This window comes from Vigna unguiculata, chromosome 11, assembly GCF_004118075.2.
Source record: "Vigna unguiculata cultivar IT97K-499-35 chromosome 11, ASM411807v1, whole genome shotgun sequence".
Classification (NCBI taxonomy): domain Eukaryota; kingdom Viridiplantae; phylum Streptophyta; class Magnoliopsida; order Fabales; family Fabaceae; genus Vigna; species Vigna unguiculata.
The window spans coordinates 16,977,154-17,049,242 of record NC_040289.1 but is presented as its reverse complement, the minus strand read 5'-3'; the positions used below and the strand labels follow the sequence as shown (position 1 = coordinate 17,049,242).

Below are 72,089 nucleotides of genomic sequence, written 5' to 3'. Positions count from 1 at the left end.
ATGTTTGTTTTGGGGAGCTCTACTTGGTGTCACGGTGAGATGTTATGACAAGGTTATTCCCACGTGTGGACTATCAGGTGGTGGCCTGTAGTCGGAGGGGCAAGTAGACACTCGTGCAGCAAAGATCGATCATTATTCTCACCTAAAGGGTATAGAAGTGATAGACGTCTAATGAAAGTATTGGAAGTGGAAAAGTAAGGAAAAAGGGAGAAGAATACTAACCCGAGTTTAAATGTTTTGATGTTGTATTTAATATTTTATTGGTTGGTTTTATTTAAATGAGCTCACCCTATCTGTGTGTGTGGGGCGATGATCATGTAACTTGTTACATGGGAGTAGATGTTGATGCAAGTGAGCGGACAGGTGCATAGAGACGGAGTGGGGATCTCTTGGGGAATTTTCTCACTAGTTTTTTTATTGGACTATGGTGTTATTGTAATAATTTTATAGACCATTTTAATTGCATTACAGTATTAATACGAATTATTTTATCTGTGTTGGCGCATCGAACTTAAGGTTTTAAATATTTCCCGCATTTTGAGAAATTGTTGAATGATAAATGAGGTTGTTTTATTGAATTTTATTTTTGTTTTATTTTAATAAGTAATTTTCGGCTAGGACGTTACATTTAACACTTGTCAGATATCAGCTATCGAGGGTGGAAGTGGATCTGAAAGCTTGAACTTCGTGCGATCTTGTCCTCCAGACGTGCAACTGAACAATTGGGAGATAACAAATTTACTAGTGATGTTTAATTTGGAAAAAATGTAATAGCTTTAGTTTATCCTTTTGCTTTACTCGTAGTTTTAGGATTCAAGACTTTTTTAGATGATCGTTTTTATTTATTCTTTAAGTCTTTTTTTATGCTCAATGTGACAATAAAATCATTTATAATTGGTGTTTTTGTTTGTTTTGTTGTATTTATCCATTTTATAAACTAAAAAATGTAGATATGATGATGGATGTTTTGAAAATGTTAATGTCGATTTTCCTAATTTTGAGCACCCCGTTGATAATATGGAAGGTGATTATGAGGATGAATGGGAACCTTCCCTGAAATGTTGAGATTAGTGAAACAAGAAGCTAAAGAGATAAAACCCCATCAAGAGAATGTTGAAGTGCTCAATTTGGGAGATGTAGGAGAGATAAAAGAAGTGAAAATTGACACTAGTGTAAAGAAACAAATACGGGAACAATTGTGTGCTCTACTAAAGGAGTTCAGGGACGTTTTCGCTTGGTCATATAATGACATGCCAGGACTAGATACTAACATAGTGCAACATAAACTCCCTCTCAAGCCAGAGTGTCCTTCCGTCTTGCAAAAGTTGAGGAGGATGAAACCAGAAATGTCCTTGAAAATTAAAGAAGAAGTAAAAAAGCAATTTGATGTTGGTTTTTTGGTTGTGGCGAGATATCCCCAAAGGGTAGCAAACATTGTACCTGTGCCTAAGAAGGATGGGAAGGTTCGAATGTGCGTTGACTACTGAGACTTGAACCGGGTCAGTCCAAAGGATAATTTTCCATTACCGTATATCGATACATTGGTGGACAATACGGCCAGATTTTTGTTGTTCTCATTTATGGATGGTTTCTCGGGTTATAATCAGATCATGATGAAGGATTCACCCCAACCAAGGATTAAGGCACATGCTTAAGAAGGCTAAGCATGTTTAGAAAGGAAGTTCACTAATTATTCATCCCTTTCATTTGTGTTTGTTATTTTTGATTCCCTAAGTTGACTTAGTTGAATCAACATTAGTTGACCTTTGACTAGGTTTGACTTGTTGACTATAGTTGACTTGACTTAAGCCAACATGCTAATCTATGTTTATTTGCTTTGTAGGTTAATTAGGAGTAAGAAAGCAATGCTAGGTGGCACATGGTGATTGGGGAGCATAAATGATGTGGAGGAAAGAGTAAAGCAAAGGCATAAAGCATAAAGTAAAAGGCATGAAGCAAGTGTATCTATGTACCTTTGGTCTCCTTTGTTTTTAGCACACTTTGACCACTTTTTGGAGACATATGAGACACATTCTTTGTCTCCTTTTGTGCTAGAACGAAATTAGTCTTGCACACACCATACTTGGCTCTTTTGTCTCTTATTTTTGTAACCTTATTTGACCTAGTTTCTAAAAGCTAGGGTTAGGTTTTTGTAGAGACATCCTTAGGTATCTTTTATTTGCTTAGAGGCCCCTAAACTCTTCTATATAAGGGGTGCTCCTAGACATATAAAAGGGTTGAACATTTTGAAGTAAAAACACTCTTGTGTCTCAACCATTTGTGAGAGTTTCCTCCCTTGGGAGTGAATACTTTTAAGCTTTATCTTGCATAGCAAGTGGCGGCACACATCTACTCATCTTCAAGGTTGGCATGGCTTCTAGCCTAGCCTTGTAGTGGCGTGCTTCTAACATTTTTACCATTTCTTTCCTTTCCATTTTATGTGTTCTTCTTCCTTTAATTATTCTTGGTTTTCTATGGTTTATGTGCTTCCATTTCCTTTTTGTTTTGAATCAATCCATCATCTTCTTCTCTTGAGCTTTGTGAAAGGAACCTTCACATCTAGATAGCTTGCTATCTTAATGTCCAGTGGGGATTTCACTTAGCTTTCTTAATCAACTCACACCATATTCAATAATCTTAAAAGGAACAAGATAATCCTTCATTAGATCAAGATGGCGGCTGAGGATATGTAAAAAACTACCTTTATTACATTGTGGGGAACTTTTTACTATAAGGTGTCGGTCTCAAGAATGCTGGGGCAACTTATCAAAGGGCAATGATAGCTCTTTTTCACGACATGATGCACAAAGAGATTGAAGTTTACGTGGATGATATGATTGCTAAATCTGAATCTGAATAAGAACACCTCGTCAACTTAACAAGATTGTTTGAAAGGTTACAAAAGTTTAAACTCTGATTAAATCTTGCTAAATGCACATTCAGTGTGAAATCAGGAATGTTATTGGGTTTCATTGTTAGCCAAAAGGGGTTAGAGGTTGATCCTGACAAGGTGAGGGCAATAATAGAAATGCCAATTTCCAACACAGAGAAGGAGGTGTGAGGTTTCCTGGGCCGACTAAATTACATTGCTGATTTATCTCCCAGTTAACCGCTACCTGTGAACCGATCTTCAAATTGTTGCGTAAAAATCAAGCTCTATAATGGAACGAGGATTGTCATACTGCTTTTGATAAGATCAAACAATACTTACAAGACCCGCCAGTACTAGGACCACCGGAATCCGGAAGACCCCTTATTCTGTACTTAACTGTATTAGAGGAATCGATGGGTTGTGTGTTGGACCAACACGACCAAATCGGAAGGGCAACCGAGAATGATAAGAGAGCTTTAAGAAGACTGGCTGCTAGTTTCATTTTAAATGGGGATGTCTTATACAAAAGAAATCACGATATGGTTCTCCTAAGATGTGTGGATGCAAAAGAAGCCGAAGTGATATTGAAAGATGTTCATGAGGGCACTTTTGGCACACATATGAATGGGCATTCAATGGCCAGAAAGATTTTGAGGACTGGTTATTTTTGGTTAACCATAGAAAATGATTGTTGTAGGCATGTGAGGAAGTGTGAGAAATGCCAAGTATATGTTGACAATATTAACATGGCACCCACAACCCTAAATGTTTTGACATCACCATGGCCTTTTTCAATGTAGGGAATAGATGTTATTAGAGCCATAGAACCAAAAGCATCAAATGGACATCGCTTCATTTTAGCAAAAAGTATATGTTTTGGTATCGGGGCCCTTTACGTGGTAATGGTCGCCGAATCCTTTAGATGTAGACCCTCTTCTCGTGATTGGTCTAATCTTTCTCAAAACGTTTTAGTTTGCAAATAGTTTATGACTTTCTGGATCAAGGCCCTCTAGGCCCTCTACGTGGTAATGGTCATTGAATCCTTTGGAAGTGCGGTTGTCGATTTGTGACCTTTGATTTCATGTTTCGCCTTTATTTCTTTTGAAACTGGACGGAATTAGTATCTTTATCTTTACTTATATTTCTTGGAGAATATGAAAATGTAAAATTCTCATATTATCAAGGAAAATCTAAGTAAAGAGGGGCAACTGTCAACACCCAATTTTGTTCGGTTAAATAAATAATAGAATAAATAATAATAATTTGTTCTTTTAAAAAAAAGGTATAAAATATAAAATATAAAATATAAAAAAATAAATAAGTTTTCTCTTTCGTTTTTTTTCTTTTTTTTTCTTTGTCTAAATAATAATAATAACAGGATAATAATAATAATAATAATAAATAAATAAAAAGAAAAATTTTGTTTTAATCTTGTATGTATTTTCTTTTGAGGCTTTGTTTCTATTTTAGCCCAAAATACTCTTTATACCCACACCGTTTTTCTTGCAACTAACGGCAACCCAACATTTAATTTTTGCACCCCCACTCTATGCTTTGTCGTTTCTGCTCTAGATTAAGAAGTTAGTCTAATAATTAGAAACAGAATATGTTCTAATATTTAGAATTATTTACTCTGATTTTGTGCTCTGATTTTATGATACCTCCTTTTCCAGATGAGGAAAATATTAATATGTTTCTCAAGAATATCTTTTTTTGTAATTCTAATTAACCTGTCCTGATCACGTTGGATTTTGTACTCTGATTTTATGACACCTCTTTTTTCCACATAGAGAAAGTAGTAATATAATTCAAAACAATATCTCTTTTACTAATTAGAATCAATTTTGCTGATCACGTTTGATTTTGTGCTCTGATTTAATTCCCATAATGTGATAATATTAAGACCAATTGTTGCTTTTTAAAATTTGTTGTAATTAAGACAAACCTTTATTACGAGAGTACATTAGATTTATAATGTTGTGTATATAAACCCACAAAAAAGGATTCTGGGCATGATTTTTCCCTCTTTGATAACCCTAAACACATCCACCATCTGGGCTCTCTCTCTACCGAGACTTTCACTTTTTACAGCACCGAAAAGTTGGTTCGTGTGTTCAAAATTAGATTTGGGTGTTGGAACCACAGTGCATCGTTTGTGTGGGTCTTCTTTTGCTTGTGAGTGGTTACGAAGTGCATAAGTCAGGTTTTTGTGCCTTATCCCTTTTTATTGTTAATGTCATATCAGTGATGTTATATTTTGTATTGTTGTTTAATTAATCTCCGCATATGGATGTTCTGACTTTTAGTTTTCAATTACAATATTTATTTCGATGTTGCCTGGATGCCTTGGTGTGAATGATTAAATGCCTGATTATTTGTTTGTTTGGGGTATGCTTGTCAAGGTTGAGATATGTGTAAAAAATGAAGATATTTTGGTTATATTGATTGCTGCTTTCTTGGTTTCATTTTTTTCCCCTATTAAAAATGCAAAGCTAATTGGCGATTAATGTCTTCCACATAATTAGGATAATAAGTCATGTTTGTATTTTGATTCTTAGTATGCGTGTATAATTTCTAGACCCATTTGAAAAGCTAACTGTTTTTCTTGGGGTTTAATCTTTTTTTCTTTTTTCGTTTTATATACATAGTTTTTTTTCTTTTCCTTTGCTGAATCCACATAAAATAAAATGATGATAAAAAATAACATTTAAGTGGTAAAGTATATAAAAAAATAGAAAATGTACAATTTAAGGAACAAGTTATTTTCTTACTCTAACTATTTGTTCGGCCGCTCGCGCCGCGTCATATTTATTTTAAAACTTTTCTTTTTTTCTAAAAAATGTATATATAAAAAAAACTATAAGGAATATTTTTTTTAGTTTATCCTTAGTGTCTATATGGCCACTCGCGCTACATGACATTCGCTTCTGATATTTCAAAATACTAAAATCATAAGAAGACTTTTACATACAAAAATAATCAAATCAACAAGTTCTCAAAATAATCATAAAGAACTACGTGACCTTGATTCTCCATTATGAATGGAGATACATAGGAACAAAGAGTAATCCTTGTCAAGCCCAATAAACAAAAAAAAAATCTTTTTTTGTTTCCTTTGTTTTCCTTTGTCATCTCTATTTATTTATTTATTTTTATTTATTTATTTATTTTTATTAATTTATTTTTATTAATTTATTTTTATTAATTTATTAATTATTTTATTTTATTTTATTCATTTATTTTTTTATTTTTATTTTTTAAAAAAAAATAAACATTTAAAGGAGACCACATCAATTTGTCTTTTAATTAAAGGTATCGTCTTAAGATGGGCGTTGTAGGGTGCTAACTCCTTCCCTACGCGTAATTAACTCCCGTACCCCCAATCTCTGTTTTCGTAGACCTTGCTCCTTTTTATCGTTTTCCATAGTTTCCTATAATAACTATGGTGGCGAATCCAAAACTCTGTGTTTACAAATTTTATTTTTTTGGTTCGTCGTCCCGTCGTGATTTTGGTTGTTACACAAAGAAAACTCAATTTTATCCCAAATCGATATAAAATTTGCCATGTTTCGATAACTAGAGTAAAAGTTATGACTGTATGAAGTTTTACTAAAAACATACACAAATTTTTCACTACAGAAACTAGTACACACTATCACAATGGGCATTGCAAAGAAAATTCAATTTTATCCCAAATCAATACAAAATTTGCCCTATTTTGATAACCAGAGCAAAAGTTATGGTCGTTTGAAGTTTTACTACAAACATACACAAATTTTGATCTACAAACACTACTACACAGTACTATAGTAGGCATTACAAAGAAAATTAAATTTTATCCCAAATCAATAAAAAGTTTGCCCTATTTCGATAACTAGAGCAAACGCTATGGCCGTTTGAAGTTTTACTAAAAACATATACAATTTTTTTACTACAAAGACTACTACACTACCACAGTTGGCATTGCAAAGAAAGTTATATTTTATCCCAAATCGATATAAAATTTGCCCTATTTCGATAATCAGAGCAAAAGTTATCGCCATTTGAAGTTTAGCTAAAACATACACAAATTTTGCACTACAAACACTACTACACACTACCACAGTAGACGTTCAAAGAAAATTCAATTCTACCCCAAATCGATATAAAATTTGTCATGTTTCGAAAACTAGAGTAAGAGTTACGACTGTTTGAATTTTTACTTAAAACATACACAAATTTTGCGCTATAAACACATTACACACTACCATAGTACGCATTGCAAAGAAAATTAAATTCTATCCCATATCTATATAAATTTTGCCCTGTTTTTATAATCGAATCAAAAGTTATGGTCATTTGAAGTTTTGCTAAAACATACACAAATTTTGCAATACACACACTACTACACTACCACAGTTGGCATTGCAAAGAAAGTTATATTTTATCCCAAATTGATATAAAATTTGCCCTGTTTTTATAATCGGAGCAAAATTTATGGTCGTTTGAAGTTTTGCTAAAACATACACAAACTTTTCAATACAAATACTACTACACACTACCACAATAGGCATTGCAAAGAAAATTAAATTCTATCCCAAATCAATGTGGAATTTGCCTTGCTTCGATAACTAGAGCAAAAGTTATGGCCGTTTGAATTTTTACTATAGCAGACACAAATTTTTCTCTACAGACACTAATACACATTACCATAATAGGCATTGCAAAGAAAATTCAATTATATCCCAAATCCATATAAAATTTGCCCTGTTTCGATAAACAGAGCAAAAGTTGGGGCCGTTTGAAGTTGTACTAAAAACATATACAAATTTTGCACTACAAACACTACTACACTACCATAGTAGGCAGTGCAAAGAAAACTAAATTCTATCCCAAATCGATATAAAATTTGCCCTGTTTCGATAATTAGACTAAAAGTTATAGCCATTTGAAGTTTCACTAAAACATACACAAATTTTGCACTACAAACACTACTATACATTACCACAGTGGTCATTGCAAAGAAAATTCAATTATATCCCCAATCGATGTGGAATTTTCCCTATTTTGATAACTAGAGCAAAAGTTATAGCCGTTTGAAGTTTTACTAAAAACATACACAAATTTTGCACTACAAACACTATTACACACTACCACAGTAGGCATTGCAAAGAAAACTCAATTCGATCCCAAATCGATATAAAATTTGTTCTGTTTCGATCACCTGGGCAAAATTTATGGTCGTTTGAAGTTGTACTAATAACATACTCAAACTTTTCACTACAAAAAGTACTATATACTAGCACAATAGACGTTGCGAAGGAAATTCAATTCTATCCCAAATCAATATAAAATTTGCCCTGTTTCAATAACCAGAGCAAAACGTATGGCCGTTTGAAGTTTTACTAAAAACATACACAAATTTTTCACTACAAAAACTACTACACACTACCATAGTAGGTATTGCAAAGACAATTAAATTTTATCCCAATTCGATATAAAATTTGCACTGTTTCGATAACCAGAGTAAAAGTTATGGCCGTTCGAAGTTTTACTAAAAATATACACAAATTTTTCACTACAGAAACTACTACACACTATCACAATGGGCATTGCAAAGAAAATTCAATTCTATCCCAAATCGATACATAATTTGCCCTATTTTGATAACCAGAGCAAAAGTTATAGCCGTTTGAAGTTTTACTAAAAACATACACAAATTTTGCACTACAAACACTATTACACACTACCACAGTAGGCATTGCAAAGAAAACTCAATTCGATCCCAAATCGATATAAAATTTGTTATGTTTCGATCACCTGGGCAAAATTTATGGTCGTTTGAAGTTGTACTAATAACATACTCAAACTTTTCACTACAAAAAGTACTATATACTAGCACAATAGACGTTGCGAAGAAAATTCAATTCTATCCCAAATCAATATAAAATTTGCCCTGTTTCAATAACCAGAGCAAAACGTATGGCCGTTTGAAGTTTTACTAAAAACATACACAAATTTTTCACTACAAAAACTACTACACACTACCATAGTAGGTATTGCAAAGACAATTAAATTTTATCCCAATTCGATATAAAATTTGCACTGTTTCGATAACCAGAGTAAAAGTTATGGCCGTTCGAAGTTGTACTAAAAATATACACAAATTTTTCACTACAGAAACTACTACACACTATCACAATGGGCATTGCAAAGAAAATTCAATTCTATCCCAAATCGATACATAATTTGCCCTATTTTGATAACCAGAGCAAAAGTTATAGCCGTTTGAAGTTTTACTAAAAACATACACAAATTTTGCACTACAAACACTATTACACACTACCACAGTAGGCATTGCAAAGAAAACTCAATTCGATCCCAAATCGATATAAAATTTGTTATGTTTCGATCACCTGGGCAAAATTTATGGTCGTTTGAAGTTGTACTAATAACATACTCAAACTTTTCACTACAAAAAGTACTATATACTAGCACAATAGACGTTGCGAAGAAAATTCAATTCTATCCCAAATCAATATAAAATTTGCCCTGTTTCAATAACCAGAGCAAAACGTATGGCCGTTTGAAGTTTTACTAAAAACATACACAAATTTTTCACTACAAAAACTACTACACACTACCATAGTAGGTATTGCAAAGACAATTAAATTTTATCCCAATTCGATATAAAATTTGCACTGTTTCGATAACCAGAGTAAAAGTTATGGCCGTTCGAAGTTGTACTAAAAATATACACAAATTTTTCACTACAGAAACTACTACACACTATCACAATGGGCATTGCAAAGAAAATTCAATTCTATCCCAAATCGATACATAATTTGCCCTATTTTGATAACCAGAGCAAAAGTTATAGCCGTTTGAAGTTTTACTAAAAACATACACAAATTTTGCACTACAAACACTATTACACACTACCACAGTAGGCATTGCAAAGAAAACTCAATTCGATCCCAAATCGATATAAAATTTGTTCTGTTTCGATCACCTGGGCAAAATTTATGGTCGTTTGAAGTTGTACTAATAACATACTCAAACTTTTCACTACAAAAAGTACTATATACTAGCACAATAGACGTTGCGAAGGAAATTCAATTCTATCCCAAATCAATATAAAATTTGCCCTGTTTCAATAACCAGAGCAAAACGTATGGCCGTTTGAAGTTTTACTAAAAACATACACAAATTTTTCACTACAAAAACTACTACACACTACCATAGTAGGTATTGCAAAGACAATTAAATTTTATCCCAATTCGATATAAAATTTGCACTGTTTCGATAACCAGAGTAAAAGTTATGGCCGTTCGAAGTTGTACTAAAAATATACACAAATTTTTCACTACAGAAACTACTACACACTATCACAATGGGCATTGCAAAGAAAATTCAATTCTATCCCAAATCGATACATAATTTGCCCTATTTTGATAACCAGAGCAAAAGTTATAGCCGTTTGAAGTTTTACTAAAATCATACACAAATTTTGCACTACAAACACTATTACACACTACCACAGTAGGCATTGCAAAGAAAACTCAATTCGATCCCAAATCGATATAAAATTTGTTATGTTTCGATCACCTGGGCAAAATTTATGGTCGTTTGAAGTTGTACTAATAACATACTCAAACTTTTCACTACAAAAAGTACTATATACTAGCACAATAGACGTTGCGAAGAAAATTCAATTCTATCCCAAATCAATATAAAATTTGCCCTGTTTCAATAACCAGAGCAAAACGTATGGCCGTTTGAAGTTTTACTAAAAACATACACAAATTTTTCACTACAAAAACTACTACACACTACCATAGTAGGTATTGCAAAGACAATTAAATTTTATCCCAATTCGATATAAAATTTGCACTGTTTCGATAACCAGAGTAAAAGTTATGGCCGTTCGAAGTTGTACTAAAAATATACACAAATTTTTCACTACAGAAACTACTACACACTATCACAATGGACATTGCAAAGAAAATTCAATTCTATCCCAAATCGATACATAATTTGCCCTATTTTGATAACCAGAGCAAAAGTTATAGCCGTTTGAAGTTTTACTAAAAACATACACAAATTTTGCACTACAAACACTATTACACACTACCACAGTAGGCATTGCAAAGAAAACTCAATTCGATCCCAAATCGATATAAAATTGTTCTGTTTCGATCACTTGAGCAAAATTTATGGTCGTTTGAAGTTGTACTAATAACATCAACTTCTTTTATTCATGGTTGTGTGATGTTTTTAGAAAGCATATGTTTTGCAGGTTATTTTTCTTAGTGCTGCTTTAATTTTTCCTTTTTTTTTTTGTGCATGGGATTGTTCACGTTGGAAGTGGTCAGTTTCAGGATTTTCGTGTTGGTTGTAGTTTTGATTTGTTCATGTGTGCAGGTGCAGCGAGGTGAAGAGAATGAGTGTTGTGAGTTAGTGGTGTGGCATGTGAATGACATTGTGGTAGAGAATGTAAAGATGGGGTGCATGCATGAGTTAGCGTGGGTTTGGGTTCCATGAGTTGAGGTGTAGGTGAGTGGTGCCTGGGAATATTTGCATTGGTGCAGGGCATGCGTTTCTACATGTTTCCTGGAGGCAAGTTTCGTTTCCAATTTTGGGATGTGGGGGCTGGTGTTTTAATGTGAGGAGTGTAGCTTTGGATGCTTTCATTAATAGTAAAGGCCATGGGTGCTAGTTAGAGAACCATTAATCTTAATGTTAAGCTTCTGTAGTTTTGATGGGACAAGCCTTTTGTGGCGGTGTTTACATTTGCATAAATGCATGGTGTTTCCATTCCTTCTTTTGGCTTAGGTGTAATGCCTTTGGCTTTTCATTTTATCTTGATGCAATACGTATATCACGATTTTGTTTGTGCATTGGTGGGAGGTGGTGTTTAGTTGAGATAAAAATCATGTAGCCATAAATTTTAAGTGGGGCCTTGGTGAGAATTCTTCCAACCATCACGTGCTATAGTTTACCTAGTTTAGGATAGGTTTTTGTCAATAGAAAAAGAAAGGGTTTCTTTTCATATCTAGTAAGTTGGTAAGAAGACTATGGCCCACATGCAAATGCAATTTCTCTTTCTTAAAACTTTTTGGTGCCTACCACACATAATATTACATGGTTTGTTTATGATTGGTGCATGCTTTATTATAGACACGAGTCCTACTTCTTTTAAGTGGTAGTTTTGTTTTCATTAGACAAAACATATAAACTTACTTTTGTTTCTTCTCAAAAGTCATGCAGTTGTTTCCTTTTCATATGGGTTCACGGGTTCCATTAGAAAGAATGTATTTTTGTTCTTTACTTTATCCATATAAAATGCATGCAAACATATCCTTGTTCACGGTTCTCTTCATGTATGTATAGTATTTTCAATGTTTGGATTCTTTATTTTTGGTTTTTAAAAAAATATGCTCAATGCACAGGAGTTGCATGTCAAGGTATTTTAAATGATGGCCACATTGACTTGCTTCATTCTAGTTAGGAACTTCTAGGTGTAGTTTCACATGCATTTTTCCATATGTTTTCATGGGTTGCATGGTTATAAAGTTTAAGTGGTGGTTTACGGATAGTTACTTGTGTCTGATGTTATGTTGGTGTTTAATGAATGTCGCTTGTAGAGTTTGTTGTATGAATGTATTTTTTGATAAGTTGATGGGTTTATGTTATGGGACTTTATTTTTCAATCATGATGTGATGGTGTGTATTTGGTTCAATATGAAATTCTCATATGTTGAGTGTTAGGAGTGTTTTGCCTTGCTTGAAGAATCTTGAAGGAATTAAATGTTGTGTGAGGTCTTTCGTACCTAGGAACCCAGTGAAGACTATTTCACCTGTGTGAAGTAGTGGAAAGGGGTCCTCTTCACCTGTGTGAAGCAGTGGTAGATGATTGGTTCGAGTGTTGTACCCTCTCGGTTGTGTGAAGCAGTGTGAAGCAGTGGGGAGGGGAAAGATGTTTCACCTTATTTCGGCTTGTTGTGAGTATAGTGCTGATGTGCGATGCATCGACGTTTTTACTCATGATTCCTTGAGGAATAAGGGAGATAGTCTGGCTGCGATAGTGGGACACATCGAACTATCTGTTCTAGGAAACTAGATGTTGTTATGGGGTGAAAGGCCGCAGAAAACCAAAAATTTATTATAATCACTATGTTTGAAGATTTTAGATGAATGTGATGTTATGTTTGGTTTCGTATGATTGTTTTGATTTTGGGGTTGTGTGGTCAACCCAAGGATTGATTTTGATCATAATGCTTAAGTGTTACTTGAATGCGACGATGAGTATTATTGCAAATGTATTATTTATAAATTTCTTTTATATACCATTGTTTATGGTTAGCTTACCCCTATTTGTTTGTTTGTGTGTTTGTTGCATGTGCGATGATCGTATAATGTGTGTTTTATACGGGAGCATATGTTATTGCAGATTATTTTGGCATGGAGTAAATTGGCGAGAGGCTGAGATGATCTCGGGAGTTTTATAATTTGTTTAGTTGTTTTAAATCAGATACTAAAGTATATGTAATTTTATTTTATTCACATTTGTTATTTGAATATTTTTAGACAAATTGACATTTTGAATTATGTAATTTAAAGGAAATTAAAAGTTTTTTATTAGTACATTTTCAATGATAATCCTTTTTTTGTTAAACGCGCTCGTTTCCTAACTTTCTATGACATCCCAAAATTTGGGGTGTTACACATTGCATAAAAAATTCAATTCTATCCCAAATCGATATAAAATTTGCCCAGTTTCGATAACTAGATGTTATTTTGATTCAGTGGAGTGTTAAGCTTCTTGGGTTGGTTTCCCATTGTAATTTCATTATGGATTTTGAGGTTATAATGAAATAATTTCTTTGTTCTTTTTATTATTGTGATTTTCATACATCTATGTCTTTTGTTTTTGAATCACATAAAAAGTTATGACTTATACATGCTAGCTAATTAACGAAGTGTTTAAATCTATATACATGCTAATCACATGAGTCGAAGAGCTTTTAAATGTAATTAAGACTTTACTTTGATTTTGTTTAGAAACTTTCATGCGATGAAATAAGTTTTTACCAATAATAGAGACTTTACTATGGTTAAATGTACTTACTCTAACTAAAAGTAGTCGAGGCTTTACTTTTATTAATGAAGTTTTTTATTTGGTAAAGAGATAAAAGAATAGACATTATTAGGCATAGTAAAATTTGATTGAGACTCTAATTTGGTTGAATTTACTGTGGATAATCTAAAAGTTCTCACTTTAAATTAAGATTGTACTTTGATTAAAAATGAGAACGCCAACAAATTGATTAAGACTTTACATTTATTAATTTGCAAATCTACAATAATAATTAATTGAGTAATAATCTTTAGATAACCGATGATGAAGCTATTTTGAGAAAGCAGTGCAGTTAATCTATTTTCTTTATCATCGTTTTTTTATATCTTTTTATCTTTATCTTCTTCTGTTATTAATCTACTGTGGATAATCTAAAAGTTCTCACTTTTAATTAAGATTGTACTTTGATTAAAAATGAGAACGCCAACAAATTGATTAAGACTTTACATTTATTAATTTGCAAATCTACAACAATAATTAATTGAGCAATAATCTTTAGATAACCGATGATGAATCTATTTTGAGAAAGCAGTGCAATTAATCTATTTTCTTTATCATCGTTTTTTTATATCTTTTTATCTTTATCTTCTTCTGTTATTAATCTACTATGGATAATCTAAAAGTTCTCACTTTTAATTAAGATTGTACTTTGATTAAAAATGAGAACGCCAACAAATTGATTAAGACTTTACATTTATTAATTTGCAAATCTACAACAATAATTAATTGAGCAATAATCTTTAGATAACCGATGATGAATCTATTTTGAGAAAGCAGTGCAATTAATCTATTTTCTTTATCATCGTTTTTTTATATCTTTTTATCTTTATCTTCTTCTGTTATTTTTCCCAACTTTGTTTGACTAACTCTTTTATATAGTTTTTATAAGAACTAATTTGCTATAAATCAATTCTGTGTTCGTTGGGAGACGACTAAGGGTTGACTTTACCCATACTAATCTTTTGGCTATTTTCTTAACAATACTGAATTTGTTATTGTTCCTGCGGAGAACAAATAAGAGATGTCAGGCACAAATATCACCTTACCTCAATCCGCAATATCCCTAGTAGGCTCCCTTCCGGCTTGCATGTGTTATCTGTTGGTATCTTGTTTGGACCGACTTGGACCCAACAGGGGTTACTTGTAGAGAAGACACCGACGCTCAAGTCAGCAAAGAAATCTCAGAAAAGTCAAATCTCGTGATTAAGGGATTAATAAATGCATATCTTTAATTGCTGGGGTCCATGCGTATTTATAATTTATTAATTATGTCTGGCCACGTCATGGGTTGGGCCCTTGTTTGGGCTGCAAGTGGGCCTGAGCCTAGCCCATGCCCCCTAGTTTGATCAATGTGGGCCCTAGGGGCTTTGTTAGTAATGCTTCTAATCCGTCAAGTTCTCGTTTCATTTGCTGAAGTAAGCGGCTTAGGCCGCTTACTTTTGTCCGTTTAGCTTTATCTGGTGATTACTTGCGTCTTTGGGGGTTATGCATGTGGATTTTACGGTTATAGTCATGTTAGGTTTCCTAGGTGCAGTACCGTTATAGATAAGTAGTATTAATTTGATCACTTCACGACAACGTTTTGGATGACCAAAGATAGGTCAATCACACTCCAAATAGCCCTCACAAAAGTGTAACAACAATATGTTCATTCAAATAAGGCGTCCAGTTGAAACTTCCACTAAGACAATTGCACAAACATGTGGATTGCATCCGTTTGAATCACACTCACTAATAGCAAAGACAACATCGAAGGTTATTACTTAGTACACGAAGAGAAACTAATAACACCGAAAGGACTAAAGGCTATATAGTTTCCTCGAATTTAATCTTTGAATCATACCATTCTAATTACTCCCATGCCACAAAATTTTTTTGTTGAAAGTCGTTGAGTCCAAACTAACTTATGTTTCAATACTCTTCATTGAGTCAATAATAACAACACATAGGTTGCAACCAACCAACCAGACCAATTCAAGATAGCACTAAACAAGCCCAGTCTCGACATTACTAGTGTGCGACTGATGAGTTCAAATTTTTGCCCTCATTTAATATTTAAATTTGGGGATTTAATTGAATTTTCTGTGCTTAAAGATTGATTTAATTAGGATTTGTGATTATTGGATTTATTGAGTAAGTTTGGTAAAAGTGGCGTAAAAATTGATTTTAGTTGCATAAAATATTATTGGATATTCTAACGTTTGTTAATGCAGCTGAAATTTATTTTTGGTCAATTAATAGTGTGATTTTAAAATGTTCAAAGTTACAAAATAAGTCCAAAATCAAGAAATTCTGAAAAAGAATAAATCAGGAGCTAAATGCACCCCCAGTTTTTACTTGCACACTCCTTTTAAAGTGGACCACCAAAAACCTGTTCTGCACCCCCAGTTTTCACTAAGTTGCACCCCTCCTACCACTTAAACTCCACTCAACCAGATCATGCCATGTGGCAATCCCCACCTCTTAAAATTAGCCAACCAGAACAAGCCACGTGTCATAATCCTACCCTCACCAAATTAACCAATCAGATTCTGCCACGTCATCATCTTCATCTCCCAAAACCCTAACCCTAGTTTCCCTACCACCTTCCATCACCATGGCAGCCGCCGCCGCCATCTCCGGCCGCCACAGTTCGCGCACCTACCACCACCGCGCCTCCGTCTTCTTCGCGCCACCATCTTCTCACGCAGCCACCGCGCCTACACCTGCATCTGCGCAGCTTCACGCCACCTCCATGAACACCATCGCGCGCCACCATGGCAGCTCTGCAGCGCACACGAACAACCTCCGCGAAGCTTCTCCGCAGCTCCGTCGCGCCTCCGACCGCCACCACCGCGAGTTCTTCTTCCCGCGAGCGCGTCAGCCACCGCTGCGACAACGAACACCACCTCGCCGGAGAAGAAGCCGGAGCAGCCGCCGTCAGCCGCGCAGCCAAGGAGAAGAGTGTGAGAGTGAAACCCTAGTCCTGGAGAGAGACACTCTGCGCCACGTGTCAGGCTGCTATTGGACAGTCAAACTGGTCAACTGGTCAACTCTGGTCAACTAGTCAAAGTCAGCAGTCAAATTCTGGTCAATTTTGTAAAAATGCTTAAATAAGAGGGGCAGAATTGGAAATTGGACAGAAATTGAGTTGTTAATTAATTAAATAAAAATAAAAGATTTTAGCAACTGACAGATAAAGCCCAAAGTCCAGTGGAAGCCTATATAAAGAGACTTAAGGGAGCAGAAGAGGGGAACTGACAATTTTACAACTCACAGCTTAGACACTTAGAACTCTCTGGTTTTGGCAGATACCGTCTCCACCACATCTCTCATTCTTTCTTTTATTTTCTTTCTTTCATATCATCATGTATTCCATCAAAGCCATGGAGGGCTAAGCTTTTAAGGGTTGATTCCACTGTAATTTCTTAAATGGATTCTGAGGTTAGATGAATTTATATGTTTTGTTATTTTGATTATTGTTGTGGTTTTTGTTTATCTATGTCCTTTGCTTCTAAATTTAATAGAAAATAATGATTTTAAATCTACATACATGCTAATCATATGAGTTAAAAGGTTTTTAAATTAAATTGAGACTTTACTTTGATTTTGTTTAGAAACTTTCATTTGATTAAATAAGTTTTTGCCAATAATTGAGACTTTAATTTGATTAGAGGTAATTACTTTAACTAAAATTAGTCAAGACTTTACTTTGATTAATTAAGTTTTCTATTTGGTAAAGAAACAAAGGAATAGACATGATTAGGCATAGTAAAATTAATTGAGACTGTACTTTGATTGAATTTACTATGGACAATCTAACAATTCTCACTTTTAATTGAGACTGTACTTTGATTAAAAGTGAGGATGCCAACAAATGAATTGAGTCTTTACATTGATTGATTTGTAAATCAACAACAATAATTAATTTAACAATAATCTCTAGATAACCAATGAAGAATCTTATTTAGAAAAAGCAGTGGAATTGACCTATTTACTATTACTGTGTTTACAATCTTCCGTGTCATTTTCTTTGCATATCAAAACCCCCCTATTTTTATAGTTGCTAGTTTTAAATTGCATTTTTGAGAATCAGATATTTGAGATCAATTCCGTATTCGTTGTGAGACGACTCAGGGTTATCTTAACCCTAACTATTTTCTTCACTACAAACTGGCAATATTGAAGTTGCTAAAGTAGTGGTAATTTGATCGCCTAACGACAGCGATATCAGCGACATCCAAAGAACAAATGCATAACCTATTTTCATTGTGCCACTTCAAGCTTATGGAGAAGTCAAACCACTTGAATCACCCCTTTGTAGTTGTTTGCGTTACACATAAGAAGGGTTTGCACCAATCAACTCCAAATAAAAACCAAGGACTATGCCGCTTTAGACAAAACTACTATAAAAAAATCCCAATCAGACAAAGACGAACAAGAAACAAATGATAGAGATGCATCTAAAAAAATTCTCCGGAAAGGATAACCAAAAATTCGTATTGAAACTTGAAAAATACGAATTGAGCTTTCATTACTAACTAATAGAGGCTTCGTTTACGATTGGGTGTGGATTTCATCTTGCACAGCAATGGATATGAACCCTAGAACGAAAATCAACGTTCGGGAAAATGGAAGACCTCGATTTGGGGATTTGCGAAATGAGAGGAAGTCACGCCACTTTGAGGAAATTCAAAGATAAGTAAGGAAGATCTGCCACTTTGAATCGGAGATTCAAAGATAAGGATTGGTGGTTCCAAAAAGAACCTCGAGACTTGAGAGAAAAAACTCAAATTTTCATTTACTCAAATCCATCTCAAACGTATCTCACAAAGGCTTATATATTATGCTCCAAAATCCCTATGATGGTTCTAGTCATGCCTCCATCATACTCCTTTGATCAAAATGATTAAAAAAGGCATTCGAGTTAGGGAACATGTTTCTTTAAGCTCTTGTTTACTTTGTGTTGAATCCATGTGCTTTTGCAATGCTTCCCTACTAGAGGAAGATGGGAAATGACCTCTTTTGACTCTCCACACAAGTTTTTGGCCTCTAACATTAGTACTTTTTTTGGGGCAGTAGACTTGTGTGTGCTATTTTGATACTTATAACATTAGATCTCCCTTTTGTGTGTGTAGGTGTCATGATTTTTCTTTTTATCTTTATCTTTTTCTCTTTCATTTCTCATTTGCACTTGGTCCTTTTTCACTTCAGAAGGAGTGAAAGGATGAAGTACAAACTTTTTCTTCTTCTGAGTAAATATTATTTCATTAGTATGGCCATTATGTATAGATTTATTTTCAAATAGTCAAGGCCTTCACAAGCTTCCATAGGGACTATGTAACAAAGCACAACATCTTTATAAATCCCTATGGAGAACTTGACCTCCACTAGTTGATTAAATACTATGTCCACATCATTATTAATCCATTGAGGTTTGTAAGGTTGGGGATGGGATAAGATACTTAATGCTATCTTTTTAACCAACCTAGTGCTATAGCAATTGCAACATGAGCCACTATCTACAATGAGAAAACATGTATTTTCTAAAACTATACATCTTGTGTGGAAGATGTTCTCTCTTTGAGTTAGTTCTTGTGGACTAGATTGATTGTAAAGAGTTCTTCTTACCATATGAAGATCTCAATTACAAGGGTAGAGATCCTCACTTTTGTTCTCACATTCATCCTTATTCTCACTAAAGCTCTTTTTATCTTGGTTACCATACATATCAACACTCGATTAATATCATGATTATTTTGGTGGGGCATTGGGATAAAACATGACCTCTACCAGGACACCTGAAACACTTTATGTCACTAGTGTGAGTGTGTCCCTCCCTTAGAAGAATCTTCTTCTAACACTTGCCTACCCCTACCCCCCCCCCCCTCCCCGATACTCTCTTGTAGTCTTTCTTAACACTAAAGTTAGAATAGAGATTTTTCAAACCTTTTCTTAAGAGTTGTTACTCTACTTTTATGCAAATTTGCACTAAATCATTCAAGTTTTGGTCTCACAGCAATTCCACCCTATATCTAATCTCAAGATTGATACCACTAAGAAAGTTAGAGATGGTTGTATCTTCTTCCTCTATAATTTCAACCCTCATCATATATAACTCTATTCTTTGTATATACTCCTCTACACTTATGTCTCTTTGTTGGAGTTTTATGCCTTCTTCTCAAGGCACTTCTCAAGTCATCCCAATATTCAACTTGAGGAAACTATTTAGTCTTCTTTCCCTCTCTAAGGATGTCCACCAAGACAAGGCATTAATTTGAAAACTTAGGGTGGCTAAGGGAACTTTTCTTTCCTCACTTACTTGGTTCAAAAAAAGAAAAGTTGTTCCACCTTCATCTCCCAATCTATCTAAATAAGTCTCTACATATTCTTTGTTATGGAAATGATGGAGGTTTACTTTAACTTCTTTAGGAGTAGGTTTTTAATGATCATGCTCTCTCATAACTCTTCTTGGTGGAGGAGGTTGATAGTATTGGTAGACAATTTTACTATCCTCTTCATAGTGTGGGAGTTTTGGAGATTTTCTTGGATTGGCTCCTACTCTTAATTTTATTTTGGACTCTTTCTCTTTTTTTTTTGGTTAAAAAGCCTACGTTTTTCTTCTAGGATAGCAAGATGGTCATCTCTTTCTATTTTCTCTTTCTCTTTCAAAATTTCCTCTTACTTCATCCAAATTTTTAGTATTTTAGTTCTTCAGCTAGTTGACTTAAACCTTTTGGTGCCTCCTCACTAGAATCACTATTAATTTGGTAAGAAGGTGCTCTAGATATCTTAAAGGTTTTCTCGATAAAAAGAATAAACCAAACTTGAATTTCAAAAAGAATTCATTAAGAGACTTAACTAGGAAAAAGAAATTCAAGTTCACAAAAAAAATAATAATTACTTAATAACCATGTCTTTCCTAGCCAAAGTTTGCCTATAACAAACGAAAAGCTAGAAAAATAAGTATAAAAAGATAAAAAACAATACATGAAAAATGTACACTATGATCACTACTACCACTTGTTTTTTGTGTGTTTAAGTTGGTTGAAATTGAAATCTTTTTGGTGCAGTAAAAACTATTTTTAAAGTATCTATGTTTTGGCGTTTTGAACAAAAGTGAGTGGCTTAGTGCATCGTTAGTTCATGGCTTGCATAAACAAGAAGCACAAATTGTTTTCGATTTTAGTTCTTAGGCTAGTTGAGTTCCAATTTTTGGTGCCTCCTCACTAGAATTACTACCAATTTGGTAAAAAGGCGCTCTACACATCTTAGAGGGTTTCTAAATGAAAAGCACAAACAAAACTTTAATTTAAAAAGAATTCCTCACCCGACTTAAGGAGGCAAAAGAAACTCAAGTTCACTTCCAATAAAGAGAGGTGACTCACAAATGATTACTTAATAACCACACCTTTCGTAGCCAAATTTTACCTCAAGCCCTCTTTCACCAAACCTTAAGAGTGTGTTTGGATAGAGTATTTTAATGAAGCAATTCATTTTTTTTTTGAAGAATTTAGATTTCTTTGTAATGAAATGCTTTGTTTGGATAGAGAAATTAAAAAGCATTTCAAATGCAAGCCTTTTTTTTTGAAGGATTTCAATTAGCTAAATTAGTAGAAATTCAAATACCCTCAAAATAGGTTGAATTTGAAATTCTTCTCACTCAACCTCACATTCTAGACGATCCGGACAGGCACGACGACTCGGACGTACCCGACGACACGGACAGGCCCAACGACCCGAACGTCCCGACGACTCGAACGGGCCCGACGACCGGGACGGGCCCGACGACCGGGACAGGCCCGATGACCCGGACGTGCCCGACGACCCGGACGGGTCAGACAACCCAGACAGGCCCGACGAACCGGACAGGTTGACGACGCAAACAGGCCCAATGACCCAGACAGGTCTGACGACCCAAACGATCCAGACGGGCCTGACCTAGACGGGCCAAACAACCCGGACGAGCCCGATGACCCAAACGAGCTTGATGACCCAAACTAGCCCTTCCAAATCGTTGGGCCCGACAACCCGGACGAGCCTGTCTGGGCCGTCGGACGTGTCCAAGTCGTTGGGCTCATCCGAGTTGTCGGGCCCGTCCAGGTCCTCTAGTCCATCCTAGTCGTTGGATTCGTCCAGGTCTTCGGGCTCGTCTAGGTGTATGGGCCCGTCCGGGTCGTCGAACCCGTCTGGGTATTTGGCCCCGTCCGGATTGTCGGGCTCGTCCAGCTTGTCAGGCATGTCCATGTCTTTGGGTCCGTTCAGGTCGTCAGGCCCTTCTTGACCGTCGGGCCCGTTCGGGTCATCGGACCCGTCTAGAGCATTGGGCCAATGACCTAGACGGGTTGGACCGGGATATATTGACAAACTTGACGGCACAATCATGCAGTATGGGCTGTCAGGCCTCTAGATCATCGGGCCACCTAGCCTGTTTGGGCTTCCCAATCAGTCCAGCTCGGGTGGGTCGTCGGGTCTAACCAATCCGGTTGCATAGTTGGATCTACTCGACCCATCTGGTTTGTCGAGCATGTTTCCAAATTTATCATGAACTCAACATAATTAAGCGTAAAATAAATATTGTTAAAAATAAATTTTATCTCACAATATTCAATTTTTTTTTTCAAACAAGAAATTGAAATGTCAAGTATTTTAATTTCCTTATCCAAACAAGTTATTTAAAAAATGAATGGAATTTAATTACAAGCAATTCCAATACAAAGCATTTCAATTTCTAAGCATTGTTGTTGTAAGACCCACTTTTATTGAGTGCCTTAATGTTAAGGGCTACCACACTGTTGGGACTAAAGGACTGGCCCATAGGGTGCCAAGGCCCCTAAAGCAGCCAAGATCCCTCAATTGCAAGTCATTCTGAAAAATCAGTGCCCTAACTCACCCATTTTCTCTCCACAGAACCTCTGCTAGGCTTTGAAGATCTACCCAAGTTCAAGTGAGCTCAACCTCCGTTTCCCGTTCACGTAAGTTAGTTCTCGAACCTAGCCTTTCTAAGTTGTCTTCGTGGTTTACGTCGGGAATCACTGTGTGAATCCAATCTCCTTTGTCGTGCCACTGTTTCAGTTCATAGATTTGTCCTTGGAGCTACTAGTTTCGCTGGCTTAAGAGACGAAGTCCAATATTAGCCCTTTTCCAAGTAAGGGAAGCTAGGTTCTTTTTCGCGTTTTTGAAACATGTGGTTTGTTTTCGTTTCTGTTTTATGCTTAAATGATTGGAAAACGTTCGTTTTGGTATATTTCTGAGTTACGGGTTCAAATATTAATGAAACTGTGATGTTTGACGTCATTTCTCGTATTCTGATGCGTCGCACAGTCGTTGGGCGAGTTCCTTGGCTCACTGGGCGACCGTGTATTTTTCTAATATGCGCAGTTTTGGTAAAATTGACTTTCCTGACTCATTAACCGTTGGATTGAGCTCAAATTTTGACATGTGGCTCATAACATGCTATTTTATGGTTTGACCGGTTGGATCGTCGATTAGATGTCTGTAGCTTGAAAAATGTGTCACGCATTACTGCAATGAGTTTGGTTTCGTGATAATAAATTTTTTTGGGAATTTTGGTGTAAGAATTATGGTTGTGGGTTGTGCTTGATTGTATGGAATTGCAAGTACTTAAACGTTGACACTCATTTATTTGGGATGAATACTATTTTGTGATATATGTATGTCTTAATATGCATTTATAAAGTATGAGATGAATGAATTTGCATGAGTGATGTGATTCATGGATTGTGAATGATGAACGTGGATAAATCTTGGCATGCAATTTCAATGAAATGTTGGTTATATATGTGGTCATGAATTCGGTATGAACAATAATGTTACATTGATGGCGTGATATTGGTATGAGGTGAAGTTCTATATCCCCGAATAGAGAAGAATGGGATGGTATGAAATCAACATGGAATATGAATGAGGATGGGTTACAAAGGATGCCGTGAGGTGTTAAATGCATGATCAATATTATTTGTTTGTTTGGAATGTGATTGGTATGTTGTCAGTACATAAATCCATGAGTCTCTAGGTGAGACTTCCTGGTCGTGCTTCAGTGGTCGGGACGTAATTTCATGGCCCCTGTTAGTGGGTGTCCATGGTGGTGCCCCATCTATATAACTTGGTAAGGATTCAAGGTAAGGATTGCATCCTAACACTCTAAGGAGTCAGTTAGTCTCACTTAGAGCGGACTGACTCCTGTGGTGAGAGTAACATGAGGCCTGAAACTCATCAAGGGCTAACCTTGTGTGTGAGGGAATTGATTCATTGTAACACTTGTAACACATAGCTCGGGGATGAGTAGAGGTATCCACCACAAGTGCAAGCATCCACTGAATCCGACCAGGTTATATGTATCCGGATGAGTCGAGTTGATTCTTAGTGTATTGATTTGAAGGTCATAACATGCTTGGATGATCTGTGTATATTGGACTGTGAAAGTATATCTGATTGCATGATGAAATCTTTTTAGCTCTAGCTTACCCTTTGTTTGTTTGATTGTCTTGTATGTTGTTCTTCTACCTTTTCGATGATCATCAATTTGTTGATGGGAACAGATGCGAGAGGTACATGTGGTCAATAGGAGAGAGATGACTTCGCTGCATAGTCTACTTGGGCTGGACTTCACGTTTTATTTAGGCTTTTCTTTAGGGCTAAGGCCCGTGTATTGTATTGTCCCTAAGACTTTATTTTGAATACTAGCTATCTCTTACTCCTTTTGGGTTGTAGGCATTGTAGTGAGCTTTAGTATTTTTTTTTAAGTACCTTGAATAACTATAAAGAGTGACCTTATACTCCGCAACTTGGCTCTTTATATTATCCGGTATAAGATTTCATTTAATTATGTTATTATTTAAATGAGATGTTACAGTTGAAATGCTCCATCCAAACACAAGATAAGGGAACCTCAGATTGAGTTCATCTATTCCAAACTTGATACATACAATTTGTATGCTCTAACTTAAGGAAGGTATTAAAATAATTACATTTATGTATCATCTTTTAGCCTAAGTAAGGTGTAGTGTGTTATACAATTTAATAGTCGTACGTAGTTTTGCACCTAGGTGTCTAATGCAGTCCCTTTAGCTTCCATGTACTGTTGAATTAGTTTTCCATTATAAATAGAAAATTTATAAATAAAAAATTATGAGAGGGGTGTGTTAAACCCTTCAAAATATATTTCTCTGCTTTAATCTTAAGTAACCCATTTGTCAAAAGAAACCTTATCAATTCCATCTAAGTCCACCATTGTAATTAAGAATATATATATATATATATATATATATATATATATATATATATATATATATATATATATATATATATATATATATATATAAGTGATGGAACAAAACTAAGCTTGTAAAATTAACATGGACATGGTGTTTCTTTAGGGTCCTTGTGTGAGTCTCTGCATTTCATTATGGTCAGTGAGAGTCTCCGTGAGAAGGGTAGGTGCATATTGGGCTGTCCCTTGGTGCTCTTCAGAATCCTGGCAGAATGAAAGGACTATGGTATCAATTGACATCTCCACAACAACAAAGAAAAGGGTTGCAACAATGTATCCAAGAGCCCAACAAATCTGCATTACACAATATAAGGTTAACACAATTGTTCAAAATTCACATTTGATGGTAAAAAATACTATAAACTTTTCTATAAGCTAAATTAACTTATGCATAAATCATAAATAAGTATGTTAAATAGTAAATATGAAAAAAAAACTACAAACTAATTTATACATAAACAAATTTTAGATTAGGGAAAAACTTAATTCAACCTTCTCTTCTTAAAAGATTTATGAAGAAATTTATCTGCACATGATTTTATCCATGGCAACGTCGAATGCAAGAGTTGGTCACTTATACTGTGTTTTTGTTTTTTCGGATCTCCATCTAGCCAGTGAACAATCAAGTAAAAGCAACAATTGGTTGCTTCTTGCTAGATATATTGCGTGTATGTTAATTAGGGAAATATAACATCTATTGTTTATTAAGGAAACATAGACATTGTTTGATATTGCTAGATGTTGTTGATATTGTTTGTACTAATATCTTCTATTTACCATATCTATGTTTGGTTACCATATATACTTGTATCACTCTTTATTATAAATACATTCACCCTATGTGTACTTTAAACACAAGGGAGATTAACCTTATATAGTTTTTCCTTTATATTTAACACGGTAACTAGAGCTTAAGGTTCTTTGCTTGTTTCTTGCTTGTCTTTGTTGGCTATCCTTTGAGTTTGTTTATTACATCCATCACTTGATGTTGTCCTTGCCTCAATTTGAGCTTTTATTGTGTTTCTGATTTGTACTCTCACGCAACAGTTTGATTTGCACTTGGTTCTGTTTTGGATTCTTTGCATCTCACTGTTTTTGGCAGCCTTGTAGGTGATAACCTTCTGAAAGGTGCCGTTGTGGTGAGAAAAAAACAAATTGAGTGGCCACCGAGAGGAAAATGGGGTGAGTTGGGACCTTCAAGGAGGAGTGCAAACACTTGAGGGTGACACACTTTGGAGGCTGGCCGAGAGAGACATAGATTAGCCAGATTCTTTTTGCATTATTTCTGTTTTATATCACAGATTTTGGGTGTATTTTTTTTAGTTTGTTGTTTCTTTTCCCTTTCATTTGGCTTAGGTGGGAAAATGCTTTAGAGCAATCCCATCCTTAGCATTTAATTGTAACACTTTAAGCGTGTAGTGTGAGGTTCAAGGGGTTCTAAAGACCACTTGTATGTTGAATTTATGTTTTACGTCACCGTGATATCTAGGTGCAATGTGTTAACACCTAGTTGACCTTCTTTTGGTCTTTAGGTTTTTCATTTGTTCACAAACTTTGTCAAATGGTTTTTCACACAATCTGTTTTCATTTGTATTTTTATTGAGAATTTTTGTGAAAGAAATTTAGAGATCTTTGGCTAGGAAAGGCTTGGTTTCTAAGCTTGTCCATGAGACTCACCTCCCTTTCCTGGGAGTACCTCTAGAAATCTTTTCCACTATTTTCTCTTTAGAAATTCATCAACTTCTTTGTGAAAAATTGTTTTGCTAAAAGTGTTTCAAAATGAGTTTTTCTTCTAGTTGTATGCATGTAGATAGGCATAGTAGTGTGCATTTAGGTAGGCATAGTAGTCATGAGTTGCATCATACCATTCATAGTGACATTCCATTCTTTGGGGAAGATATAGGACCAATATCATTTAGAGATTGGATGTGGAATACAGAGAAATTGGTGCAACCAATGTTTAGTAATTATAGTCACATAGGCATGTTACATCTAGGTTTGTAGGACGTGCATCTGAGTGGTGGCAAGAGAGACAGTATAAAGTGAAATAGGGGAGAAAATCATGCATCAATACATTTTATGAATTAAAAACATGCATGTGAAAACATTTCATTCCCCGTTCATTTAGGATCACAAAAGAGCAACAAGCTAGGATATAAGACTTCATTGACATTAGGGATGCATTCATTCAAGACATTGCTAAGTTTTCTAGACTAGAAAAAGATTTTAAGCACAATTTGAACTTGCTCTTGAGTGAACAAAGAAAGAGAGAAAAATATAAGACTGAGCAAGCAAAGCTTGAAAAGCTTCGAGAGTATGAAAAGAAGAGAGAAAAAGAAGAGTTTGATAAGCTTTGTGCTAAAAGAGAATAAGAGGAACAAGAGATAAAAGAGAGGAAGAAACGAGATAAGGAAGAAAAGGCTAGAGAGGAGAGTCTAAGAAAAGCCAAAGAAGCGAATGAGACAAAAGAATTAGAGGAAAGAGAGAAAATAAGACAAGAGAGTGAACTTAAAATCTAATCTAAAGTGGTAGAGTTAACGCGCATTTCAAAAGCAAAAACAGAACTCGGTGTTAGGGATTTGGTGATCAATCATTCACCAATTCCTTACATGAAGATCCCATTTCCAAAGGGAGGATTTCGAGTAGATCGTGTACCTTTGCAGATGGCAATGGGCCAATATAAATCATCATGATCAGGAATCGTGATACCAGGTGATGATGAAGAATGACCTTCAAAAGAGGACTCACTTTGGAGTATTGGTCTAGCCATTTGGTTCCTGCGTTGATAAGTAATAATGGGTGGCGACAACGGCTCAGTAGGATCGGGTACGATATTTTGGACTATCGGAGCCGGAGACTCAATGAAGTGAATAGGTAGAACATGTTGGATAGAATTTGAATCACAAGTAGCAGTAGGGAAGAAGGTAGATTGCTCAACAAAGGTGACATGGGTAGTCATGTAGTACTTCTTGGTCTCGGGAGAGTAACATCGATATCCTTTTTGAAGACGAGAATAACCCAAGAAGACACATTTGATAGATCTTGCTGAGAGTTTGTCTAGACCTGGAGACATGTCATGGACAAAACATACATAACCAAAAACACGTGGAGTGATATGAAAGAGAGGCTCTTTTGGAAATAGAATGGAATAAGGAACTTTATTTTTAAGAGAAGAAGAAGGCATCCTGTTAATGAGATAACATGCAGTTAGGATAGCATCACCCCAATAATGAATCGGCATATTTGCACCAAGCAATAAGGTACGAGTAGTTTCAACTAGATGTCTATTCTTCTTTTCTGCTATACCATTTTGTTGAGGTGTATGAGGACAAGTAGACTGATGCAAAATGCCATGTGAGTTTAAGAGCGTGGATAATTCAGAGGAAAAATATTCTTTAGCATTATCGCTTCTGAAAATTTTGATTATTTTCCCAAATTGATTTTGAATTTCATTTAAAAAGGATGTAAAAATTTGCAAAAGTTCAGAACGATCCTTCATTAAATAAATCCAGGTACATCTAGAAAACTCATCAATAAAAATAACAAAATATCTGAAGCCAGAAGATGACACACGGCTTGGCCCCCAAATGTCAGAATGGATAATAGAAAAAACAGAATCACATCTAGATTCAAAATGTTTAGGAAAAGAAGACCTCACATGTTTCCCTAATTGACATGATTCACATTCCAAAGTTTGGAGACTATTGAGTTCAGGGACCATCTTCTTTAGTTTCGTCAAATGAGGATGTCCTAAGCGGTCATGTAGCAATTTAGGAGATGAAGCAACACAAGATATAGATGGGCTAGAACCAAGGTAATAAAGGCCTCTAGATTCATGTCCTTCGCCAATCATCCGACCCGTACCACGTTCCTGTATGACAAAAGAGTTGGCATCAAAGGTTACTGATCAATTTAATGATTTTGTTAATTGACTTAAAGAGATGAGACTAAAGGGACACTCAGGAACGAAAAGAACAGATTTTAAGTTCAAAGAAGGAGAAAGAGAAACTTGACCAATTCCTTGGGAAGCTACTTTGGATCCATTAGCAAAGGTTATGAAATGAGATGTTTTAGGAAAGGAGAGAGAGGAGAACAAGGAGATATTACCAGAAATATGATCAGATGCACCTGAGTCAATAATCCATGGGTTGTGACTCTCCGTAGATTGTGAAATGCAAGCAGTTGACAAACTAGGAGTTGTAGATGATTGAGCTAGGTTGCTGGATTTCAACTTTAAATATTCCTGATATTCTTCTTCAGAGAATTTTGTCTCAGAACTTTCAGCTTTGGAAATATTGGTTGTCTTTCCAGGAAAGCCATGTAGTGAGTAGCAATTCTCTTGAATGTGGCCCATTCTTTTACAATATGTGCATTGGGGACGCCCTCTAGCACCACGCCCTCCTCTAGCACCACGATTTCCTTTACCACGAAATGAAATCATAGCAGAAGACTCAGCATTCTCTTGGACATTTCTATGCTTAAGGGATGGAACACGAAGGAGACGTGTTATCAGGTTCTCCATAGAAGGGACTTCTTGACTAGTTAGAATTTGATCCCTAATATGATTAAATTTCGGATTCATTGCTCGAAGAATCATAACCATGTAAAACTTATCCAACTTTCCTTTTATTTCTTCTAATGAGTCCACTTCTAAGAACACCTTTAATTCCTCAACAGCAGATTGAGCTTCAGCCATAAAAGTTACCATATCATTGTCAGATTGCTTTAAAGAAGATAGTCGATTAGCCGAATCGTAGAGCCGTTGGATATCATTTGCGAATATATTTTGGGCCTTCTTCCAAAAAGAATGACATGTTTTAAAGGCCCTAAGCGTACTCAAAATATTAGGCTCTACTGATTGCCAAAGTAGAGCACAAAGCTGAAAATCAGTTTTCTTCCATTGCTGAATTTGATCTTGTGGCACTGAGCTTCCATCTTCTTCCAAATGATCATGAAACCCTTGACCAAGGAACCAAAGTTCCACAGATGCAGAACAAGACAAGTAATTTTTTCCATTTAATTTTTCCAAAATTATGGAAGTAGTGCCCGAAAAAGATGGAATACTCCTTGAAGACATGATAAGTTGACAGTAGCTGGTGGACTATCCGAAGAAAAAACAGCAGAACCGAACAAAAAACAGGGGTCAAGAAAGAATCTTAGGGTTTTAGGAGAGAGAACCCTAGGAGACTCACCAAAACGCTGTGAAACCAGAAACAAAGAACAAATATGGACTCACGGTGCTCCGACGAGTCAGACGAAGGTGGTCTGGAGATGATCTGGCGACGGGACGGCGGCGCGTGAGACCCACGCGCCTATGGAAGCAGTGGCGTTGAACGACGCGTGGCGGCGCGTGAAGCAACGTACGGAGGCGCGACCACCGGGGTTGGATTGCGCTCCTCGAGGCGACTCGAACCCAGGTGCTGGATGGCAAAAATACGGCGGTGGACGGCGGTGGACGATGGAAGACCAATCCTTTGACATAGACAGGCAGAGCGGGATCGACCCGCTCTGATACCAACTTGAAATTAAAGAGAAGAAGATTTTAGAGTGAATTTGAGAGTGTGTGTTCTCTCCTCTTAGGTTTCAATATTTATAGTACATTAGATACAATGGATGAGAGGAAAGAGGAGAATTCTAGAAGATGCTCCTAGGAACTAGAACTAAAGCATGCTCCTAGGAACTAGGACTAAAGCATGCTTCTAGGAACTAGATCTAAAGCATGCTCCTAGGAAAATGAATCTCCTTTAAGACTATTTATTCTAACAAGAGGAAAGAGAGAAAATAAGACAAGAGAGTGAACTTAAAATCTAATCTAAAGTGGTAGAGTTAACGCGCATTTCAAAAGCAAAAACGGAACTCGGTGTTAGGGATTTGGTGATCAATCATTCACCAATTCCTTACATGAAGATCCCATTTCCAAAGGGAGTTCTCCCATCTTTAAACTCTTCTCACTTTTTCATTAAAACTTTTGTTTTGTTTCCTTCTCAAATTTTTTGTTCTCCATCTCATTCCCTTATTTCATCCTCCTCCACATCTTGTGCAAACACACTTTGACTTTAAAATTCTTTTCAAAAATCATCTTAGTCAAAGTGTAAGCCATTGTTTTTTGAAGTGGGCCTAATACCAACTTTTTCAAAATTTATAAGCCAACTTTAACACATTCCCCAATCAATTATGTTGCATAGTCATTATGATTTTCATGTCATTTTGTTTGATGACTGTTGCAGATTTGTGTTTGATCCAGGTGGACCATTCAATTTAGTTGTTGTGAGCCTTTCTCAACCCTCTTGATCTGAGGACAGATCCTCTTCAAGAGGGAGGGGATTATATGACCTCAATAAGGCTTATAGCATTAGGCCAACACCTAGGCCTATTCTTTTTAATTTCTTTAAATTTCTTTATTTTCAATTAAATAAATATTGTTTTAATTGAGCTTGTTTTGCTTATTGCAGCCTTTTATTTCCAAGCTGCCAATTGATATTGGGCCTGGGACCCAATTCACCACACCAATGTGGACAACATGCTTTTTCTTACTGGCATAGTGAAGCCTTGCGTCTCTGTTAGGCCAATCTACGCGTGCAGCCCAATTCTTCACCCAACCAATACTTGCAATCAGCGTGCATCATCATATGAGGTCGAGAAGCCCAATTCTTCCAACGTCCGTTTCTGCAGAGCATCATGAAGTATGGAATAAAGCTGGCATAATGTTGGAATGTGGAAGCTGACTATTGGGCTTTGTCTTTACTCAGCCCAATCACTTTGCATTACACGGATCCAGCCACATGCGCAACCCAACTGTTCTCTTTCATTTCCGCAGATCAACCAACACGCGTTCTCTTCCTCTTAGAGCACCGTTAGGGTTTCGTCATGCAGCCTCACTTCCCATTTCAATCTTTCCAACCAGTCTTTCTTCATGAGAAAGGTGTGCAGTTAGGGTTTCTTCACACACCTTCAATTTCTTTGCTGCACAGCTTTCTCTTTCTTTTGAAGCCAACCTTGCCTAGGGTTTACTCACACGAGCATCCCTCTCTTCCTGCTTCACGCCTTTCACTGTATCAGTTAGGAATTCTATTTAGGCCAACCAACCCTTAGTTAATAGAGTTTATGTTTTCACGTTTTCCTTTCATCTCTATGTTTTTTTGGTTGCCTTTTCACCTATAAAAAGGAAAGCCAACCTCATGTAATGGTTAACTTAGATGAATGTTAAATAGATTGGTTGAGAATACTCCCACTTTCGTCAGCTCACCCTAAACCCTAGATTAGGTTTTAACCTCGTTAGGGTTTACCAAACCAGTGAGATTCGAGCTTAAACTCCATTTCCGAAATATTCCACTGCGTTTCCCTCGCACTCCGCGAGTTTCAATCGGTGGAACGCCGATTGGAGAGCTTTTCCGGCGAGTACCATGACGCAAGAGCCTCATCATATACATTGTGGATATTGGTAGATATTGTTGATATTGTTTGTAACAGTATCTTCTATTTAACTTAGAGCACCGTTAGGGTTTCGTCACGCAGCCTCACTTCCCATTTCAATCTTTCTAACCAGTCTTTCTTCACGAGAAAGGCGTGCAGCTAGGGTTTCTTCACCCACTTTCAATTGCTTTGCTGCACAGCTTTCTCTTTCTTTTGAAGCCAACCTTGCCTAGGGTTTACTCACGCGAGCATCCCTCTCTTCCTGCTTCACGCCTTTCACTGTATTAGTTAGGAATTTTGTTTAGGCCAACCAACCCTGAGTTAATAGGGTTTCTGTTTTCACGTTTTCCTTTCATCTCTATGTTTTTTCGGTTGCCTTTTCACCTATAAAAAGGAAAGCCAACCTCATGTAATGGTTAGCTTAGATGAATGTTAAATAGATTGGTTGAGAATACTCCCACTTTCGTCAGCTCACCCTAAACCCTAGATTAGGTTTTAACCTCATTAGGGTTTACCAAGCCAGTGAGATCCGAGCTTAAACTCCATTTCCGAAATATTCCACTGCGTTTCCCTCGCACTCCGCGAGTTTCAATCGGTGGAATGCCGATTGGAGAGCTTTTCCGGCGAGTACCATGACGCAGGAGCCTCATCATATACATTGTGGATATTGGTAGATATTGTTGATATTATTTGTAACAGTATCTTCTATTTACCATATTTATGTTTGGTTGTCATATATACTTGTATCACTCTTTATTATAAATATATTCACCCTATGTGTATTTTAGACATAACGGAGATTAACTCAATACAGTTTTTCCTCTATATTTAACAATTCTTATAGATATTTATATGTTTTGAATGTATCGTGTGTCAGAATACACAATATGTATTTATACTATTGAAGAGAATCAACTACAATAAAGACACCTAATAATTAAGAATCAATCATACTAATATCCAATATTATGTAATGTTTGATTTCCTAAAAATTTGTAATAGCTAATTATATTCTAACACTTCTCATAAAGTTTCTTTGGAACATGAGTATATTGAGTCTAATGTGTATTGTACCGTGCAATTAGTGGTGCAGCTGCATAGCCATTGATTCATGTACAATCCCAAGATATATACAAGTTACGTAAATAGCTATAGGTTGCAACACAGTGATTTAACATAATGATTTTAAAATATAAATAATATATATATATATTATATATATATATATATATATATATATATATATATATATGAAAACTGTATGTAATAACAGACCATTTTATTGGCACAAAGAGCTATCAAGTTTAATAATATAAAATAAACAATTTGAAAAGCTTTCCCCTGTTAAAGAGTGAAGAAGAATTTTATGTGTAATTATTGAATTGCGTATTAATGACCCTGGAACATAGAAAACATACCACAACAGGTAAGAGTGGAGACGAGGTCTTGTTAAGAGCAGATCTGTATTTGTGAGTTTCTAACATGAGGAACGCAAACAAAGCACATGAGAGGCTGACACACAATTTTCCAAGGAACAAAATGACATCTCCGATCACATTAAGACGACCAATCTTCAGAATATTATTCATTATCAGGTCTGCTGCAATGGAAGAAGAAGTAAAGAAACTTTTGCCTGTTATAGCAATCTGCAGGTGCCAAAAAGACACTTTTAAAAGCCAAGTAAAAAAAGGTAACAAAGTCTGTAGAAACTTTTGCCAATTATAGCAATATGCACGCATCAGGAAGTTACTTGAGATTCAGCGTCAGAATAAATCTAAAGCAAGATGCATTATCCTAGGTAAAGGATGTCGATTAGAATTATTTTAATGATAAATCTGAGGCAGCAGCAGATAAGACAATATAAGGTAAATAACTTTTGCAAGACACTATTATCATCACGTTTTACCTTTTTCACAAAACTACAATAACATTTTCTCGATGCAGCCTACAATAGTATATTGCTCTAGTACATGTTTTGCTTTCTATGAAGCAGACCTTAAAAAACACATCCAAAGCAGGGAAATGAAATTCAGTCTCTACGGAACGTGATAGAACACTTGAGGAGGGGCTGATACAACATGAGAAAGATGGTGAAGAAGGCCATGTTAGTGGAAGGCCCAAGATATGGAAGGTTTAGTCTAGGAGGAAGAAAACAGGCCCAGGGAATATTAATTAGTTAGGAGGGTAATGACGTGGCAAAAGGAGACAAGTATTTGAGAAGGGAGGAAAGAGAGAGGGGAGAGACGGGAAGTTTGTTATGAAATAGGGTAAGGAGAGTGATCTCTCTGGAGGAGTCATAGACTCTGGAGATATTCTATATTGTCATACCACCGTTTTGCTCATTTTCACACATTCAATAATACAGTTTCCATACACTATCATTTGCTGTGCTTTTTTGATTTGTTTTTGTGGTCATAGTTCTATCACTGGTCCGACCTGCCGGAAACCTGCGAGGAGAGCCAGCGGAGTTAAGCTTTTTCCATGCCACCGAAGATGTCAGATAGAGTGGAAGCATTGGAGGAGCGTTTGACGGCAATGGAGGCTTCAATGCGACAATCGTTGGTGGAGTTTCGTCAATCTATGTTGGAGGAATTTGCTAGATTGCATACTGCAAGAAGTGAAGAGCGGGTTTCATCGTCTCCAGAAATGGAAGCGTCACCGGAGGAAAGGATGACAGCGAAGAAGGTAGAATTGCCTTTATTCGACGGAACTGACCCGGTGGGATGGATTACGCGCGCAGAGACTTATTTCGAGGTTCAGGGGCCACTATCCATTGGTTCAATCTTCTCCGCGACTCTGGAGAGGGGTTGACTTGGACGAAGTTAAAACAAGAGCTGATTGGGAGATACGGAGGTGGTCGAAGTGACAATCCCTATGAGGAACTTAAGGACTTGAATCAAACAGGAAGCATAGAGGAATACCTGTCGGAGTTTGAATTCATTTCGTCCCAGGTATCACGATTGTCGGAAGAACAATATTTGGGATATTTCATCAGTGGTCTTCGACCGGAGATTCGAAGACGTGTTCGCACTTTCAATCCTATCAACAGCTTAGAGGCTATGCGAATCGCGAGGAACGTAGAAATTGAGTTATATGGGGAACAAAGTGGTAAAGGAGTCGGAGGACGCATGGGAAGAGGAAATCAAGGATGGGTTTCGAAGAACCCAGATAGAATTGGTATTGGGTTGGGTTACAACCCAAATAAGATGGGTATAGGAGTGGGTCCAAGTGTTAGAGCCCAATCCAAAGGGTTCTCAAACGAAAGTGTGGCCCAAGGAGGGGCGAGAGCTGCTAGATCACCCATACAACGTGCTAATAGCGATCGATCTTCTCCATCAGAACGAAATAAGGGTACTAAACATCTCCCTTATTCTGAATTAATGAATCGTAAGGCACAAGGGCTCTGTTTCAGATGTGGTGAAAAATATCATCCATTACACAATTGTGCAGAACGACAGTTGAGGTTGCTTGTGTTGGGTGATGATGAAACCGTGAATGAGGAAGGAGAGATTATCGCTAGTAAGGAGATGGAGCAAAAGGAAGAGTCCACATTGGACTGCGGAGCTATGGGAATGTTTGGAGGAGTGGAGATAGGTGGAATGAAAGGATTATTCCTTCGACCTTACGCTTGGAAGCCTCTATTAATGGAGTTTTTGTGGTGGTGTTGGTTGACAGTGGGGCGAGCCACAACTTTATATCTCCTCATGTACTGGCAGCTTTGGGATTGGAAATGGAGAATGAAAAGCCTATTGGAGTGCAGTTGGGTGATGGCCATAAGATACCCACTTTGGGTAGACGCAAGCCCGTGAAAATCCAATTTGGAAATTTTCATACTGTTGTAATACCGCATGTGTTGGAATTAGGAGGGCTGGATATGATATTGGGAGTAGCCTGGTTACAAGAATTTGGTAAGGTGACTTTCGATTGGAAAAACAGAGTTATCAATTTTAACTGGATGGGATACCCAGTGGAATTACAGGGGCAGAAAACAGAAAGGAGATGTCAAACAGAAATGGTGGCTTCTTTGCAAAGTTTAATGGCCCAAAGAACACAGAAAAATTATCTAGGTATTGACAAGGGCTTGTCTATTACACAATTGAATGAAGTGCAGCAAGTGTTGTCCACTTTTCAAGAAATTTTCAAGGAACCGAAAGGATTACCTCCAGCTAGAAAGATTTCTCATGGTATTGAACTGTATAAGGAGGTCGGACCTGTGAGTGTGCGACCTTACAGATATCCGTATCATCACAAAGAAGAGATAGAAAAACAAGTGAGTGAATTGTTACATCAAGGAACTATTAAGCATAGCACAAGTGCTTTCTCAAGCCCAGTCATTTTGGTTAAGAAGAAGGATGATTCATGGAGGATGTGTGTGGATTATAGAGAACTGAACAAGGTAACAGTGCCGGATAAATACCCGATTCCTATGGTGGAAGAGCTATTGGATGAGTTGCATGGAGCTGCTTACTTTTCAAAACTAGACTTGAAGTCCGGGTATCACCAAATTAGAATGAGAGAGGAAGATGTGCACAAGACAGTTTTTCGCACTCATGAAGGCCATTACGAGTACTTGGTAATGCCCTTCGGGTTAACTAATGCCCCAGCCACTTTTCAATCAATAATGAATCAAGTTTTCAAGCTCTATCTAAGGAAGTTTGTCTTAGTATTCTTTGACGATATTTTAGTGTATAGTCGAAGGTGGCAAGACCACTTAGAGAATTTATCTCTAGTGTTGCAACTGTTACAGCAACAAGCTTTTGTGGTGAATCAAAAGAAGTGTGTGTTTGGCAGTAGACAAGTGGTATATTTAGGCCATGTTATCTCAGAACAAGGAGTGGCAATTGACCCTGAAAAAATTCGAAGTGTAGTAGAATGGCCTATTCCTCGCAATGTGAAGGGAGTGAGGGGTTTTCTTGGGTTGACGGGATATTATCGAAAATTTATTGCGGGGTATGGAAGGATTCCCAAGCCTTTGACAGAACTAACTAAGAAGGATGGGTTTAAATGGGACTCAACGGCTTTAACAGCATTTGAAGAATTAAAGAAAGTCATGACACAAGCTCCTATTTTAATTCTCCCAAACTTTACGCAACCATTCGAGATTGAATGTGACGCTTCAGGACCGGGAATTGGTGCAGTATTGATGCAAAATCGTAGACCTATTGCTTACTTCAGCAAGGCTTTATCACCAAATAATTTGAGTAAATCCGCTTATGAGAAAGAATTAATGGCTTTAGTGCTAGCTGTACAACATTGGAGGCCATATCTTTTGGGCAGAAGTTTCAAAGTTTATTCTGATCAACGTAGTTTGGGGTATTTGTTGCAGCAACGAATAACTACAGCGGAACAGCAGCATTGGATAGCTAAATTGTTGGGATATCAGTTCGAAGTGGTTTATAAACCGGGCCCCGATAATAAAGTTGTTGATGCTTTGTCACGGGTGTTTGAAGATGGCGAATTAAGAAATATTATTTCTTTTCCTATATGGTTGCAGGGAAAGCAGGTACAGGGGGAGCAACAATCTGATCCGTTCCTTAAAAGAGTGGTGGACAACATTCAACAAGATGTTAATCCTAAGCAGGGTTTCAGTTGGCAGCAGGCATATTGTTGCATAAGGGACGATTAGTTTTGTCAGCATCGTCTCCTTTGATTCCACTCATCTTAGAAGAATTTCATGCATCTCCTACAGGAGGACATTCAGGTTTTCTGAGGACATATAAGCGGGTTGCTGGGAATCTATATTGGGTTGGCATGAAAAGAAGGGTGCAAGAATTTGTTAAGCAATGTGATATATGTCAAAGGCAAAAGTATGCAGCAACATCTCCAGCTGGGCTCTTACAACCATTACCCATTCCTGATTGTGTTTGGGAGGGTATTTTTCTTGACTTTATAACGGGGTTGCCCAAATCAAAGGGATTTGATGTTGTGTTTGTGGTAGTAGACCGATTGTCAAAGTATGGGCACTTTATACCTCTCAAGCATCCATATACGACAAGAAAAGTGGCTGAAATATTTGCTAAGGAAATTGTGCGTCTCCATGGGATACCCAATTCAATTGTAAGTGATCGAGACCCCTTGTTTATGAGCTAATTTTGGCAAGAGTTGTTTCGTATACAAGGTACTGTGCTAAAGATGAGTTCATCTTATCATCCTGAGACGGATGGTCAAATAGAAGTGGTGAATAGGTGTTTAGAGACTTACTTGCGGTGTTTTGTTTTGGAACAACCTAAATATTGGGTGGATTGGATACCATGGGCTGAATTATGGTACAACACCACTTTTCATGTGACTACGGGAAAAACACCCTTTGAAGTGGTATATGGGAGAGCACCTCCTCCTTTGGTTCGCTTTACACAAGGAGAAACAAATGTGGAGGCTGTGGCAACAGAATTAGTGGATCGTGATGAAGCTCTGCGACAATTAAAATATCATTTGCAGCGTGCTCAACAGCAGATGAAGAAGTATGCAGATAAGAAACGTAAACAAGTGGTGTTTGAAGTAGGAGAATGGGCATTTGTAAAATTACGACCACATAGGCAACAAACAGTGGCACGATGCATTTATCCGAAGTTGGCAGCCCGTTATTATGAAGGGGAGGATGATGAAGGATTGACCCCAACCAAGGATGAAGGCACATGCTTAAGAAGACTAAGCATGTTTAGAAAGGAAGTTCACTAATCCTTCATCCCTTTCATTTATGTTTGTTATTTTTGATTCCCTAAGTTGACTTAGTTGAATCAACTTTAGTTGACTTGTTGACCTTTGACTAGGTTTGACTTGTTGACTATAGTTGACTTGACTTAAGCCAACATGCTAATCTATGTTTATTTGCTTTGTAGGTTAATTAGGAGTAAGAAAGCAATGCTAGGTGGCGCATGGTGATTGGGGAGCATAAATGATGTGGAGGAGAGAGTAAAGCAAAGGCATAAAGCATAAAGTAAAAGGCATGAAGCAAGTGTACCTATGTACCTTTGGTCTCCTTTGTTTTTAGCACACTTTGACCACTTTTTGGAGACATATGAGACACATTCTTTGTCTCCTTTTGTGCTAGAACGAAATTAGCCTTGCACACACCATAGTTAGCTCTTTTGTCTCTCATTTTTGTAACCTTATTTGACCTAGTTTCTAGAAGCTAGGGTTAGGTTTTTGTAGAGACATCCTTAGGTATCTTTTATTTTCTTAGAGACCCCTAAACTCTTCTATATAAGGGGTGCTCCTAAACATGTAAAAGGGTTGAACATTTTGAAATAAAAACACTCTTGTGTCTCAACCATTTGTGAGAGTTTCCTCCCTAGGGAGTGAATACTTTTAAGCCTTATCTTGCATAGCAAGTGGCGGCACACATCCACTCATCTTCAAGGTTGCCATGGCTTCTAGCCTAGCTTTGTAGTGGCATGCTTCTCACATTTTTTTACCATTTCTTTCCTTTCCATTTTATATTTTCTTCTTCCTTTAATTATTCTTGGTTTTCTATGGTTTATGTGTTTTCCATTTCCTTCACATCTAGATAGCTTGATATCTTAATGTCCAGTGGGGATTTCACTTAGCTTTCTTAATCAACTCATACCATATTCAATAATCTTAAAAAGGAACAAGATAATCCTTCATCAGATACAGTGTTGCTACAGAGCCAATTTCCTCATCTTCGCCTTGAGGACAAGGCGATTTTTGGAGGAGGGAATAATGATAGAACACTTGAGGAGGGACTGATACAACATGAGAAAGATGGTGAAGAAGGCCATGTTAGTGGAAGACCCAAGATATGGAAGGTTTACTCTAGGAGGAAGAAAACAGGCCCAGGGAATATTAATTAGTTAGGAGGGTAATGACGTGGCAAAAGGAGACTAGTATTTGAGAAGGGAGGAAAGAGAGAGGGGAGAGACGGGAAGTTTGTTATGAAATAGGGTAAGGAGAGTGATCTCTCTGGAGGAGTCATAGACTCTGGAGATATTGTATATTGTCATACCACCGTTTTGCTCATTTTCACACATTCAATAATACAGTTTCCATACACTATCATTTGCTGTGCTTTTTTGATTTGTTTTTGTGGTCATAGTTCTATCAGAACGCTTCGATCACAATACAACAAGTACAAGCGAATCACCTTCCACTTGCATTTTTCATGGAAGACCCCAGGCCAAGCGATCAACAACTAGAACTAAGGCCCGAAGGATACAGTAAGACTAGGCCTCCACGGGTCTCAATAGGCCCAAATTACTCTCATCATGGGCCAACCATAGTGTAATAAATTCTATGGAGTAGGAATACACAGGCTCGTCTTGCTAGGGTTTCAATTGCACTTGTCCAAGTCCAATAGAAACCCTAGGCCAGTCACACATGGAGAGACACACCTAGCTTACACATTTTGCACATGTAAGCAAGTGTGGAAAGTATGAGTAGACAATTGTCACTTGATCCACTCATGGTGCTGGAGTTTTAGGATCATATGAAGGAAATCAAATTTGAATTTTCCCCCTTTTTTTCTCTCACAAAGCCGAACCTAGCATCTATAAATAGGACCTCCTGTCTTTGTAAAATCAACTTGGAATGACTATTGAATTGATTCCAAAATTGCATCTCAAATTTGTTCCTGAGTTCTTTAGGATAGTCTCCTAAATCCAACTCTCCTAGCCTCTTCCTTGAGAGTCGGTTGAACCTCTCTCAAGAACACTCATCCTCCTTAACTTCGCTTTTTTCAATCATCTCTTCCATCAGTCTTCCACCATCATTCTTACAATCTTCAACGTATTGAAGCAACACTCCTTGAATCAACTTCATCAATTTGCCATTACTATACTATATCCCCATTCTCAATTAATGTATTGCACCACAATAACAAAACAAATGCCATCACATTGAATTAATAAAAAATCTTCTTTACCGTAGATTGACAAAATTTACCATGATGTAAGCATTTCGATTTACTGATTTGATGGTCCACTCAATACACTTGAGAAAACATTGTGAAGATCGGTATGCAGCCTTGCCTATGCAACTGTCATTGCCATCACTTGCACCTTTTAGCTTGCGACGAATAGCTTCAAGCAGAAAGCGTATAAATTCTACAAATGATACAATCAGAGATCCAAGAGCCATAGACCCAAGATTATATCGCATAAGCCGCTTCATGGAGGAAAAGACAGAAAGAAAAGGAATTTCTGACTGCATTAGGAAATGTGAATCATATTAAGCAGCGTAGATAAAAGAACTTTGTATGCAAAAACCAAAATACTTAATAGATTATCTCATTCATATACATAAACCAAGAAACCACAAACGTTTGCAAGTTAGGTCTGAATTATGCTTTAAAAAGCTGTGAATCCACCTTGAGTTCTTCACATTTGATACAAATAGTTAAACACAATCCTGCACCATATTATTGTTTTATTTGATAAAATGAGTCATGTCTGAATAACTCATCACGCTAAAACTTATACTGATCAGGAACCAATTCTGAAAAACAATTAATTGTGGAAAATACTTAGGCCAAGACCACAATTCATTCAATATAATTAAATAGTTCTATTGACTGCATGAAAAAAAAAAAAATTCACTGAATTCTCTAAATTGCATTATGCATTATGGACGAGGCATACAACTTACAGATGTTTCACCATGGGCCCAGTAATAAGCGGCAACAGACCCAGCAATCACTGTCGAGGAGCAAGCTATGAAAAATTGTGTAGCCCAATAACACCCAAATAAGTGGAAAAGGATGGCAACTCCAATATTTGGTGTGTAATGAATGCTATAACCACAACAACGATCACAGTTTACCCGTTTTGCAATAAGATCATATGTGCAGCAGTTAGAATTGCAATTATTCTGAACCACCTGGCCAGAGCTGAACATATGAAGAGAAGCTGATATCCAGAACATGTAAAACACAACAAGGATACTGTATGGTATGAGTGGGAAAATAATGAGTGCTTGAACTTCTCCTATCACTTTTGCAGCAACCTGTGAACAAGCATTAAATCAATTAAATTGATTGACACTGTAAAGTAAATAATTAAGCATTATAATTTCAGGCTTACTGCTTTCTAGCCTACGCATTGTGACAACAGGATGTACTAACATTACACATCATATGGGAGTAAAAGTCACAAGTGTGTGGGTGAAGTGGGTAGAGATCATTCAATGAGGATGAGATGTGTAATATGTCTACACAAAAATGTATTTTGGTTTATGAAAAGTACAATTGTCAGAGAGGACGGCAAAAGTTGCAGGATTTATACATTGTTAAAAATAAGAGGAATGATAGGTTAAATCCATATGGCCATAGTTGGATAAAGCTTTCATACAAAATCAGCAAAATTAGCACCGGCTTTGAAGTCTTATTTTCCCCACACAGATCTGTAAATGTACCCCAACTGCTCCTCCGTAGCCAATAACACCATACTTAGAGTGCGGTACTATGCGTATTAATATGATTGAAGGTTATTGATAGGTTCCTTTCTTGAAAACTAGAGAAAAGAGAAGAAAATACATAAAACACGCCAACTCAATGGTAGGTGAACTACAATATGCAATAGAAGAAAATGGAAAGCTTACAAAGGAGAGATATGTTCCTTTCCCACAGTGATCTCATCGGCTCAAATGATTAATTTGCAGAAGTGTTAACCAATCCTTAAGGAAACCTCAAATTGAGTTTATTTGTTCCAAGCTGGTACATACAATTTGTATGCTTTACCTTGAGGCGAAGTGTTACAATAAGTATTAAAACATCATAGAAAGTAGTTGTTTTGGGAACTACTACTATTGTACCTAGTTCTATACATAGATTTCTAGTTCAGCCTTTTGATCTTTCATCTTCTCATTGTATCAAATTTCTATCGTTATAAATGAGATTATAAGAGAGGTGTTTCAAGCCCTCAAAAATATATTTTGTCCCTTATTAAAAGAGTTGGCATCAAGGGGTAGGTTACTAAACAATTTAATGATTTGGTTAATTGACTTAAAGAAATTAGACTAAAGGGATGAGCATGAACAAAAAGACCAAATTTTTGGCTTAAAGAGGGAGAAACTTGACCGGTTCCTTGAGAAGCTACTTTAGATCCATTAGCTAGGGTTATGAAATTAGGTGTTATAGAATAGGAGAGATAGAAGAGAACAAAGAGATATTACTAGAGATATACTAGAAAGAACTAATATAAAAGAAAGAAGATTTTTATTCAATTGATTCAAAATAGTACATTCACTTCTATGTATAGAAAACTCAAATCCTAAAGTAATAATTACAAGACATCTCTAGAATCTTCTAACAACTTCTAGAAATTTAATATCCTACCAACAACTTTCAGTATTGCATTTAATATCCAACTAACAACACTCCCCTAAAGTTAGTTGTAGGAAGTAGTGATAAGGCCACTATCCAACTAACTGAAGCCTAAATGAGACATAGGAAGTAGTGATAAGGCCATTATCCAATTTATCTTTAATAAAGTGTCAATCTATTTGTGTTTAGTGCAATTATGTTGAACTGTATTGTGAGCAATGCTAATAGCTGACACAATCAAGGATCATAGGTTTTTTCACATGCCACCTTGAGATCATTTAGAATAATTCTCATTCATAATAATTCACACACCCCAAGGAAGTACTACAACTTTCCTGGATCCTTCATTTCAAATTGAGCGACAAGTTTTTCTCTCAAGATTTGTTTCTCTTGTTCATCATCTCCTACAACAATCATATCATCAACATAGACTAAGAGTAGTACAAGTTTACCTTTTGGGGAATGCTTGGTGAACAAAGTATGATCATCTTGACTCTGTCGATACCTCATGGAGATCAAAACATGAGTGAGTAGACCAAACTAAGCACGGGATGACTGCTTGAGTCCATACAATATTTTCTTCAACCTACATACATTATTCCCTTCTTCAGTAGGCCTAAAATCTGGGGGAATTTCCATATAGACTTGTTCCTCTAATTGTTCATGCAAGAAATCATTTTTCACATCAAATTGCTACAATTCCTGACCAAAATAAGCTATCAATGAGAGAATGACTCTAGCTGTATTCATCTTTGCCACAGGAGCAAATGTCTCTTCTAACAACTTCTAGTAATTTAATATCCTACCAACAACTTTCAATACTGCATTTAATATCCAACAAACAACTTTCAGTACTGCATTTAAGATTTGTTAGATATTGTTTAGATATTGTTTGATATTATTAAGATATTGTTAGATATTGTTAATCACAATATCAAACAATATCTTCTATTTACTCTATTTATTTTCAGTTACTCTTTTTAATTGTACCTCTCTCTATTATAAATAGATTACCCTATGTGTGGTTTATACACAAGGGAGATTAATCTCAATCCCTATTTTCTTTATTCTCAACATGGTATCTAGAGCTTAAGGTTTTTTTGCACTGCTGCTGCCTCCGTCTTTGCCGCCACCGCCGCTGCTGCCACCGGAGCCGCCGGCGCCGCCGCCACCGCCGCCCGCCGGAGCCATCGCCATAGCCATCGCCGGAGCCGCCACCAACGTCGTCGCCGAGCCGGAGTGTTAGTTCCGACCGACGACCATATGGTTCTGATCGTCCCTCACGCGCCGTTCAAAGCCGCGCCTCTTCCAGTTCCTCCATTGGAGAAATTAAACACCTTTGTGTATCAACCATTGTGATAGAAGGTAAAGGATTAGGAGAGGATAAAGAAGAGAACAAAGATTTGTTACCATTAATATGATCAGTAGTTCCTAAATCAAAAACCCAAGGACCAGGAGAAAAAGATTGGGTCAGACGGACAAAAGATGTACCTGTGTGCGACACACATAGTGGAACTAGAAGAGTGTTAATCCTTATACCATTTGAGAAATTTGTTGAACATAGTAGATGTATCGGATGAAACAGAAGAAGGATCCCAGCAGACGAAGGTGGGGAAAGGTCAGTCCGAACAACTGCAACAGATCGAGGAGGACGACCATGTAATGCATAACAATTATCAATCTTGTGGCCTGGCTTGCCACAATGTTCACACTCATGTAATGCATAACACTTGTCAATCTTGTGACCTAGCTTGCCAGAATGTTCACACTTAGGACACCATTTTCCCTACTTGCGACGGCGAGTCCGATCATCACAATGAGATGCCAATGCAGAAGAATCATCAACAGAAGCAGGTGTATCAGTGTTGGGTTTTTCTGGTACACACAAAAAGAGTAATGTAGATCGAAGTCAAGATGGGGACAACCGGGAAACCCAAAATTTGATAACGAATATGTGAAAATTTATCAACAAGTCCGTGTAATGCCCCTAGCATGAAAAACTTAGATCGTTGCGCGATCTCTATGGTAGGGTCGAGGGAAGGAGACAATAACTCATTGAACTCATGAAAAAGAGCATGAATTTTCCCATATAATCAGTCATAGAGTCTTGATGTTTAGAGGCAATAAGATCTGCAAATTGAAAACAGACATCATAGAGATGTTGAGTATCATTGGTGTATAATAACTTGGCATGCTCCCAGATTTGAGCACACATTTCGTTGGAACGAAAAATTTGCTTTAATGAAGGATCAAGAGTACCCTTGAGAACCACACATAATTGAGCATCAATTCTATCCCAATAGTCATCCTCAGCAGGAGTGAGAATAGGTGCTTTCGAGGCAAGATGGTCAAGATACCTCCGACTCTTAAGCCATAATCTGATGTCTGATGACCATGTGGCATAATTAAGGCTAGTTAATTTGTCAATGGATAAGTGAACATTAACATAGTTAGTGTAGACGGAAGGATGAGATGCAGCACTGGCAGAAGTGGAAATAGTAGAAGAAGCGGAAGAAGTCATGAAGGGAGGTAGAAGAAACCCTAAAAATCCAACGCCTCAAAGCAGAAAACAAAATTGCAATCAGGTGAAACCTGAAAATTTGCAAAAGAGGCTTAGGGCTTAGGGCTAAAGGCTGAGAATTTAGGAAAGAGGAACTACTACAAGGATCCCTTCTCAATCATGGATTGTTTAGTGCTCTTGGTACCATGTTGAATATAGAGAAAATAGGGTTTGAGATTAATCTCCCTTGTGTATAAACCACACATAGAGTAATCTTTTTATAATAGAGAGAGATACAACTAAAAAGAGTAACTAAAACTAAATAGAGTAAATACAAGATATTGTTTGATATTGTGATTAACAATATCTAACAATATCTTAACAATATCAAACAAAATCTAAACAATATCTAAACAATATCTAACAACTTTCATGCCTAACAATATCATTATCAAAAAGCCAATCAATTAGCTAAATATTAGAGGCATTGGATAATGATCGCAAAAATATTTTGAGCCTTTTCCAAAAGGAATTACATCTTTTGAAAGACTTGAGAGTTCTCAAAATATTGGGATTTACTAATTGCCAGAGTAGAGCACAAAGCTGAAAATTAGTTTTCCTCTACTATTGAATTAGATCCGACCGTAGTGAACTCCCATCTGTCTAAATGATCATGGAAACCTTGGCCAAGGAACCAAAGTTCCACTAAGGCACAATTAACTTTTTCCATTTAATTTTTCAAAAGTTCCACTTAGTATTACTATAAATGTGATTGAAAGCATTTGCGTCAGTTACGCATGAACTTTGACATTCCAATGTTTGAGAAATACAAGCTTTTGAGAAACTAGTGAAAGGTTGTGCTTGGTTGTTGGAATTCGAACTTAAATATTCTTGATATTCTTCCCTAGAAAAAAGCTGTAAAACTTATCAAGTTGAAAGGTGTTTGTTGTTCTGCTAGGAAAAACATGAAAGGAGAAGCATTTATCTTGAGTGTGGCCAATTCTCTTACAAAACGAACACCGGGGACATTTGTATCCACTTTGAGTAAAGGAAGGCAAATTGAAGGAAGAATTCACTAACAATCAAAACTACAGCAACAATCTACAAGCCACAATAAGTGCCAACTGTAAAAGACAACAAATAGTGGTGGAGGAAGTGTATGAGAGATAGAAGTCTTTCAACAAAAGTTGAAACCGTAGAAATAAGGATCGAAACAAGCTCCAACAGATGTTATATTTAGGTAATTAATGTTGTAGGTACATATAATAGTTTTCCAATATAACCACTTACTACCTATATTTAATACCTATTCATAGTTGGATAAAGCTGTCAATATTACCATTGCAAGATCGAAAATAAACAAAATGAGCACTAGCTTTGAATTCTTATTTTCCCTGCACAACTCTATAAATGTACCCCAACTGCTCCTCCATAGCCAGTAACACAATACTCATAGTGTATGGTACTTCATAAGGTCTAAAAGTTACATGCAATTGCCATTGGATATAAATTAAGTGACTAAAAGTAAACAAACCAATCATAGTTAAATAATTCCATATTATAAAGTGATGCTTGCCTTCAGGACAGATGTTGCCATAAGGATGCGTCGAACAATAGCAATTGATGTAAGAAAGGCAACAACCATGATAAAGGTCATAAGTATAGTGACAGCCCGTATATGAGTCAGCTCCTAAAAGTGACAGTTTCATTAGATCTACAACAAAAATTCATCAATATAGAGAGACAAAGAAGACTCACTTAGGATGTTACTTACCCTCCCATATACACTAACGTAAGGATCATGTTCACCAATGATGGGAGAAATAGCATCATTTCCAATCCATCCAGCTGTTTATTAAGAAAAACTAATTCAGTACTATTGACAGAATAGGTGGCAACTAAAATCACCATAGGTGGCAACTAAAATCACCAATAAATATAAACTTATTGAGAGAACAGTATAAGATCTAATCAATAATTCTTTGGTCAACATATCTCCAGGAAAACTCAGCAATATAGCACTTTCTATACTCCATATTCATATATTTCATAAGAAATGCATCCTAATAGTTTATGTGCTTTTATGTAGTACATTGAAAGCTAAGTATTTTACCAAAACATGTGTAGAATCGGTCTGGCCTATCTCTTGCCTGGGAAGCTATTCTTTATTTATTGTAAGTCATAAACAATGGCTTTACCCTTGCCACACAAAATCCAAAAAAGAATTTTCTTGTTGATAGGATATAAACAGTATAGTTGATACAAGGGCACAACAAGCTCAAAAATTGAGGCTATGCTGCTAGAGCAAGCATTAAACAAATAGAATGGATAAAGTGGGGACAAAAGGACATTAATCCAAAAAGAGTACTCGTACTTTTTCAACATTTATATAATGATATTTCATAAAAACACTGATATTTTATTAAAAAAAAAAACTTTAACAGCCAAAGAGTTACTGACCTTTTAGGTAGTAGAACATTGTGACAGATATTATTAGAACATTAAACAGAACAACTGTTATCCAAGGCATTGCAGCAACAAAATGTCGAATCATCATCAGCCAAATCACAGACAGAAAAAGAGGCAAAATCCCTCCACAAACAATCAGCACAGGCCATGCCTTTCCTATGTCTGCCATGTACCTCTGCAAATATAGATCATGTCACATTCAAATTCCACAGCACATAACACACAAAATACTGAATGGCACAACATAAAAAATAAAGACAATCAACATTGGTAGGGAGGCACAGTTGGAGAATAAAATTGAGAAAGTAGGAGATGAAAATAGATATGTTATACAGATTTCACACAAAATGCATATCTACTAGCATCATAATTTTTACCCTATCACTGAAAAACTATTAGCAGTTTCAATCCAAACCAGATGCTTTCCTTCTAAGCACTGCCCATTCGGCTAATACAGGCACTGGGAGATGATATTGTAGTTTATGAACTACACAAAGCAGCTGTCATTTGAAATAGAATAGAGAAATGCTATAATATGTACCCAGATAGAACATGGATTTTGAGTGATAATACTTCCTATGAACAAATCACAATCACTACCAATAAATAAATAAATAAGTAGAAGAAAAATGTTAACCTTTAAAACAGCAGATCGAGAATTAATAGACTTGTGAATAGACTTATCAATAATAATGTCTTCATTGATTTTGACTCCGCCCATCTGTTGCCAATGCTTCAAAGACGTGTTTGATGGTCGAGCAATAAATTGGCAACTCCAGTAAACTAGACAAAAATAAGCATTAAGAACCAGGTACAATATAAATTCAATATATAGGAGATTGACACCCACCCTCCAAAACACGCAAAAAACATTACAAAAGGTGCATATAAAAGAAGAAGCGAGAAAAAAATAAAATGTCTTTCGCACAAGGGGCCTACATCCATCCATGGTGAATAATCAAAGCTATGCATTCACAACCATTTGCTAGCATACAACATATGCATTTATTAATGCATCAAAAATGGAATACTTTGCTCACCATTTACACTAGGGAATATGACAGGATAACATGGACCCTGAAGTTGAAGAGAGGAATTTCTCATTTCGGGTGTAAGGAACTCGAAATAATCATAGTTCCTATTAGCCCAATCCGTCATGGAAAGACGAATATCTCCTTCTGGATAATCACACACCCAATTAAGGGAATCTTCGGAAGGTATAGGGCACTCAGACAAGCATATACTGCGGGCATCCCCCAGTTTGAATTTGCTATCCTTCAGTCCACTCTCATAAACCTGATTAGGATTTTGCCAATATCTGAGCTCCAATTCACTGAGGCCAGGGTGGGCATGCTTGTCGCCGCACAAATTCCCTTTGTAGTCCAGTCCATAAGTAAGCCTGGTAAATCACAGTGGCAGTAATCACAAGTTACATAATGATAACAGAAAAAAGGAGAACAAAAGTAATGGGCTTAATGCTACTACATATGCATGTGTCTGTTATCAAAAGTGAATGATTTGACCCACCTGCTATCTGAAAATCAGAATTTCATGTAATCTGAACAATCCCTTGCACAGAAACGAGAAAACCCATTTTCCAAGAAAATGACATTATTTTTTATAAATGCATTCGCTACGAATTTCACCAAACAGCAAACACCCAGATAAAGTTGGAAACTTTATATTACTCACCTTAGTGGGTTTCCTTGGTTGAAAGCAAAGCTGGAGTTGACTACCATTGCCACCGAAAAAGCTATGAAGATCACAAGAACAGTGATGTCCCTGCATTGCCTGTTGTGTCTTATGATTCCACCCATTTGGGTAACTCCATCACTTGATGGGAACCTACCTATTACTGCACCCAAAGGACCCCTCATTCTTCAAGTATGTGTACCTCTACCAAGTTGCAAAATTTGATTCAATTTAGCACTGGGAGAGTGGGGAAGAAGGGCAGCGGAGCATAAAGAAGCTGGGGAGCGTGAAAAGGTGTGTGAATAAGCAAGTGTAGATTTGGGTTTATAATATAATAATAATAACGTAAAGTTTATGACATGCTAAGACAGATGTTCTAAATTAGGTGTTATTTTAAGGGCATGTTCTGTGGCTTCTCGAAGACAAGACTCGACATGCTCGGCTCCAAGACAAAAAAGGAAAAGAAAAAGGATGAAGATTCCTTTTACAGCAAACATGAATTGAGAAAGAATGTAATATATTCATTTTTTCGTCAAACTAAATTAAATTTACGATATATTAATTTTCTTATATATATTTAGTGCGATTTGATTTCTCGTCCAGAAGACTTATAACGTCCTAGATAAGTAATAACATAATTAAATAAAACATTACGATGAATAATAAAATGGGTAAAGTCATGGAATATAAACGCTACTCTTTATAGTTATCCAGAAAAATACTTAGAAGGAAAACTAAGGCACATCACGATACCAATAACAAAATAGCGTAAGGGATCTACAGTATCCAAAATAAATGCTCAAGGAGCAAACAATACATGGATCACAGTCCTAAAGTAAACTCTGAAAAAGTGGAATCTGACCCAAGACGGACTAAGCAGCGGAATCTCCATCACCCTGATGACCACAGGGAGTTCTCACATCTGCTCACATCAATAAATTGATGATCATCGCAAGAGGAGAAAACCACACCCAAGACATACAAACAAGCAAAAATGGTAAGTTAGAGTAGAAAAATGTTTTATCATACCATTGCATACAATTCTATAGTCAAAGATACATACATCAACCAAGCATGTGATCACTCACAAACAAGACAGTAAGACTCAAGACACGAATTATCCGGATACATATAATTAGTCTGATTCACTGGATGCTTGCACTTGTGGTGGCCTTTACTGCTCTGCAGAGCCAATTGCCAATGGGTTTCACCCTACCACTCACAAGGTTAGTCTTCAAACATCTAAGGCCATTATCCTGCCAAAGACTAGGGCCTCCTACTGCTCTCACCACTTGAGTCAGTACGCTCTACGTGAGACTATCTGACTCTTTAGAGTGTCATGATGCAATCCTTACTTGAATCCTTACTAAATTATATAATGAAGCACCACCACGAACTTCGTGGAATTACGCCCTAAGCATGAGACACCACCATGAACTCCCACTAACAAGGGTTATGGAATTACGTCTTGACCAATGAGGCACCACCACGCAACCATCGTGAAATTACGTCCTGAACATTGAGGCACCACCATGAGATCTCACCTAAAGATTCATGGAATTATGTTCTGACCAATTAGGCACCCCCACGAAACCTTCGTGGAATTACGTCCTGACCATACCAACATAAAGTCATTATATTTGCCAATTCCATATCAACATTTATAACCAACCATCCCATTCATGTTACATGCCAAGATCATGTCAAGTTCATCAATTCCAGTCCATAAACCATTCAATACATACAAAATCACTCATTTCATGCTTTAACATAGTAATTCAATTAGACATGTGGCAAACATCCAAGAACAAAGAAGAAAGAAGAACCTGAGCACATTCTCCCTCAAGCGAGAGGGTTCTCTCGCTCAAGCGAGCTCCTTTCGCCTAGGCGAGAGCTCGAAAAGGGGAACAGTGGTGCTGTCACGTTCTCTCGCTTAGGTAAGACCTTCTCGCCTGAGCGAGATGGCTTCTCGCTCATGACTAGAGCTCATCGCCTAGGCGACAACTCGCGCAACACTTGGGAAGGTTTCTGATAATCTCGCTTAGGCGAGACCCACTCGCTTGGGCGATATTATCAGATCCTCGCATGCCACCAAATAGATTTATCTAAAATAGAGCACAGTACATGTTCATAATAATTTAAACACCACACAATCACCCAAAAGCACAAGACAGAACTGAAACACAAGTAAAATACATTTAAACACGAAACCCTAGCTTCCCTTACCTAGAAGAGCTACTGTGAGGGTTTTGAGTATGAGCAGAGAAGCACCACAACTCCTAGGACAACTTAGTGAGCTGGAAAAATGACGGACAAAGGGAATGAGGTTATCATGACGAACCTCAGTTGGAATCACGAAAATCAAGCTAGGAATGGAAGAATATGAGTGAGATACAACTTACGTGGAGTAGAAAATGGTTGAGCTAACTTGAGTATGAGCAAGCTCAAAACCCTAGCAGAGTGTCGTTTGAGAGGAAATGAGAGAAGTAAGGTGGCTTTTTTTTCTGAAAAGTGAAGTGAATGAAATGGCTAGGGCAGGTTTAGGGGTTTGGACATCCTATGGGCCTACCTTAGGCCCAACTAATCAGGGTGGCCCCTTTAAAATTAGGGCAGCAATTAAAGTGGGTCTTACAAGACTCGAAATCAATTTTTTATGCATATAAAATTATGAAAATCACATTATAGATTGTTTGGCTATTTTACAAAATCAATTTGAAGGTAGCGGATTCACATTCTCAAAGAAGTCACTTATTCTCACTTCTTCTTCAATGAAAATCAATTTGGAGCTTTCGTTTTGTCATATTTATTTTTGTACACCTTGTTTCTAAAGGGTTCTTTGGTTGTTTGCAGGTAAAAGTTGCAGAAGAAAGAAAGAAGAAGACATGAGAGATAGAGGAGAAGAACTTTTGACGGGGAAGAGTTCTAATGACGCGGTTGGCTTGGCCATGAATCCAAACGTAGCAATTGCGTAAAGATAAGGAAAGGGTGATTTTTAATTTCTAGAAGACCCAACCTTCATGAAAGCTTTCTTTAGAATATGGTAAACAAGAGTTGGCACACAAGTTGTTCGATAAAATTCCACATAGGAACGTCTCCAATTTTGTGGACAAGTTACTAATGTAATCACATCCCATATGCATTTATGAACCTTAAAAATGTTAGATGACCGACCACACTTACAAAATTAACACCTATCTTTTTGTGTTTAGTTCATTTTTTTTCTACTTATGAACATAGTTTCTTCACATCCTTCTCATACGGACAAATCTTAGAAAAATTATAGTTACTTTAACATTAAGTGTGAATCTTTTCTTTATTCTCTGCAGGATTTGGTTGTTGAAAGTACTAATATTTCATTAATTCATTCCTATTACCAAATTTTGCGAAACATTGAAAAGAGGTTACAAATTTCTTTATATATTCATTATTCTTGTTCTCTTTGCTCTCACTAAAGTTGCTCTTCGTCTTTCTATTGTTCAAAGTAAGTTGTCGTTTCTCTTTAGTTATTTAAATTTGTTGTTGTTTTTATTGAATAATTTATACATTATTTATAGATAGATATATTCACTCTAAATTTATTTGTTATCCAAAGTATATGCTTATTAATATGACTAGAAATATGTTCATGTTTAGAATCATGAGTATAGAAATAGAAAAGGCAGTTTGGGATCATAGAGCAAATGAGAGTTTTATCATATCATGCTTAGAGCAAGTGACAAATGGTGAACGTCTTGGCACTAGTTTTACTAAGAAAGGGTGGCTTGGAATTTCAAGCAAATTTAAGGAGTTAATTGGAAGAGATTATTGATGAGTGCGTATTTTTGCCCTCATTCAGTGTTTAATTCTAGGTATTTAATTGAATTTGTGTGTTTAAAGATTGATTTAATTGGGATTTCCTATAATTGGGTTTATTGAGCATGAGATACAAAAACATGTTAAAAATAGCTTTTTAGTTGCATAAATGTTCTTTGGATATTTTGAGGTGTGTTAGTGCAGCTGCAACTAAGTTGAGCTCATGGAGGTGTGGAAATAAATTGATTAAAGCTTCATGACACCTTAAAGATAAATCCAAGAATAAGAAATTATCAAAAGCACAAAAATCCAAGCCAAGCATTAAATGAAGACGGCAAGAAAAGCTTGAAAAAGTGAAGAAGTTTGGCTAAACCAAGAAGAGAGGAAGGAAAAATTGGACCTTGCGGTTTTCTTTATCTTTATGATAGAAGATAATTTGGGAAAAATATATCTTTAGATATTTTATTTGATATTTTTAAATAATTATCTTATTTAATTATATCATAAAATATTAAAAGATATTAACTACCAAATCTTTTTAAATATGACAAGATTTTCTGGAATCTTTTTAGATCCACAACAAGCAAATATATCTTGAAGATATTGGATTATTTAGAAGATAATTTGAGGAGATTGCAAAGGGTTGATTTGGAAAATTAATACAAATATTAATTGGTGATAATTTATCATATATCTTTAAGTAATTAATTAATTTAATTATATTAGATATTGATATTATCAACCAACTATATTTGTCAAATACTCTATATCTCTCCAAATATTTTTAAATATTTATATTTATCTTTATTTTAAAAGATATTTGAGAGATTTTAGCAACCGAAAAGCCTAGTCCAATTCCTATATAAAGAGACCAAGGGAGGAGCAGAAGAACGCAAGCTCGGGACTTCGGAGTTTTGGAACCCTTAGGGGTGCCTAATTTCGTTTCCTTTCTCTCTCTTTTCTTCTCTCTATTCTTCTTTTGTATTCCATGGATTGCTAAACTTCTTGGGTTGATTCCATTGTAATTTCATTATGGATTTTGAGGTTAAAATGAATTAATTTCTTTGTTCTTTTATTATTGTTGAGGTTTTAATTCATCTATGTATTTTATCTTGGAATCTCATAAAAAGTAATGATTTTAAATCTATATGCATGTTGATCATATGAGTTGAAAGATTTTTAAATTTAATTGAGACTTTACTTTGATTTTATTTAGAAACTTTCATGTGATTAAATGAGTTTTTACCAATAATTGAGACTTTACTTTGGTTAAAGGTATTTACTCTAATGAAAATTAATCGAGACTTTACTTTGATTAATTAAGCTTTTTATTTGGTGAGGAGATAAAAGAATAGACATGATTAGGCATAGTAAAATTTGATTGAGACTGTACTTTGATTGAATTCACTATGGATAATCTAAAGTTCTCACTTTTAATTGAGACTATACTTTGGTTAAAAGTGAGAACACCAACAAATTAATTAAGACTTTACATTGATTAATTTGCAAATCTACAACAATAATTAATTGAGCAATAATCTTTAGATAATCAATGATGAATCTATTTTGAAAAAGCAATGGAATCAATCTATTTTCTTTACTATTGTTTTTATTTCTTTTTATCTTTTAAATTTTATTTCTATCTTTGTTTATCTTAATCCGCTATATTTTTTATTTTATTTGACTAACCGCTTTGTATAGTTTTATAAGAACTAATTTGTTAAAAATCAATTCCGTGTTCGTTGGAAGACGACTTTGGGTTACTTTACCCTTTCTATTTTGTTGACTACTCTCTTAACAATACTAAAGTTGTTATAGATAAGTAGTATTAATTTGAACGCGTCAACGACAGCGTTATAGATAAGTAGTATTTGTATTAATTTTCCAAATATAATTAAATTAATTAATTACTTAAAGATATATGATAAATTATCACCAATTAATATTTGTATTAATTTTCCAAATCAACCCTTTGCAATCTCCTCAAATTATCTTCTAAATAATCCAATATCTTCAAGATATATTTGCTTGTTGTGGATCTAAAAAGATTCCAGAAAATCTTGTCATATTTAAAAAGATTTGGTAGTTAATATCTTTTAATATTTTATGATATAATTAAATAAGATAATTATTTAAAAATATCAAATAAAATATCTAAAGATATATTTTTCCCAAATTATCTTCTATCATAAAGATAAAGAAAATCGCAAGGTCCAATTTTTCTTTCTTCTTTTCTTGGTTTAGCCAAACTTCTTCACTTTTTCAAGCTTTTCTTGCCGTCTTCATTCAATGCTTGGATTGGATTTTTGTGCTTTTGATAATTTCTTATTCTTGGATTTATCTTTAAGTAGACATGTCAAAGTGAGCCAACCCGGCTCACACGGGTTGGCTCACCACGGGCCGGGTCAGAAAACGAGTGAGCCCAACCCGGCTCACTTTAAGGTGAGCCAGATTTTTTACAACCCGGCTCAACCCACCACGGGTTGGTGGGTTAAGTGGGTTGGCTCACCAACCCGCATACAAAATTAAAATTTTATTTATTTTTAAATTTTTAAATATTTTAATATTTAAATAATTTTTTAAGTAATGTATGAGATGATAATTACAATAAAATCAAGTACCAATGTGTCTCCATCATGCTCACTACAAGGCTCATACTAGGAAATTTCTATCATTGTATTCAACAAAACATAAATGAAAATAGTACACATCTTTATCGTGGTAATTCAAAAAATTTGGTTCATGTTTGAATCTTGTCATCCTCCAATTGCTTTATCTATCTCCCTTTGCCACTCTTCTAACATGTGCAGTTCTCAAAATCTTGTCCTACACGAACTGCAAAAAAACAAAACCTTCCCCTTACAAAAAACATAATTTGGCAGCTGCTAAATGACTGCAAAAAGCATGATAAAACAAGAACAATTTAGAAAGTAATAAAAAGCACATATTCATGAGTTATGTAATCAATGGTGATGAATAAAAAGATTTAAAGTAAAAGGTTTAGAAACTAATTCATATCATACTTAAAAAGATAAAAGTATTGATTGGTTAAATACTAGTTTTAAAATAAGCACAACAAATGCTTTGGATTTGATTGGACACCAATACACCAAGCTAGAGTATATAAACAGTGAAATTGGGTAGAGTTGCACTGAACTTAAATCTAGAGATGATATAAACAGTGAAATGATCAAGGTAAAATTATAAAACACATTAAGCTTAAATCATAAAAGTACCCAAGCTAAATACTTCTCCAGACATTACTGTTTGGAAGATTCTTACAACTATAACCACTCCCAGTTTTCTCCTCAAACTCGTAAATCATGCAACAAGATAAAATAGACTAAAAGAAAAGAAAATTAGCAACAACACACTCTGAAGCTTCTTGTCCATCTACCTGTGCATCCCCCAAACAAAAGACCATTGTAGATCAATTCGCAGCGAGTGATTGAGAAAATTAAAACGAAGAAAGTAAATAAAATTGAAGTGAAGAATGGTAGAAGCACTCACTTCTTCAAATCTGGTGGTTGCCCTGATCTGCTCATGGTGATGACATGAAAAATGACAGTAGCAAAGAAAATTTGGTGAATAGAAGTGATCATGGACACAGTACAACTTATTAAGGTATATTCCATTAATGTTTCTGTTTTCCAAAATCATGTATGGGTAATACCAGAGACAGAGACAGTATGCAGAAAACTACAAGTTTTTGTTTCCTTACCTAGAATTACTACACATGAGGTGCATTGGAGTCATGGATTGAAAAGTCTAGAACAACTTCCTCTTTCTTTTGATCATCTTCATTATCTTCATCTTCAAAATCAAGAAGAAACTATTACGAAATAATATAATTTAGAATTAGAGGTATGATGTAAAGAAAAGTGTGAAAAAATACATTACCAATATTTTCAAATCCATGTAACCAATTTTGAGTTAAAATCAGTGCTTGAACATTGTCAGGAAGAAGATTAGATCGATACTTGTTAAGCACGTGACCACCAATGCTAAATGCAGACTCACTAGCAACAGTTGTTATTGGAATACTTAACACCTCACATAAACAAATCTGCCCAAAGCATGTGCGCACATACAAGAGAGAGTTTATAGAGCATACCTTAACAGAACAGTTATATCTTTATACAGAGCAAGGACGAACTCCACATTGATGGGTGTTCAATCGCAACTTCACCTAAGTCAAGAAAAAAAATGCACAAATGAAAAGTTTCATTTGAGATGTAAACAGAGAAAGAAAGAAACATGAAAATGACGTCGCAGTACCGAGTGAGAGTGGCTAAGCAGAGGAGCAGCAGGAGCAGAAGAAGCGTCGACTCGACCACCACGGAACGGCCGACACCAACGTCGACCACCGCCGCCAAAGAACGACCGACGACCACCACCTCTATGCACCACCGCGACGGACACCAGTGAGAGAGGGAAGGGAATTGAGTCTGTGTGGGTCGAAAATTAAAATGAGAAGAGAACTAGGTTGGGGATTGCGGCTCGACCACCACGAAACGGCCGGCACCAACGTCGACCACCGCCGCCAAAGAACGATTGACGACCACCACCTGTGGCACCACCGCGAAGGACACCAGTGAGAGGGAAGGGGACTGCGTTTGTGTGGGTCGAAAATTAAAATGAGAAGAGAACTAGGTTGGGGATTGCGGCTCGACCACCACGGAACGGCTGGCACCAACGTCGACCACCACCGCCAAAGAACGATCGACGACCACCACCTGTGGCACCACCGCGACGGACACCAATGAGAGGGAAGGGGATTGCGTCTGCGTGGGTGAAAAATGAAAATGAGAAAGAAGTTAGGGATTGCGTTGCATTTTTCAGATTCTGAATGAAATATTAATTTTATTAAATTACATTTTTTTAATAAAGGTGGGTTGGTGGGTCAGCTCACCATAACCCGGCTCGAACCCACATAGCTCGCGGGTTAAGTGAGCTCAACCCGTTTTGACCCATTATCGCAAAAGTTTTTTTTTTCCCAACCCGACCCGGCTCGAACCCGGGGTGAGCCGGGTTGGCTCACGGGTTCCAGCTCACATTGACATCTCTATCTTTAAGGTGTCATGAAGCTTTAATCAATTTATTTCCACACCTCCATGAACTCAACTTAGTTGTAGCTGCATTAACACACCTCAAAATATCCAAAGAACATTTATGCAACTAAAAAGCTATTTTTAACATGTTTTTGTATCTCATGCTCAATAAACTCAATTATAGGAAATCCCAATTAAATCAATCTTTAAACACACAAATTCAATTAAATACCCAGAAGTAAACACTGAATGAGGGCAAAAATACGCACTCATCAATTATCCCAAGTCAAAGTTTAAAAATAGGTATGATAACCTTAGAAGAGATTGGAGAGCATGCTATAAATTATTTGGTAAAGAAACAGGCTTGAGATGGGACAACATGAAGAATACAGTTGATGCACCAGATGATTGGTGGGAGAGAAAAATATTGGTATGTACTAAATAAGTATGAATTTTAACACATACTATGTTTGTGCTTAATGTTGTTATGATAATAGATATTCTGGGCTGTAAACATGCAAGAAAATCCTCAATATGGAAAACTTAGGTATAAGGGACTTGCATTTGCTCACCAATTGACCACACTTTTCAAAGATGTTGTGGCTAATGGAAAGTGTGAATGGACTCCCTCAATTGGAATGTTGCCTACTAGTCTTGACATAAATGTTAATGATGTGTATTGTCCAAGTTTAGAAGGCATTGGCCTTAATTTGGAGGAAGGTTCAGGTGATAGTAAAGATGGTAGTGTTGGGGCAATAAATGATATTGAAGGCCTTAATTTTAATGTTTCACAAGGAACTAGTAGCCAAGGATTAGGAACACAAAAGAATGGGGAGAAGAGAAAAAGAAACAATAATGTTGTTGTGAAGGGTAAAGAAAAAGGCAATTGCCTCATCAAGGATAGCTGACAGGATAAGTGTAATTGCGGAATCATGCAAATCACGTGTTGATGCTACAAGTAGTGCATCCATTGGTGATGTAGTGGCCGAACTTAGAAATATTCCTGCAATAAATGGTGATTGTGTTTTCCGAGGAAAGTGTTGTCAATTGATGGTGCAAAAGTCAAATAGAGAAATGTTCCTTGTATTGCGAGATGATGTGGATGTCTTGATGGATTGACTTATGATTATAGCAAATAACCCAAATGATTTAACAAAGTGATTATTGTGTAGTGAAATCTAGTTTAAGAAAATTTGAATGCCTTGTTGTATTTGCTTTATATGTATTGAACTTTGGCTTATGGATTGGAACAAAGAGGTATCATGAAGTTATAGATATTTAATATTGTATCCCTATTTGACTGGCTCTTTGATGTAACACAGAAATCAGAGAAAACCAGAGAAGTAATGATATTAGTCTTCTGTCACTTTGACCATGAGCTTCACCACATAATGCATACTTTAAAGTTTTGTGTTCTTTAAACTAAAGGAATACTAGCAACTAGTGGTGTGATCTCATTACAATAAATGATAAATGCAGATGGCAAGTAAAAAATTCAAAGGGTTTTGCTAGAATTATAGATAACAAATATAATGAATCCTTAATTATTGTAATGCATTAATGACACCAGATATGTATTGTACAAAGTTTAAGTAGAAGGGAATTTATCTATGTTAGTTGTACCTGTAAACCCAAATGATTAAACCTTTTCAGTTTGATTCCATGGTTTGTGAAAAATAAAATACAAAACGGTGGGTTTCATTTGGAGACAATGATCATTCTGAATGAATAAATGATTGATTTGGGAATATTATAACTTTTTCTGAACTTGTATAATTATCTGCGGAGTGATATTTTGAGTCTCAATGCAAAAGACACAAAATTCTCCTAATGACTGTTGTGGCTTTTATATGTCTTTGACACCTAGGATGCTTCTAACCTCCTCCGAACTACTTTCAGTGAGCTCTATTTGGATTTCTTCTACTGTCTAGTTGTATGGTGTTAAACTTATGTGCATTATGAATTAAATAAATTCAAACTTACAAACTATAATGTCATCCATGACATACCCCCTTTCCCAATTATAATGTTATCCATGAACTCGACCCTTATTTGTGATCATTTACATTATTTTCTTTTACAATGGTTTGTTGTGTTTTACAATTGAATATTGAATGTCTGGGATATGAACTAATCCAGTGAAAACTAATGGTTTGGTTTACCTATGTTTCCGAATAACACTTTCGTCATGAGTTAAATTTAACTTACCTTCCAAGCTTAATTCATTTTATCTTTTTTTTCTTTTGATGAGTGTTTATTTAGAAGTTTACTCATAGAGTCTAACTGGTTGGTCGTTAGTGCACTGTTGCTGCATCTCATGGTTGTTAACAAATGACAATGTGGGCTAAGAAATTGCACTGTGATCAAATGAATGATTTTTTTTCTTGTCGCATGTCTGGATTTTTTCAAGTGTTGGGATCGTTGTTCTAAATCTTTCGTGCCTGCATGAATAGGTAAGCGGAAGCTGTTTACCAAGGAGGAGAAGGTTTTATTGAATAAAAGCGGGTGCCATACTTGGAAACTGCTACTTCAGTAAGTTATATGTTAGAAGGAAATTAAAAAACGACTGTGTTTTTTACTATCGTTATATTTATCGTTATATTTTTGCTGATGTTGTTGAGTACTCCATCTTATTATAACGTTATCATTGACGCGATCAAATTAATACTACTAAACTATAACAACTTCAGTATTGCTAAGATAATACTCAAAAAAATAGAAAGGGTAAAGTAACCCTAAGTCGCCTTCTAAGGTACACAAAATTGATTTTTAACAAATTAGTTATTATAAAACTATATAAAAGAGTTAGTAAAATAAAATAATAAAAATATGAGAGATAAAGATAAAAAGATAAAATAAGATAGAAACAATAGTAAAGAAAATTAGGTCGATTTCACTGCTTTTTCAAAATAAGATTCATCATTGGTTTCTTAAAGATTATTGTTATTGATTTCTTGTTTAAGACTTCAAATTAATCAAGGTAACTTCTCAATTAATTTGTTGGCGTCCTTACTTTTAATCAAAGTAACTTCTCAATCAAAAGCAAGAACTTTGTAGATTAATCTTAGTAAATTTAACCAAAGTAACTTTTCAATTAAATATTACTAATCCTAATCATGTCCATTCTTTTATCTCTTATATCTAGTAAAAGGCTAATTAACCAAAGTAACTTCTTGATTGATTTTAATCTAAGTTTTCACCTCTAATCAAAATAACTTCTCAATTATTAGCAAAAATTCATTCAATCATATGAAAGTTTCTAAAATTAATCAAAGTAACTTCTCAATTAAAATTTAAAAACCCTAGGACTCATACGATTGTTATGTTATGTAGATTTAACATCGTGCTAACTTGCTACAATGTAAAAATATTTACTTTTACTAAATTAAGAACCAAAAGACATAGATGAAAATAAATCTCAACGAGAATAAAAAGAACAAACAAATTAATTGATCTAACCTCAAAATCCAATTAAGAAATTACAATGGAATCAACCAAAGAAGTTTAGCCTTCCATGTAAGGATGGCAACGGGGCGGGGTGGGTACGGGTTTCACTATCCCATACCCATCCCCGCATAAAAAATTCATCCCCATACCCAAATCCAACGGTATTAAACTTTTGTCCCATCCCCATCTGATGAAGGATTACCTTGTTCCTTTTTAAGATTATTGAAGTGAGTTGATTAAGAAAGTTAAGTGAAATCCCCACTGGACATTAAGATAGCAAGCTATCTAGATGTGAAGGTTCCTTTCACAAAGCTCAAGAAAAGAAGATGATGGATTGATTCAAAACAAAAAAGAAATGGAAAGCACATAAACCATAGAAAACCAAGAATAATCAAAGGAAGAAGAAAACATAAAATGGAAAGGAAAGAAATGGTAAAAAATGTGAGAAGCACGCCACTACAAGGCTAGGCTAGAAGCCATGGCAACCTTGAAGATGAGTGGATGTGTGCCGCCACTTGCTATGCAAGATAAGGCTTAAAAGTATTCACTCCCAAGGGAGGAAACTCTCACAAATGGTTGAGACACAAGAGTGTTTTTACTTCAAAATGTTCAACCCTTTTACAAGTCTAGGAGCACCCCTTATATAGAAGAGTTTATGGGCCTCTAAGCAAATAAAATATACCTAAGGATGTCTCTACAAAAACCTAACCCTAGCTTCTAGAAACTAGGTCAAATAAGGTTACAAAAATGAGAGACAAAAGAGCCAACTATGGTGTGTGCAAGGCTAATTTCGTTCTAGCACAAAAGGAGACAAAGAATGTGTCTCATATGTCTCCAAAAAGTGGCCAAAGTCTGCTAAAAACAAAGGAGACTAAAGGTACATAGGTACACTTGTTTTATGCCTTTTACTTTATGCTTTATGCCTTTGCTTTACTTTCTCATCCACATCATTTATGCTCCCCAATCATCATGCGCCACCTAGCATTGCTTTCTTACTCCTAATTAACCTACAAAGCATATAAACATAGATTAGCATGTTGGCTTAAGTCAAGTCAACTATAGTCAACAAGTCAAACCTAGTCAAAGGTCAACATGTCAACTAAAGTTGATTCAACTAAGTCAACTTAAGGAATCAAAAATAACAAACACAAATGAAAGGGATGAAGGATTAGTGAACTTCCTTTCTAAACATGCTTAGTCTTCTTAAGCATGTGCCTTCATCCTTGGTTGGGGTCAATCCTTCATCACCATCCCCACCGGGTAACGGGTATAATCTCGTACCCATGCCCGTACCCGTGTTCTAACTACTTCAATATTATTTTTTATAAAAGAAAAAATATTACAGTAAAGAAAACATAATATTATCAAATATTCAATATTAGGAGGATGATTGTTTCTTCCATATCAAATACTTTGAAATAAATTATAATTGTCTACATTTTAGATTAAAATACCAAATAAAATTTCATGAGAACCAAAACATTTATTAAATTTGCAAACTACAACATTGATGAACTTAGTTGATAAAATTAAAAAATATTTCAAAAAAATATAAAAGGAAAACAAATATTCAAATTAAAATATATTTTAAATGTTTGTTTACTTCACTTTTTTAAATTCTAATGAATCTCTTTTTTATATACTAATAAAAGTTATAATACATCACTTGATCAAAATAACACAAAGAACAAATAATAAACATAATAATAAAATTTTGACATAGATTTTGTATCTTTTTAACTTCAATATATGTTAGATAGTGACAAAAAAAAATCATAGCAATTACATTAAATTTTTATATTGTAGTAAATAAAAGTTATTTATACAATTAAAGTGAAAAAATTACAGTATGATTAATAATGAGTTATAAAATAACAAATAATTATATGGAATATATCGAAATATTATTCTACATGATGAAAATAAACAATAAATAAAAATATTAAAAACTAACAAATGTGTGTTTTAGAAACAATTTGAGAGACTATTGAAAGAAATCGCACAAAGAAAATTGAATGTATAATAAAGGTATGATAAGATGAAAAATACCTTAGAGAACTAATTATTAAATTATGTTTGAAGTGGTTAAAATTAAATAGATATATCATTAGTGACCAAAAAATTTATCATTAAATTACAAATAAATTAGTAATTAAATTGGTTACTAAATCAAGTATCGATTCGATCATTGAATCGGTCACTAATTTAATCATTGATTCAGACAATAAATCAACTACTACCACCAATGATGAAAAATAGTGACTGATATGGGTTACTAACTAAATCAGTCACTATTTCATGTTTTTCTTGTAGTGAATTATCATATATTATTCCTAAATATCATTATATATATATATATATATATATATATATAATTTTAACCACTTCAAACATAATTTAAAGTGAAAAAATTACAGTATGATTAATAATGAGTTATAAAATAAAAAATAATTAGATAGAATATATCGAAATATTATTCTACATGATGAAAATAAAAACAATAAATAAAAATATTAAAAAACTAACAAATGTGTGTTTTTGAAATAATTTGAGAGACTATCGAAAGAAATCGCACAAAGGAAATCAAATGTATAATTAAGGTATGGTAAGATGAAAAATATCTTAGAGAACTAAGAAAACTTTTCAAATATCAACATATATACTCAATGGTTGAAAAATAACAAAATAATTATTTTAATGAAACAAAAGAGTTCTTCAAATTAAACAAAAATTAATAATAATAATAATAAGTAAATAATTTTTTTTTATATTACCTTAAATTGAGAGTATAAACATTCTCATGTGAAAGGAAAATATATAATAAATAAAAATATTAAAAAATAACAGAAATATTCAAATGTGAGGCATAAAACTTTTTTAATTAACATACATCATTTTAACATAATTACATAAAGGTTATGATAAGATAAAAAATATATTGGAGATGCGAATGAGTTTCATGACAAACCAAATAATTAAAAGAAATAAATAAATAAATAAATAAATATATATATATATATATATATATATATATATATATATGTGTGTGTGTGTGTGTGTGTGTGTGTGTGTGTGTGTGTGTGTGTGTGTGGGGTTACTTAATTAATTGTGAATATTTTAATAATTTAAACGAGAATGGAGATATGGCGGGGACGTGTATTATGGCGGGGATATATACATCCCCATACCCATCCCCATACCCAATTGAAAAAGTCGGGGATTCCCCATACCCATACCCATGCCCAGTCAATGCGGGGATTCCCCGTCAAAACGGGGACGGGTTTATTTGCCATCTCTACTTCCATGGAATGCAAAATAAAATAAAAATAATAGAAGAATGGAGAGAGAGAAAGGAAACGAAATTTGGCCCCCCTAAGTGTTCCAAAACTCCAAAGTCCCGAGCTTTTTTTTTTTTTTCTGCTTCTCCCTTGGTCTCTTTATATAGGACTTGGACTGGGCTTTTCGGTTGCTAAAACCTCTCAAATATATTTTGAAATAAAGATAAATATTATTTATCTTTATAGTTAGTTTAAAAATATTTGGACAGATATAAACTATTTGACAAATATAGTTGGTTGATAATGTAATGTCCCATTTAATAAATAAACTTACTTAAATGACACGTCACTCGATATAATATTATGAGCAAAGGGTCGGAGTATAGAATCACTCCTTAAAGATATTCAAGAATTCATAAAAGGAAATCCTAAGACACACCACGATGCCAATACAAGATAGGTACAAAATCCAATAGTGATCCAATTAAGATTAAAAGACAAACCAATACATGGGCCATAACACAAAAAGAAAAGCCCAATACGCGGAATCTAGCCCAGGCGGGCTACGCAACAAAGTCACCGTTCCCCTGTTGACCACGAGGGTTTCTTGCATATGCTCACATCAATAAGTTGATGATCATCGCAAAAGAGAAAACCACACCAGACAAAACATACAACAGAAGGGTAAGTTAGAGCCAAAAAATGGTTTATCATACAATTACATACAATTTCATAGTTCAAGATACATATGTCAACCAATCATGCTATGACTTGCAAACAATACATCAAGACTCAGACACGACTCATTCGGATACATATAATTAGTTGAATTCAGCGGATGCTTGCACTTATGGTGGACTTCCCTACTCTACTAAGCTACTCTACCGAGCTAAATGTTACAATGTCTCATCCCCCAACATAAGGTTAGCCCTTAATGAGTTTCAGGCCTCCTGGTACTCTCACCACTAGAGTCAGTACGCTCTATGTGAGACTAACTGACTCTTTAGAGTGTCAGGATGCAACCTTACCTTGAATCCTTACTAAATTATATAGATGGGGCACCACCATGAACTCCTACTAACAAGGGTCATGGAATTACGTCCCGACCAACTAAGGCACCACCATGAGGTCTCACCTAGAGGCTCATGGAATTACGTCCTAACCAATGAGGCATCACCACGAAACTATCATAGAATTACGCCCTAATCACATACAAATCATATTTCCAATAATCATATTGAATCCTTTATTCATGCCATAACCATGTCACTTTGATAACCAACCATCCCATTCAAGTCACATGCCAAGATCATATCAAACTTATCATTCACAACCCATGAACCATATCACTCATGCATAATTATTCTTCTCATGCTTTTAACATAACAATCCAATCAAACATGTGCCAACCATCCAAGAACCGAGAAGCAACAAAATAGAAATGCACCCTCGCCCAACTCCTCGCTCAGGTTGAAAGGTCTCGCTCAAGCGAGAGGGTCTCTCGCTTAGGCGAATAGTGGCTTACGCGTTCTCTCGCTTAGGCGAGACCTCATCGCCTGAGCGAGATAGACTCTCGCTCAAAACAGGAGCTCGTCGCTTGAGCGACAACTCGCGCAAACAACATCGGAAAGTTGTTGCAAATCTCGCCTAGGCGAGACACACTCGCTTGGGCGAGAAAACCAGAACCCTCCACTGTTCACGCATGCCAACATCAATATTCCATCAGAGCAAAGCACATATTTCATTCACAACATTGTACACACCATACATATATTAGAAATATGAAACATGCCAAAAATGGTAAATAATCGATTTAAACTAAGAAACTCTAGCTTCCCTTACTTGGGAGGAGCTAGCAGGAGAGTTCGACACCAACAGTGGAACACAATAGCTCCAAGAACATATTAACGAGCTGGAAAAGAATAGCGGAGCGAGTTTTAAAACAAGCTTACGATGAAACCCTAACTGGATATATGAACATACAAATGGAAAAGAGAGGTATGAGCTGTAGAATACTTACACGAAGTAAGAAAACGGGACTGAGTGCACTGGATCGAGATTGGGGTTAAACCCTATCAGAGCTCTGAGGAGAGAAAATAAGAGTGTGAGTGTACTATTTTTGCAAGAATGACAGAAGTGAGAAGGGTGTGGCTGCCTTAGGGGCCTTGGACACCCTATGGGCCAACCCTTAGGCCCATTAGATTTTTGGGGCAGCCCTTAAATATTTGGGCTGAAATAAGAGTGCCTTACAGATAATATCAATATCTAATATAATTAAATTAATTAATTAATTAAAGATATATGATAAATTATCACCAATTAATATTTCTATTAATTTTCCAAATCAACCCTTTGCAATCTCCTCAAATTATCTTTTAAATAATCCAATAAATTCAAGATATATTTGTTTGTTGTGGATCTAAAAAGATTCAAGAAGATCTTGTCATATTTAAAAAGATTTTGTAGTTATTATCTTTTAATATTTTATGATATAATTAAATAAGATAATTATTTAAAAATATCAAATAAAATATCTAAAGATATATTTTTCCCAAATTATCTTCTATCATAAAGATAAAGAAAACCACAAGGTCCAATTTTTTTATTGCTCTCTTCTTGGTTTAGCCAAACTTCTTCAGTTTTTCAAGCTTTTCTTGCCATCTTCATGCAATGCTTGGCTTGAATTTTTGTGATTTTGATAATTTCTTATTCTTGGATTTATCTTTAAGGTGTCATGAAGCTTTAAGAAATTTATTTCCACACCTCCATGAGCTTAACTTAGCTGCAACTGCACTAACACACCTCAAAATATCCAAAGAACATTTATGCAACTAAAAAGCTATTTTTAACATGTTTTTGTATCTCATGCTCAATAAACTCAATTATAGGAAATCCTAATTAAATGAATCTTTAAGCACACAAATTCAATTAAATACACATAGATAAACATTAAATGAGGGCAAAAATACGCACTCATCACTAATGATGTTGCCAGTCCTATTGGATTGGATACTCTGGTCATAGAAACCTTGTTGCCATTTGATTCACTTTGAGGGGTTCTGATAACGCTGTCATTGACGCGATCAAATTAATACTACTAAACTATAGCAACTTCTGTATTGTTAAGATAGTAGTCAAGAAAATAGAAAGGGTAAAGTAACCCTAAGTCGTCTCCCAACGAACATGGAATTGATTTCTAACAAATTAGTTCTTATAATAACTATACAAAAGAGTTAATCAAATGAAATAAGGATCAAAGAAATAAAATTGGAAAAAGATAAAATAAGATAAAAATAATAGTAAAGAAAATAGATTGATTCCACTGCTTTTTCAAAATAGATCCATCATCGGTTATCTAAAGATTATTGCTCAATTAATTATTGTTGTATATTTACAAATTAATCAATGTAAATTGTCAATTAATTTGTTGGCGTTCTCACTATTAACCAAAGTAAATTCTCAATCAAAAGCAAGAACTTTGTAGATTAATCATAGTAAATTTAACCAAAGTACATTCTCAATTAAATATTACTATCCTTAATCATGTCCATTCTTTTACCTCTAAAATCAAGCAAAAAGCTAATTAACCAAAGTACATTCTTGATTAATTCTAGTTAAAGTTTTTACCCCTAATCAAAGTACATTCTCAATCATCGGCAAAAACCCATTCAATCACATGAAAGTTTCTAAATTTAATCAAAGTAAATTCTCAATTAAAATTAAAAACTCTTGAACTCATATTATTGATATGCATATAGATTAAAACATCTCACTGATTAGCTATGATGTAAAACCAATTATTTTTCACGTGATTCAAAGATAAAAGACATAGATAATTTAAAACCTCAACAATAATAAAAAGAATAAAGGAATTTTTTCATTATAACCTCAGAATCCATAATGAAATTACAATGGAATCACCAGTGTAATAAGGGCTTTTGGCCTCGGTTATTTTCGTCATTCTGCCTCGGTTTTAGAACCGAGGCATATTGGGGTGAGGCCAAAAGGGGGTGCCTTTTGGCCTCGGTTATCATCCGAGGCCATAAAAACACTTTTCTACTTCGGTTGCAGACGGACTGGAGCCATAGATTCACAATATTTTTTTTTAATTAAAAATTTTGCAGAGCCTTTGGCCTCGGTTATGGTAAGAACCGAGGCCATATAGTCACATCTTCAACCCCGTCAGTACCCACTCGCCAGTTCTGCAAAACTGTGTCCACTGGGATTTGCTTCTCAAAGAAGGTGTATGCGTAGTCCACCTTCTGTGCTACTGTTCCACCATTAACTTGGATCTCCATCAAATGTGTATCACCTTGTCTTCTCCCGCACTCGCCAGAAACCTCCCATCCAAACTTAACCTTATCGTCCAAATCGACCCCTCGTGCCCCTGAAGCTCCTGACACAGATGCAATTCCGACACCTCCTTCTGCGACCTCCAGCTCTGCCGCACTCACACCCACTGACTACTAGAACATTAGATCCAACCTACAGAACATAATGCTATTCACATTTAACATTACCAAATGATACATTACAGTCAGGTGAATCTGATTAAAAAAAAAGTTTTATCTCCCTTATCGTGCACAGTAACCACGACCTAGAAGCGGGACAAAACACCCTATTTGTGTGAATACTTAGTTGTTGGAGCCGTGACATTGGAGAAACATTGGTGGCGGCGGCCGCTGCGTTAGCCGCCGCAGCCTCTCTCTCCCCAATGAACCCACTCGCCACGCCCTTTATGTTCTTCAGAAACGCAACCCCTCTTCTCTTGCTCATCCTTAAACTCCTCGAAATGTATGACCTTGCAAGCTTCCCGGTCCACCAGAGCCACCGGCGACGGCTCGCGGAGACGGTGGCCAGAGCAACGCAGTGGCAGCACAACGTGGTGGTGGTGGGTGGCTGAAGTAGCAGGTTGAGAGAGAGAGAGAGAAAGAGGAGAAATGCAGCGCAGGGAAGAAGAGGGGTTCGCCAATTTTGAACCCTAATTAAACTATATGGCCTCGGTTCAATTAATAACTAAGGCATATAGCGCTATTTGGCCCCAGTTCAGTGACACCCGAGGCCAAAGACGTAATGGGTAGTGGCATTTTTGAAATATCCAGCCACATTTTTGGCTTCGGGTCTATGGAACCGAAGCATATAACCCTCTTTTGGCACCGGTTTTTTTGAACCGAAGCATATAACCCTCTTTTGGCACCGGTTTTTTTGAACCGAAGCATATAACCCTCTTTTGCTTCGGGTTTTCGTTGAACCGAGGCATAAAAGTTGCCTGGAATTGCAAAAATGCCACCGCGCCATTATATGTTTCGGTTCCTGGCCAACCGAGGCATATAAGACGAGGTAAAAAGCAAAATCTGCACTAGTGAATCAACCCAAGAAGTTTAGCACTCCATAGAGTGCAAAAATAAAATAAAATTAGAAAGAAGAATAGAGAAAAAGGAAACGAAATTAGGCCCCCCTAAGGGTTCCAAAACTCCGAAGTCCTGAGCTTGCCTTTTCTACTTCTCCCTTGGTCTCTTTATATAGGACTTGGATTGGGCTTTTCGATTGCTAAAACCTCTCAAATATATTATAAAATAAAGATAAATATTATTTATCTTTATAATTATTTGAACAATATTTGGAGAGATATAGACTATTTGACAAATATAGTTAGTTGATAATATCAATATCTAATATAATTTAATTAATTAATTAATTAAAGATATATGATAAATTATCACCAATTAATATTTGTATTAATTTTCCCTATCAACCCTTTGCAATCTCCTCAAATTATCTTCAAAATAATCCAATATCTTCAAGATATATTTGTTTGTTGTGGATCTAAAAAGATTCAAGAAGATCTTGTCATATTTAAAAAGATTTGGTAGTTATTATCTTTTAATATTTTATGATATAATTAA

General features: G+C 35.8%; 2 protein-coding genes and 1 long non-coding RNA gene across 5 annotated transcripts; 1 reads left to right on the top strand and 2 right to left on the bottom strand.

Moving 5' to 3' along the window:
• Window positions 1-25,303: 25,303 nt before the first annotated feature.
• LOC114170677 (choline transporter protein 1-like) lies at window positions 25,304-51,002 on the bottom strand. 2 transcript variants are annotated; one of them, XM_028056204.1, is made up of 10 exons: window positions 50,616-50,994; window positions 49,964-50,322; window positions 49,561-49,706; window positions 48,915-49,098; window positions 48,229-48,302; window positions 48,031-48,144; window positions 42,280-42,636; window positions 41,578-41,838; window positions 34,095-34,322; window positions 25,304-25,557 (listed from the first exon to the last, which is right to left on the bottom strand). In XM_028056204.1, exons 1-10 carry the CDS (start codon window positions 50,798-50,800, stop codon window positions 25,366-25,368), a joined length of 2,100 nt encoding a protein of 699 aa, XP_027912005.1. In that variant the 5' UTR covers window positions 50,801-50,994; the 3' UTR covers window positions 25,304-25,365. The 2 variants fall into 2 exon arrangements, with proteins under 2 accessions (XP_027912005.1, XP_027912006.1); XM_028056205.1 differs by lacking the exon at window positions 34,095-34,322 and having other exon boundaries at window positions 50,616-51,002.
• A 6,040-nt stretch (window positions 51,003-57,042) lies between these two features.
• On the bottom strand, window positions 57,043-59,243 carry LOC114169139. Of its 2 annotated transcripts, none has more exons than XR_003600831.1 (6): window positions 58,686-59,243; window positions 58,522-58,596; window positions 58,308-58,426; window positions 58,129-58,220; window positions 57,918-57,944; window positions 57,043-57,300 (listed from the first exon to the last, which is right to left on the bottom strand). It is a non-coding gene; the product is annotated as an uncharacterized LOC114169139 (long non-coding RNA). The 2 variants fall into 2 exon arrangements; XR_003600832.1 differs by lacking the exon at window positions 57,043-57,300 and adding an exon at window positions 57,560-57,804.
• A 594-nt stretch (window positions 59,244-59,837) lies between these two features.
• Window positions 59,838-60,366, top strand: LOC114170216. Its single transcript, XM_028055703.1, has 2 exons — window positions 59,838-59,888; window positions 59,956-60,366. Exons 1-2 carry the CDS (start codon window positions 59,838-59,840, stop codon window positions 60,364-60,366), a joined length of 462 nt encoding a protein of 153 aa, XP_027911504.1.
• The last annotated feature ends 11,723 nt before the right edge of the window (window positions 60,367-72,089 follow it).

Coding starts and splice junctions, on each gene's coding strand:
- LOC114170677 (XM_028056204.1), bottom strand. CDS start 50,800: ATGAGGGGTCCTTTGGGTGCAGTAATAGGTAGGTTCCCATCAAGTGAT. Junction 49,099..49,560: donor CTCGATCTGCTGTTTTAAAG/GTTAACATTTTT, acceptor CTATATTTGCAG/AGGTACATGGCAGACATAGG. Junction 48,303..48,914: donor AATGTTCTACTACCTAAAAG/GTCAGTAACTCT, acceptor CTTAATAAACAG/CTGGATGGATTGGAAATGAT.
- LOC114170216 (XM_028055703.1), top strand. CDS start 59,838: ATGAAGAATACAGTTGATGCACCAGATGATTGGTGGGAGAGAAAAATA. Junction 59,889..59,955: donor GGTGGGAGAGAAAAATATTG/GTATGTACTAAA, acceptor TTATGATAATAG/ATATTCTGGGCTGTAAACAT.